The sequence below is a fragment of the Lycium ferocissimum genome, unplaced genomic scaffold, assembly GCF_029784015.1.
Source record: "Lycium ferocissimum isolate CSIRO_LF1 unplaced genomic scaffold, AGI_CSIRO_Lferr_CH_V1 ctg638, whole genome shotgun sequence".
Classification (NCBI taxonomy): domain Eukaryota; kingdom Viridiplantae; phylum Streptophyta; class Magnoliopsida; order Solanales; family Solanaceae; genus Lycium; species Lycium ferocissimum.
Genome location: NW_026726335.1, coordinates 115,436 through 187,524, shown reverse-complemented (window position 1 = coordinate 187,524; position 72,089 = coordinate 115,436). Strand labels below are relative to the sequence as shown.

Here is a 72,089-nt window from a genome sequence, read left to right as displayed (position 1 = left end):
GAATTAACCTTATTTTTTCATATTTGCCTCTATTAAGTGTTATATGATCAAATTTCAATGCCTATTTAATTATGGGTAGTTTAGTCAAATTACCTATTTTTTTTCTAGGAGTTAGTATTTTTTTAAGGGGTGTGCAGATGGCTAAGTAGACATTTTTTTTTTTTAATCCGGAAAGAGTATTAAGGAGGAATCATATCTATCTCATCACAACTCTTAATGGTGAGAATGAACTCATGTATCCTACATACTCAGATGTTCTCCAATTAAATTTGAAACTTCTTTAATTTTAATCAACTAACAATAATATAGGTAAGTATATGCAATTAATTACATGTCCCTTCTAATATTACAGTTGTCACGTTGAAAATATCTTTTTCTATAGATGACTGATTATGGGAGACAGGTGGATATAATAATGGGATTTAGGCAAAATACCATTAAAGAGGCACGACAATTCATCATTTCTTGATATACATAGAAGACTAAAAATTATTAAAGTGGAGACCAAACATGAATACTAGATAGAACTAGACATTTCCAAACGTGGTTAAATTTGATTATTATTCTAGTGGAAAAAAGAATGGCCCATGCGGCCATGCCCTTCCATTGCTTTCTAATGTTTTACATATATAGAATCCTAATAAACCCACTTTTTCAATGTAATTTATGTGTTTGTATATTGACCGTCCAAAATTGTGTGGTTGTCAATTCGGTGTAGGAACAATTTGGTTATAGATAGGTAGATATATATTGATTTGTTCTAAGGTGCCCCCACTTTGATTTGATTTGTTGAGTTAAATAATTGATAGTCTATATTCCATGAAGGGTCATTGTGACTGTAAAATCAATTAACTTGACCCTATGTTTCTTTTCACAGCTTCACGTTTGTACTATTGGGTGCAAAGTAGTTTGGAGGTTGGCTCTTTATTTTACATGATTTGAAATTATGATTTGAAATCCCAAATCATATTCTTTTGAATAATTTAAAATTTTATCTCATAATAAATCATGAAATAAAATTGCATGTCCAAACTCCTACTTAAGTTAATACTCACTTGTATCGGGTGTTTATAGCAACACGTATAAATTTATTATAGTTAAGTGTATGAGATCGTGAGAATACATGTTACCTAACTTTCATTAAGTGCTAAAGATCTATATATAAACATATGTCATGCTTATATATATTGGCTTGATATGTACACAGAATACGAATAAACTTTTGCCTTTAACTCATAGTGTAAAGAATGTTTATCCTATTAATATATTTCAATTATTTTAATGTAATAGATTACTTAGTCATATTTGTATGGTATTGATGTCACTTATCAGGAATAATTACTTATAAGTACCTCTTAAGTAACATAACAATGTAAAAGAATACCCTACATATAAATAAATTGGTTAAAAATTTATCGATATTGAGTGTTTACAATCAATCAATAAATCCAAGATATTTCATACAGAAAATTATTATCTAATCATGAATAAGCGATATAAATTCTTACCTTAATTATTAGTTAGCTAAAGTTAAAATGATTGATTAGGTGTAAATACCTTATGCAAATAAATATTTACAAATAAAATTGATAGTACTAAAATATTATCCTCGTCATGTTATACCTGATCCTAAAATAGTTATAAGGACTTGAGACGTCATGCGAATTCCATAGACCATAGTGAGGAAATTGCTTTGTGAATTTAAAGACTTGATCAGCTTAATATCATTGTCTTCTTATGCAGATTATCACTTTCTTTTCTTTCTTTTTTCCTTTTTTTTGTTTTTTTTTTTGTTTTTTTTGGAAGTGCAGAGTGGAGGGGGCTCCCCAACTATCACACTCTAATGATTATAGTCAAGAGAAAAAGTTGAAAGTGACCTTATTGATGCAACAATTTTGAAAATAAAAGGTCCCTGGGTTACTCCTTAGTTTCCACAATTTATTAGAAGGGTTTGATATTTTCTAACGATATGTTTTCAACTTCATCTTGGCCAGTGGCACTTGTCCTCTTGACAAATGTTACCCAACTCGTATGAGACCGTTATATAATTCAACATTTTCGTGCACGGACAGCACCATTATATTTCTGACATCATGTGAAATTTTGAGTGCTATACCCAAAATCTTAAGATAATGAAACAATCAAACCATAGTATAGCCTCTTTTCAGACATAGACATGATTTGAAATTTATGAATTTAAAATTTTAGTTCTCTTAAATTAGTGATGTGATTGTAAATTAATAATTTGTACATATGTTAAAAAAAGATGATACATATAGACTTTGAATCAAAATTATTGTATTTGATCGAACCGCAGGATATAGTGACAAACCTCACATTTAACTTTCCAAAGTTTTCTCTTGAGCGCAAATCTTTTTTAGTTTCATCATAGATATGGTGACATTCTAGACAAATTTAATATGGACAAAATATGAGAGAGATGTTTTAGTATATGTGGAAATACGCTTTAGATGTTAGTGATATATTTTAATGTCAAAATGGACAATATCATTACTGGTCTAAGTCGTTATAGATGATATCAGAAGTATATTTCGTGTGCGGTCTTTGAGTGATGGTGAGGCACACCTCAGCATTCAACATTTTTTTTAAAAAAAAAAATTCTGGGTGTATGGGTTAAAAATGCATCTAACACGTGGATCAACATAGTCGACACGTGTTGATTTTTACAATAACGTCGAGATATCAGATGGTAATGTCGAGTATAGCATTACGAGAGAACGTAATCTGAAAAGCTCACTCAACAAAAAAGAACATCAACGGAAACAACATACAAGACCTTCTTTACTACGCATTAAATGGAGTTAATGCAGTAACGACAAAACGGTTCATAACGGCCAAAATCAAGGAATTAAATGACAATCATTAATTCAGTAATTAAAGATTGTCGTTACTTACATACAACGGGAAGGGCACCAAATAGGATCACATACCTATAAATAGGATTTTCGCTTGTATACCTAAGCATCAAATACTGACTGAAAAGAAGATACTGCTACTGATTATTGTTTTGCTTATTCTCATCATCATTATTCTCTGATCATTAAGTTCTTACTCGTTCTTGGAAAGGAGGAAATTCATTACTACTGTTCATCACAATTGGCATAAGTCTACTTCTTCCTTTTATTTACTTAGTCTTTATCGATAATTAATAATTTGCTTGTGTTAATTATTTCATCTGTATTACTACCAATTGTGGTTAACCGTAGAACAAATTCAAATATTTAGGTAAAATACGAATTTTGACTCAAACAGTTTGGCGCACCTGTCTGTGGGAATTTCTACAGTTGGCTTTGTAGTTTGATTTCTGCTTTATCTTTGATTACGCAAGCGTTATTACTTTAGTATTTTCTTCTGTTTTGCATTCAGATATGACAGCAGTTACATCTACACCACCCATTGACGAAAACAGAAACGTCAATGAAAAGTTACTGGTTGACCCAACTAACGGGACAACAGGAAACACATCACTGGCAGTCCCAAATCAAGCTTCAATCCCAATAGGGGATTTGCGGGAGTTCCTGAAAGGAGAGATGGCGGGGGTGATGAAACAAATGATGATTGAAATTCGGCAAAATCCCACGCGACCACCGCCATCGAACGGGATTGCTGGTTCAAGTCGATCAATATCCCTTGAGCAAAGAAACTTAAATGGAGAGCCAACCAACGCCAATGATCTCGGCGTGATAGCATAGGCAACAAGTCATGGCGATGTTGATATCAATCCAGTTATACCTGTTCCAATACTGCAGCGGTTCGAGCAAACATATGAAAAAATTCAAAGAACATGAGGAAAGAATCAGTAGAATACCCGGGGCACCACCCGCTATCAAAAAAAAGGACGATAGTGACTACATATATCATCCATGAAAAGATTCTGCAGATTTGCAACACGTTCCAGAAAGTTTCAAATTACCAAAAATCAAAAAATATGACGGAACCACCGACCCCTTAAGATCACATTACTGCCTATACATCCGCAATTCGGGCTTGTGATCTTGGGCCAAAAATGACTCAGTCTGTTATGATTAAACGGTTTGGTCAAGTATTGACAGGAGGAGCGCTGGATTGGGATGCAAAATTACCCCCGAATTCACTTGAATCATTTGCGGATTTAGTAGATAAATTCAAGAGGCACATACTGGAGCAAGGAAACAGAGAAAAGAATGGAAGATATATTTAACATCAAACAAAAGAGAGATGAAACCCTACAAGAATTTATGCATCGCTTCCAGAAACACCGCAACACCTTGCTGCAAATTGAAGACAAATGGGCTGGAATTGCATTCCGACATGCATTACATCTCGATGGAACGCCGGCAACAAAGGATATCGCCAAACACTTAATTGAGTACCCGGCAAAGACATGGGACGATATATATTACAAATACTGTTCAAAAATTCGGATAGAGCAGGATATCATCAATCCGATCATGAGGAACTCAACACCATCAACTAGGGATACGTCAAGTAGAGGCAATTCCAGAAAAAACGATGGAGATAGAACGCATAGAAGAGAACGTTATGATCCATATTATCCACGAGAAATTGGTGAAGGTACACGAAGAAATAATCAATATCGGCATAGATCACCACCGGCAGCAGGGACGTCCCGAGAAAATTATAACACCGAAGCTCTAAAACTCACGGACTATAATTTCTGTGTTTTGACATCAAAAATGGTTGCAACATTGGATAAGTTGGGTAATAGGATCAAATGGCCCCGGAAAATGAAATCAAATCCAAGTAAAAGAAATCCAGAACATTTATGTGAATTTCACAAAGGACATGGTCACAAGACTAAGGATTGCCATGCATTGCGATTGGCCTCTTAGAGCAAGGACATTTGACGGAGTTGCTTTCGTAGAAAGACAAGCAAGCATATTATCGGAACAGGGAGCAAGGAGCACCGCCACCACTTCCTGAGCCAAAGCGAGTAGCAAATTTTATTACAGGTGGTGCAGATGTCAACATTATAGGGGGGCTGGACGTCAACAAAGTCACTTACACCTCAGGCGTGAACTTCGAAAGAATAACCACCAGAAGTGAAAAAAGGGATAGACTGGCTCTCGTTGAAGATTATATCACCTTCGATGAAGCCGACGCCGACGATATGCAATTTTCGCATAATGATGGGTTAGTAATTACTTAGCGCATCTTAGATACTGATATTAAACGTGTTTTTGTTGATCAGGGAAGTGTTGCCAACATGATAAACATCATAGTCATAGAGGAGATGAAATTGACGAGCAAAATAATCCACAAATCCATCATGCTCACTGAGTTCAATAATTCAACAGAAAGAACTCTGGGTGAAATCATTTTACCAGTCGTAGCAGGTGGAGTGGAATTGCAAACTGCATTTTCAATCATGTCCTCTGTGATGGATTACAACATGATAGTTGGACGTCCCTGGATTCACGCCATAAAAGCAGTACCATCAACATACCACCAAGTGGTAAAATTTCCAACGCCGTGGGGCATCGGAGAAGTTCACGGTGAGTAAAGAATTTCCAGAGACTGTTACACCGTGGCGATAAAGAATGCCGTACCAAAGGTAGAACATTTCGAACCGGAAAGAGAAGGTAAAAAGGATAAATAAGTCTACCAAATACTGCAACAAACCGAATCAAGCATCAACGATGCTGAAAGAGAAATTATACAAAATCCTTTAACAGAAGAAGAATCAATGGCGGTAGTTGAGGATCTCGACCCAATGTTGTTTGATGACATATCTCTAAAAAAAGCCTACATTCATCGTATGCAAACTGCACCAACCGAGTAAGTATATTTTATTTTTACGTGACAATATAGATAATTTTGCCTTTTGCCACGCTAACATGACAGGAATAGCACCGGAGATAACAACACACAAATTGCACATTGATCCTTATCACAGACCTGTGAAACAACCCCGAAGAAGATTTCCCAACGATAGAAGTAAATTCATAGAGGAAGAGGTACAAGGATTATTAAACGCCGGATCCATAAGACCAGTAGAGCATACGGAGTGGGTATTGAATGTAGTAGTGGTGTCAAAAAAGAATGGAAAGATGCGAATGTGTGTAGATTTCACAGATCTAAACAAAGCATGTCCAAAGGATCCTTTTCCACTTCCTCATATAGATCAAATGATAAATGTAACAGCCGGCCATGAATTGTTGAGTTTCCTTGATGCTTATTCAGGATAAAATCAAATCAAGATGAATCCTGCAAATTAGACAAAAACAACATTTATAACACCGAGGGGTTTGCATTGTTATAATGTGATGCCATTTGGACTCAAAAACACTGGTGCAACATATCAAAGTTAGTGACAACAATGTTCAAAGATCAACTGGGGAAAATAATGGAGGTGTACATTGATGATATGGTTGTAAAGTCAGAAAGAACTGAAGATCACTTGATTCATTTGAAAGAAGCCTTTGCAATACTAAGGCAGTTCAACATGAAGCTGAATCCTGAAAAATGCACATTTGGCGTGTCTTCCGAAAAGTTCTAGGGATTCATGGTTTCAAAGGGAGGAATAGAGATAAACCCAGACCAAATAAAGGCGATAGAAAACATACCCGATGATCTCAACAGCAAAAAGGAGGTGCAAAGTTTGACTGGTCGGGTCGCAGCGTTATCTGGATTTATTTCAAGATCATCGGAGAGGTGCTACAAATTCTTCACTGTACTGAATAAATAGCAAGATTTTGAGTGGACGCCAGAATGTAAACAAGCTTTGCAAGAACTCAAAAGGTATCTTTCCAGTCCACCGTTACTATAAAAACCTAACCCCGAGGAGAACTTGTTTCTATATCTTGCCGTTTCAGAGGTATCGGTAAGTGCGGTTCTGGTACGAGAAGAAGAAGGTAAGCAATCTCCAATTTATTATGTTAGTAAAACGCTTTTAGATACCGAAATAAGGTATCCGCATTTAGAAAAATTGGCTTTAGCTTTAATACATGCTACTAGAAAATTAAGACATTATTTTCAAAGCCATCCAATTGCCGTGGTAACAATATTCCCTCTATGGAGCATTCTCCTTAGGCCGGAGTTAGCAGGCAGATTGGCTAAATGGGCGATTGAACTTAGTGAATTTGATATTACTTATCAACCTAGAAATGTTATAAAATCGCAAATTCTTGCCGACTTTGTAGCAGACTTTAGTTTAAAATTAACTTTAGAAGTGGAAAAAGAGACCATCGCAACTTCGGGGTCATCCTTCGGGATATGGACCCTATACACGGATGGGGCATCCAATGAAAGTGGGTCGGGATTAGGCTTAGTGCTTAAAGTACCCACTGGAGAAATTATCCGCCAAGCCATTAAATGCCCAAAAATTACTAACAATGAAGCCGAGTATGAGGCTGTTGTTGCAGATTTAAAACTTGCTTTGGATTATGGAGCAGAAAGTATCAAGGTACATTGTGATTCGCAATTGGTGGTTAGCCAGGTGAATGGAACTTTCAGTATAAAAGAACCTAGAATGCAGAAGTATCAAACACAGATATCAGACCTCTTTGCAAAATTCAAAAACTGGGAATTAGAGCAAGTTCCACGGGAAAGCAACGAGCGAGGCCGACGGCTTAGCAAAATTGGCATCAACTGCTGATCCCGCAGAACCAGGAAGCAGAAGTGTCATCCATTTGTTGCATCCAATTGATTGCGAAATTGAAGTACATACAACGGGATCAGCGTATGATTGGAGAAATGAGATACTTGATTATTTGAAATAAGCGACTCTATCCGCATATAAGAAAGAAGCACAAAAATTATGAATAATTGTTTTTTTTTTTTTTTTTTTTAGTATAAAAGTATTTTTGACCTTTTCAGTATCCAAAATATAAAATACCGAGAACTAAATTGCATCAATCACACTATAATAATTAGGGAAATCGGAAGAACTGTTTAACAGAAGCCAATACAGAAAGCTACAGTTATTTTCTCGAAATCTCAAGTGCAATTATATAAAGCAAGATTATTAGGCAAATAATAATAAACTAATTCGTAGCTAGACAAAGAAAAAGTGGTTGGGTAATAGGGAAAGTGTTAGGAGGTTAGGGTACCAATTGGTAGGGTTTCTGGTTATGACGTGATATAGTGACGCCATTTTTACTAGTCGTCAGTACCCTTACAGTGTTCCATAATTGTTCTTTTTGCACTTTTTATTACTCCTTTATTTTTTCCATCATAAAGGATGGTTTGGTTTATTGATTATTTACACATAAATGGTACTCCCTCCGTTTCATAATAAGTGTCACCTTAATAAAAAAAAAAAAAGCAGATTAAGAAATTAATAATATAATATAAAATTTACTACATTATCAGTATATAATAAAAATAAATTATTTTTTCCTCTTGATTAGAGCATGCACAAGTAGTAATCCTTTTGATATTGAAAATTTAACAATATCAAGTTATTACGTGGCTTATCCAATCATCGTTTAGATGTTCCTTTAACTTGCCATTTTTTGCCTAAGGATAGAGTTGAAAAAAACTAGCCAATTTATGTCTTGATTTCTTAAGGTGACACTTATTATGAGATAAATTTTTTTGGCTAAGGTGACACTTATTATGGGATTGAGGGAGTAATGCATATCTTTTGGTAGATGGTTAAATTATGCAGGTATTAGTAATTCAAGTATTGGTAATACAGATATTAGTTATGTGAGTATTAATTATGCGAGTATTAATTATTTCATCTTTTATCCTGCCTAAAATTACTCACAAATTCCTCATAATTTATACATATATTAGTTATGTTGGTTTCTAAATTGCAAACTAACGTCGCATTAATTTTATACATGAATAACTTACTTCCAAGCTAACTACCAAACTTGATAAAATTTATACCGAAATTAATAATAAGTTGTCTCTTTGCTAGCTACAAAACCACCCCTATTGTTATATAAAAAATATAAGAATATATGGAAAATATTATATGAAGATTGTTATGTGAAAGAATAAACAATACGAGATATTGTTATACACAAATTTAAAAAATGAAGAATAAATACATGAAGATCTGTTCTGTGAAAGAATAAATAATACGGGATTGTTGTACAAAGATTAATTATGCGTGAGTCCTAAGAAATGTCATTATGGATTAAATAATAATACTAAATTAAATCTAAAATAAAAAATACAGAGGGATAAGATATTTTAAAAAATCAACAGCATTCATGGGAATATTTTTGTAATTTAGCAATAATGGGGCAAATTTTACGCCACAAGTAATAAAGCAGGTTCCAATTGATATGAAGCATTATTCTTTTGCCAGAGCTAAAACAAAAAATACACAGCGATCACTTCGTTGTAATTTAAAAAGTTTATTGAGCGTACATTCTTTTTTTGTTTTTTGGTCAATTCTTTTACACAGAGGACATTCATCACGAGAAAGTACTAGCAGTAATAAATTAGACGTGCAATAAGGTTAAAAGTACACAGATATAATATTCTTTTAGATATATTATCTTTGTTTCAAATTAGTTGTTATGTTTTGCTTCTCAAGAATTTACTTAACTAATTTTTGAAATTAAGTTGAATTTGATTAACTAAATATTTTAGCATTAAAATTTAGATAGTCAAAAAGTACTATAAGAGTTCATTTTTTCATTTCAAATGATGACAATATATGTAATTTAAAATATTGATCAAATGTACACATAGTTTAACTATCGAAAAATGAAACATGATAAGTAATTTGAGACGGAGGAAGTGCTTTATTATACTAAATATTCCTATTATTGTAGAAGGAACTGTATTTTAAAGCTAAATTTAAACGAATAACAAATGTCATGGGATATTTCTCTCTGGGGTCGTTTTGAACGATGATATAATTGTCGTACGAGAAAGTAAACCAATTGTTCAGTTAGATGATCAAGTTGTGTTTAGCAAACAAAACGATCATATCTTTAATGATCCAACAAAAACTACTATGTACCTATATTAAAAAGCTTTTACTTTTGAAGTTTAATAGAAAAATGTTAGGTGGTAATTCGGTCTCCAATCTTAATTATGCGAGTATGATAACATTTGAAAATCATTTTTTTTTCTGACTCTATAGACGAGGGTCTATTCTGAAACAGCCTCTCTAATACGTAAAGGTAAAGGTAAAGTCTGAATACATTCGATCCTCTGCAGACCCTACTTGTAAAATTATACTGACTATGATGTTGTAGTTGTCTAACTCACTACAAATTACAAAAAATATATAGTTAAAGCTTTTGATACATTTGTTGTTTGGGGCTTGTAAGTTTTTTGTTTTGGGGGATAAATTAGGAGTATGTCAAAACTTTCTTCTAGGAAAATGTGTCGGCATCTAGCACAAAAAGTAGAACAGTTAATTTGGGCAGAAAGAAGGTTTTGTGTATTAGCAGAAAACAAAACTAAAAGCCTCTCATTATTTGGGTCAACTCAAGTAAAACAGAAATTAAAGAGAAAAACACTATACTTTGTTGAGTTTTCGAAAAACCTAAACAGAAAAAGAAAAAGAAAAAAAAAAAAACTAAATCCAAACGCGGCAATGAGTGCTATATTTTCTCAATATTGTTGCTGTCAAATCAATTAAATTTAGGGCTCTTTTCCTTTTACACAAGAGTACATTAAGCAATGTAAAAGGAGAAAACGAAAATAGTTAATCAGAAAGCACATCGGGACCTTTAACAGATTTTAGAGGCAAAATACCTTTTTCTTTTAAGAGTGGTTGCGGATGATTTGATGGTGCAAAAATTTTCCTGATTATGTATATTATTTAAACACGTTATGATTATAAAGGAGATACATATGCTACACCATAATATTTCGACGGATAACAAGACTTCAATGATTAAATGTGTAACTGAAAATTTAGCCGCAGTACATGTTAAGAGACCCACATCCGATATGGAGTGTGTAATTGGTATCCTTATATGGGTTGGGCAATCTTTTTTACTTTGAGTTAACTTTTAGGATTGTGTAAGATCCAAAATTCATTTCTTTACATGATATCAAATCAAACCATTTCAATTCTTTGTTAACCGATGTTAGGCCTCATTATCTTGTTTCAGGTTAACGAGGTACGGCGTGCGAAAGAGTGTTAAGAGTTTCATATATGACTAAGCCAATCTCCTTCCATTTGAGCTAGCTTTTAGAGTAGCGTTATATACCAGATCTATTTCTTTATGGTGCAGGAATACTTATGGCTTTTTTTTTCTTCGAAATTTTACGTAGAAACTGAGGCTATTAACGATGTACTCCACTATTTAATAGTCAAATAACTCAACTGTGTAAACGAAGAAAGTGAATGTTTATGCATGTGCAGAAGCTTTTACAGAAATTCATACGGCAGCCAATTAATACTTAGCTATTGAAAACAGTAGTAGGAGGAGATATACATTTATTTTCAACTCAAATGAAGAAAGAAGACAATAGTAATAACCTACGAGCAGGCTAGTAATGATTTGCGTCACCTGTTAGATTTAATAGCTTTCTCGGAGAGTGCGCTCAGGGGGGCTCCTTTACTATTCTCTCCGGCTATTTTTACTTGTCCAATTTATAAAATTAAAAGATAATTTATTATTTTATATTTATTTTATCCTGATTACTAATTATTAAATTAGAAATTTGAATGAATTATTAGTGATTGCATAATTTTTAAGATATGTTTGATTGATTTTAATATTAGATGAGTTGTAATAATTAGAGATGATATAGTAAAATTATTATTTTATTTACTGCTGATTAAAAAGTTTGCAAACAAGCAAAAACGGATGGAGGGAGTACTTTAAAAAAAATAAAAATTGCCCGATGTCAATGTTATCTCTGTTTCATAATTAGTGGTGCTTTTACTTTTTAAATTTTATTCAAAAAAAATAATGTTTCACAAAATCAATATTTAATTTTTTCTTTCAATTTTTATCCTTATGTAAATAACTAAAGTTTTACGTACTTAACAAAATAATCATTAAAAACTACTTTTTAAAACATTTACTTAAGAGTAAATTAATAAAAATATTTCTTACTTTTTATGAGTGAGTAGTTTTATTAAGATAGGTAATCAAGCTAACAGTAAAAGTAAGTCTGAAACAGAGAGAGTACTTGATTGAGGTCCCTATTAAATTTGAATTTACTTTGAAAATTTTCATATGAAAGGAGAAAACACTACTCTAATAAAGACAATTCCCTAGAGGTTCAAGCTCAAAATTTCTATCATTAAAGGATCAAATGCGGCGGATGGAAGACTGTCCCTTAATTAGAGAGGTTACGAGTTGAATTTTTGAGTATGAAATTTTTTTTGATATCGAGTTCTTCCCCTAGAATGAGGTCTTACCTGCTCTAATCTAAATATAATCAGGTTTTAATATGAATATAGATATCTGGTGAAAAATAAAATCAAAAATCAAAAATTTCTCATTAAAAATGAAGAACTATTTACTATTCTGTCGTAACCTTCGTTGGTTCATTACTTTTTTGGTCTGTTACACGTACACACACACTATTCTTTACCAAAATCTTTTGCTTCAGTGCAGAAGCCATATTAACAATTACCAATAAAAAAAAAAGCTGCTAATTCTCATTCCTCTCAGAAAAAAGCCTGCAATTTCACAAGTTTTAACTTTTCCAATTCTAGATAAGTAATAGATGTTGAATCACTGTACTCCCCAACCGTTAGATCAAGAAAATCCAACGGTAGAGATCTAATATGGACTAGGGGTGATCAAGAAAGTGTGTACGTAAGAGGAGATTTAATATTCTTTTTGAGTGGTAAGAATGAATGACTAGGAACAGAAAGAAAAGATAGGAAATTGTCAGATTTCTTGATTAGCGTGTTATTAATTACAGTCATCGTTAATGGTGAAATAGAGCTACCACACTTACTATCACAGTCAAATAACCAGCCGCACACACACTGGATTGCCAAGTAGGTCTATTGCCAGTTTCCTTAATTAATAAGTTTGTGTCACAATTTTGGAATTAATATTTAATGGACCACGTGAGCTTTTTTTTTTTTTTTAATCTCTACCAGATGGGAAATAAAAGTTGACGTCTTAACTTTCACTACGTAGAAATAATTTAGAAACGCAATGTCAGTTTGATTCCGCAACAATAATAGTAGGAGTGCTGGAGTAAATGAAATTTCATCACCTTTATTAGTGAATCTATAAATTGATTTTTTTGTTAGAGAGCCTTACCTGTTAAATGAAAATAAACGTAAATCTAAAGTAGCTGAAAAATGAGTTTTGATTGTCAGATATTTTATCAAAACAGGAAAAAAGTTATTTTGTGACGCTGATCATTATTGTGATTTATAATTAATAACTAACTATTATAATGTATTTAGCGTTAATGTGAAAATAACAACTAATTTGAGGAAAAAAAGGATAGCAGGATAAAACCTTTTTTATAAAATGAAAGGAAAAAAGTACCAATTTATATTTTTACCTTTCAAAAAGCTTAGGCCTAAATGATGTAATATATGTCAAGCGTTTATATCGAGAACGTCTAAGAGAAACCATGATATTTAAGCAACAAGGGGAGATCACATATGGACTAAAGATATTTAATGACATTATTAATATTAAGAAAGTAGAAGAAACTAGTTAGGTCAATAAAATGAATAATTGTAGACGATGATCTGATTAGGAGGACAAAAGTTTCAAAGATTGACTTGCCCTTTTGACAACGTATCTTGCGAGCCCTTAACTATCTTTTGGACCAAACCTGTTCATCACTTTAGGGCTGAGCTGCAAAATATTGGCTATGAGTTCGGAACCTTTTGGCTTAGATCCAATATTTATATTAAGAAATTTATTAAATGTTAATAAACATACAATTATGAATTTATTATTTAAGATGAACTATTGATTCAATGGCAAATTTAGAATCATAAACTTTAAATTCTGATTCCGCCGATTAACCACACATTCTATCAATCTTTCACATGAACCCAAACTATTTGCAGTCAATAATTTAAATATATCTGTTCACCAGTGAATTAGTTCTAAATTTAAAGGGACGAATTATTTGAAAAATAGTGTAGTTGATTTCGGCCAAAAATGACTATGGTCATTGACAAGGATGAAACAGATAAAATGAAGTAGTGTAAGTGGAAATTTCGATAAATGGATGCTCTTAATGAGAATATGAGACAACAAAAGAATAAAAGTTAGGATGTCATTTGGTTGGTTTAATTATTTTTCCTGAAATTTGGCTGACTATTTTAGAAATAATTTTAGTAAGCTTTCCTCATTTAAGCCATTGCTGGGATTTATTAATTTTATAAACTTAACTATTTTAGAAATAATTTTTGATATACGCGATCGAAATTGCAAAATATGAAGTTACAAATTGTGCTTGAAATCTGATTTATTACTTGTGCTATCAAACTTTCGACGTACGTGTATGCAGCGTTGCCGTCTAGGCCACATACTCAAGTTTTTGTCAGGATCAAACTTTCGATACACATATACAAAGTTTGGCTTGCTAAAGTCAAACTTAAAAAATGCATGTCTAAAATTTTAACTATCACTTTATGAAATTCAGATATATCTTTTTGAAACTGAGAGAAGTTTTTGTGAAGTTTCAACTATATATGTTCATGCCTGCTAGCTAATGTTTCCAAACTTTTCCAATACTATCATTCGATTTAAACTCAATTTTTATATTCGAAATTCAGGACACACTTCATCAAACTTGCAACATTAATGGTGATTTGTGAATGTTTTCAAGCTTTTCCAACAACATACACTTGATTTAAACTCACTAAACATTTCCAACAACATACACTTGATTTAAACTCACTTTTCATATTTGAATTATATATTTTGGACCCACTTTTTCAAACTTGCAACATGGTGATTTGCCAATATTTCAATAAAAATTCAATAACATCCACTTGATTTAAACTCATTTAAGAACTACATTTCCAAGCATTGTACTTCAATTGTTGTGAAATTTGACTGAAATTTGCCTACATTCGGTATCAATTAAATATTTTGGAAAAATTGATTAAGGTTAACTGTGAGGTCCAAATAAGTTGCTCAACAAAATTTATTCCTTCGGATTTACTCCTGTTCTCCTTAGGTTTAATTTTATGGGTGAAAAAATTAGCCCATAAAAATATAGATAAATTAACTCATCTAAAAGTTGTTATGATCCAGGTTAAGTATATAGTTCAAATTAACCCCGTAAAATAGTACTAGGAAAATGACCAAATCAACCTTTATTATACCATCGGAGTAAAATACCCATATCATTAGCAAAGTTTTACATTTGCCCGTAGCCTTAACAAAAATTCCCAATTGCCAAAATCTCTTTATATAAGACACTTATTTATTTCTGCAAATAAAAAAAATAAAAAAAAAAGAACATGTAAATTCACCAACTAATTAGTACACCCTGAATTTAATCCAAAAACAGCTAATTGTACCCCTGACTTGTGAACATTTCGATATTTAACGATGTTTTTGTACTCTTCGTCATTTCATAGCATATTTTCCATTAATGATAAAACTATGAAGACTAATATTATAGTGCTTCCTTTGTCTCACTTTATTGAGAAAAGCTAACATGCACATAGTACAATTTCTTTTAAATATGTAGGGCAAGGAAGTGCATCAAGTTGGTGGGAATATCTTTTCAAGTAGCTCATTTAAAGGCAGCATCATTTTCATTCATTAAAAACAAACAAAGAAGGTTCCGCATTTTCCGAGCTTATTGTAGGTGCCTGTAAAATGCATGGATCATATGCTAGTAACTTTATTTTGACAGCTTTTTGAAAATGCTCTTTTGGAAGGAAATAATTTGTGGGGTATTTCATCGGACATGTATAAAGGAGATGCGCAGAGGCGTCGGTGGGAGGTGTGAGAGGTTGGCCATGATGGGCGCAGGAGAGGTAAAGGTAAGCCAACGAAATCTTGAGGAGAGGTGATTAGGCAGGATATGACGCAACTTCAACTTACCGAAAAGGGTGTGGAGGTTGAGTATCAGGGTAGAGGGTTAGTAGGTTGCCGCGAGGATCTCTTTTTCGCATCAGAAGTATTAGTAGCTTTTTACGTCTGCTTATTCTTAGTTCTCTAGGGCTACCTGGTTTTTATTTTTTTATTTCGTCTATCTTATTATCTTGCTGTTGTTACTGCCTTTTATTACTGTTGTCTTTTAATCTTTCCCAGAGCCAAAACTCTATCAAAAACATCTCTATCTTGTGGTGTGCGTACATTCTGTCCTTTCCAGACCCTACCTAGTGAAATTATACTAAGTATGTTATTGTTGTTTATCAGACTATCAAGGTGTGTTTGGCATAGGGAAAAATATTTTCTCCCAATTTTCCTTATAGGTAGGTAAAATATTTTTTATAAAAAATAAGTTCATCAAAAATAAGAAAAGTAACTTATTTGTTGTGCAGGTAAAGAAAACAAATTTAACAAATTTCTTAAGTCCTCCTCCCCTCACCTCCACCCCCCAACTCACTCCAAACCCATCATTTCCTCCACCCCATCACCTCACCTATATCTCATAATGTTAATGTAGTGTAAATAGTTAAATAAATACTTAGAATAGTATTTTTTTTTGTTTATTAATTAAATATTATTTCTTCCGTCTCAAAAAAATTGTACTCTTTTGACTTGGCATAAAATTTAAAAAATAAAAAAAGACTTTTGAAATGTGTGATTTAAAATAAGTCTTAGATATTTATATGGCTGTAAATCATCTCATAAAGTTAAATTATTTTTAAATATAAAAAAATATTTCTTAAAACAAATTAAAAAAAAAAGGAGGATAATTTTTTTTAAGACAGAGGGAGTAAAAGATAGAAGAAATAAAAACTTATTTTTCGACTAAAGAAAATTTTCAGGGAAACCTTTGTCTATGAAATAATCCAAAGGTGTTTGAACTCCACTTTGCAAACAAGCATTTCAAGATGTTTTAGGTCCACAAGCCTCTCTATGTTAAGTTCAAATCAATCCATTTCATTTCAACAAGATTTATTGACTGTGACAATATTCGCCGTCAAATCTAACGACGAGAAGAGACGTTAAAATCCCAGCCCCCACAGTCCACCATGGCAGAATACCTAATAAAAATCACTCGTTTTATATAAATCTCCTTAAATTATATCTGATCTTATTTATTCTATTATATATTCCCTCCTTTCAATTTATGTGAATCTATTTAACTGGGTACAATATTTAAAAAAGAGTGAAGGTTTTTAAAATTTATGGTTCAAAATAAATGCAAATATTTGTGTGACTGTAAATCACTTCATAAAGTGAATTTGTTTTCAAATTAGGAAAGATGTCATTCATTTTGGCATGAATTAAAAAGGAAATAGGTTCACATAAATTAAAACAGAGAGAGTAGTAGCTTTCTTAAACTCGTAATTGTTTAACCCCGATAACTGGTCCTAATTATTACTTTTCTACAATTCTAAGTGATTTCAAATGACGATTAACGTGTGAGAGTAATGACAATAACATCATATTATTTGATATGCAAAAAATATAAAATATTATTCTCTTTTATATTTAGTCATTTTAATGATTATTTTCTTTCTCCTTTTATATATCTTCTCTAATTCTTTATTATGAAAATACAATTATCAAGTTTTCTTTTGAGGGGATAATAATTATAAAAAAATTAAGAACACGAAGATAAGTAAGAATAATTATTATTTGAGAGTGTAATAATTATAAAAAATCAAAATAATTTAAAGGAATTTGAATTAAACGCGTCCAATTTAAAAAGGTCTTTAGATATCTACCTGAAAAAGCTAACGACCCAGCTGCGAAACTCTTCCTATTACTTCACCTTTAATTAGAGATTTTGAGTTCGAGATTTGAATATAAAAAATTTAATGATAAGGATCGCTTTCCTAAAAAAATGAGCCCTACGCGATACGAATGTGCATATATTCGGCCACCGCATGGAAAAAAAAGAAAGAAAAAAAAGCCCAGCTACTATCTCTCTCTCTTACCCCCCACTTGACAATCATTTTTATAAAAAAAGGCTAAAAAACTTGTTAGCAATTATCACTTCAATACCCCCACCCCCCACTCGACAATCATTGTCCTACTACTAGTACTACTACTTCACCTCTTCAGTTTTCTACTCTACAGCTACTTTCTTCTTACCACCAAACACTACTTATTCTAGCCGGAAAATTAATCGGAATCTTTGCCTATTTAATGATCTTCTCCATATTGGGTTGCTTTCTATATCAAGATCAACTTCACTCTTACTGATATATTCTTATTTACAGGTAATGAACTTATTTACTATTCTTGAAAATGTTTTCTTTTTCTTGTTTGTGGGGGTGATCAGTTTTCTTGAACCATTTTCTTCTTTCACGAGAATCTTAAGTGAAAGTTTAAGGTTATGTTTATAATCCATTGGAGTAAATTTTTTCTGACGTGTTGTACTGTTTATATAATTGTTTGAGCATGTTATTATATATGCTCAGACGCAACATTCATAGAAGTAGGTCACGGTCATTTTTGAGTTCCCTAGCTATATATAGACTTCATCATCTTTTTGTATAAGTTTAAGTTATAGAACATCCATTGTAAAAAATAATAACAATTCACACTATATCTATGGGTAAACTTTCGTAAAATGTAAATTTTATAATCTTGAAAAAAAGATGGAATATTTGCTATAACATATAGAAGTGATATTAAACTCTTTTTATATTTGTTCTTGATGAATGTTTCTTTGCAGCCGAGGGAAATTAAGTGTCAAAAAAAATATATGTATTAAAGTTATTGGAGCTGTGAATTAGGGTTTTGTTACTTGTAAGAACCTTCTTTTTAGTGTTTCGCAACTTTATTTGGTGGTAGTTTTTTCGTTGTAAATCTTAAAAAAAAGATTTTGTTCAATTTGTTGCAACTGTTCTGAAGTAATAGCGTGGTAAAAACGTTGTTGCTTGTCCTATAAGGCTAATTCTAGGAGACATTACTGTCTAGCATATCAGAATGTGTGGGGGAAACTTAACAGTAAATTTTTGGAATGGAATTTGTGTCTACTTATCATTTTTAGTTTTTTACTCTTTCAACTATTTTTGTGTCTATGCAGCTATATATTAACTTCGCATTTATTGTTTTCCCAATCTTCTTATCTATGTTGCTACTAACCCACATGGGTTTCTTGTACCTTGCGACTGTTCTATTTCATGTTACCTAGCTTCTTTTGCTCTTAACATTGTAACATGATTTTTTTTTTTTTAATTTAGTTATGTTAGGTTTTCCCTGAATTTCTATCTTACTTGGATTCTACCATAACTGTGGTTTAGTTTGGAAAAAAAAAAGTTTTTCTGGATAGAAAAGAAGTCTTTTGTATTAATCCTTTTCTTGAAGATGTTTGGCAATTCTATAAATCTTTCCCATGAGAACCCAATAGTATCCACAATGTATTTCTTAAATATATTTTTGTTTTAAGGGGAGAATTTTCTCTCAATAGTTTTATGATCTTATATTTTAGTACGTAGGTCACTTGACCAAACCATATTATGTTTCTTGTATTTATCGTTGTTCAAGGTTTGCAATTGTTAGCTTCTTAATGACACCCTGTTATTTCGATCCAATTTTTGAGCTGATTTGAATTTTTGATTTTCTTGTAGCACCATGCAGTTATTGAATGCTATATAGAGATACAAAGTGATCTTACAAACATCAAAATATTTGAGATGAGCGACCAGACATCTGAATTTCATGTTGCACAACATAGCCGGAGAGAAAGGTTGAGGATTAATTCGGAGCAACAACTCGACCCCGGTATTCTTCAGCCATATCAGTATAGAAATATTTCGTATGATCCATCTTTAGTCCTGTCATCTGAAATGCTTAATTTCGTGACAACAAGTACTGAATCCGTTGTCCCTAGTGATGTGACACAAAATTGTAACACTTGGAAAAACGTCGGTACCAGCTGTCTTTGGAATAATGTAGCAAATTATTCAAGTGGATCAGGAGTTATTGAAAATAATCTGAGTCCAATGTTTGTTGGAGGTGAAGGCTTGAATTTGAATAATATTGATGTGAAGCCCAATTTCTTTGGTGGTTATCAAGAAATGCAGCAATCTCCGGCCGCGACTAATAATTCACCCACTAATAATAATATGCAATTTAGCACTCCTGTACTTTACCATGACACTCTTCAAGAAGTTGTTACTTCAGCTACAGCTGGAACTCAAGGTGTAGAAACGGGCCGGGTTGGTTCGTGGACTGAGAATGGCAATGAACTTCTGCTGCTTCCAAATTATATTGATCAATCGCGCCACTTATTTGGCACAAATTCGAGTACAAAAGGTCATGATAATTCGAATGCTCAAGCCTTGGCTCTTTCACTTTCACCAGTTCCAGCATCAAAAACAAATATGGTGCAAATGGAAAAAAGGAATAATGCAATGGCGCCTGAAAATTTTGCTATTGCACATCGAAGTGCAGTGCCACTTGGTCCTTTCACCGGTTATGCAACGATACTCAAAAGCTCAAAATTTCTAAGGCCTGCACAACAATTGTTGGATGAACTCTGTGAACTTGCTGCCGGTTCATCAGATGCGATTAAATGTTCAAATTACTCGAAGAAATTTCGTGATGGTTTTAGGGTTTCTTGTGATGTTAATGCTTCTGAGTCTTCATCAGGAGCTGTTGTTGGAGATTCGGGTGGTTCAAGTGAATCCACTGTGCGGCCTGAGTATCTGCAAAAGAAGGCAAAGCTAATATATATGCAGGATGAGGTAATTTGTGCATTTACTTTTTTGTAGAGATAGTTTGTTAGCTCTAGCTTAATTACATGATTAATATTTTTGGCTTACAACCATAATTTTAGCTTCCTATAAGGAAATTTCCAATGTGCTAGCGGACGTAATTATCCTATGATTGCCTGAATTTGCAAATAATAAGATCTTGATTTTCTCAAGAGTACTCTTTTAACCACCATATCTTGTAGAGTTTGTTTACATGATATGTTATAATTCACCAAGAGATATTGCAAATATGATCCACTGGGTATGTTGTCGTTGTAGATATTGCAAATAAGATCCAAATTCCATTTGTTGTGCTGATGTTTCGAATGGAGTTTGTATATTTATCTACTTTATAGCAGAATCGATATTTGATACTCGCAGAAAGTGTCCCTTTTTCCCAATGCCCCTCAAGTTAGTAGAAGCATCCTTTCTTTTTCTTGAATGCAACTCCACTAGTGTCATATATTTGTATCTATATCAGACTATATCTACTTTATAGCAGAATTGATATTTGATACTGGCAGAAAGTGTCCCTTTTTCCCAATGCCCCTTAAGTTAGTAGAAGCATCCTTTCTTTTTCTTGAATGCAACTCCCCTAGTATTATGTATGATATGATTTTGTATTTTCTGTTCGAAATTATATCTTACACATCTAGTGAACCAAAATAATAAGAACATCTTTTTAGATTTATTCTATGAAATGTTGTTTTATGCTATGTTGCTCAGACTCGACAAACATGTTGTCGCATTCATGTCTGATCCTCCAAAAATGCACTAGTTTTGGAGGATCCTATATGCACCGGTCGACATTTTTGAAGAGTCCGAGCATCTAGCTTATCAGTGATTCAAAAGATCTTGTTGGATTTTGAATGTTATGGTGGATAGATATTTGATCTAGCTTAGAGTTTTCACTTGTGGTAATGTGCTATGATTTCCTGGACATTTAAATTCTGTCTTGTGAGTGTCTTTTTAGCTGTACTTTGAACTTGAAGCAGTGATGAAATAGTGGTATTCCGCTATATCACTTGCTTTTCTTTACAATTGGACATGGTATGGTATCTATAATACTTGGAAAAAACTGAGAGGCACAACTATGAACTTGAAGCATAAATATGATAACGGGGCACAAGGAGTCATTGTGGATACATAGAAAATTGTTAATTTCAATTGTTAATTACACTGTAAATCGTTGAGAAAGTCCATAGGGTGTTTCCAACATGATTAAGCCGGTTATGAAGCGTGATGATATGGGTAAATTTCCAAAGTGATGATTCACCTGACTGAATAAATATATAGATATGCTTTTACTCTCTCAAACTATCAAAAAATTACTGCTCATTGGTATTTAATCTCCATTCCTTAGGATAATCTTTTTTAGTCGATGATTTCTATCAGTTTCTCTGCTACAATTTACTAAATCGTAATCATTCGTACTGTTTCCAACATATTTGCAGCTGGTTAGTATCCGTCTGGAAAGTTAAATGGGAAAGAGACTGTTAGTTGCTTTTACTGACGTAGGACATAGTTGTACTTTTTGTACCTAATGTCTTTCTTCTTTGCTGGTAGATTTATGATTTGGTGCCTTTAGCATTCGACGTTCCCCATCAGGCATGAACATTTATTTACTCAACAAAAGAGCACTACTTTTCTGTTTCAATCAAATGATGTTATGTTTAGTGAACTTAATTAAAGTAGAATCTCATCATTTAAAGACCATACTTTGGTGGTTGTCAATGGTTGGAAAGCAACATTCTACTGTGTTACCGACGTTTAACTCAAAAAAGTTACTCGTTTGACTAAGTTATTTTATGTCAAATTGTTTCTGAAATATTAGGTTTAGTGAACTCCAGAAAAAGATGCATCAGAAGGAACATTTTCCCACTATTTTGTTCACTTTCATACTCTTTATTTACAGGACAACATTTGAAATTGACTTAAATATACTTTTGTGACAGATTTGTAAAAGATACAAGCAGTATCATCAGCAAATGCAAATGGTGGTCTCGTCCTTCGAAACCGTGGCTGGTCTAAGTGCAGCAACCCCGTACATTTCTTTAGCTCTCAAAACGGTCTCACAACATTTTAAATCACTGAGGAATGCTATCTCGGATCACCTAAAAAACACAAGGCAATCGTTAGGAGAAGACCTGCCATCCCCTGCATCTGGCAGTAAGGGTGATGGAACTTCGTCACGGTTGAAATTCGTGGACCAGACGTTACATAAGCAGAAAACTGGTGGTCCCGGGGTCGCCTTTTTTGAGTCCCAACAACATGTCTGGAGGCCCCAACGAGGCTTACCAGAGCGTGCTGTGGCTATTCTTAGAGCTTGGCTTTTTGACCACTTCCTTCACCCGTAATTTTCTTATCCTATGATCCCCTCTTCCATTTTAACTATGTTGTTTGATTACTTCATGTAAGAATGTACTGTACGGTACTTGTAGGTATCCTACAGATAGTGATAAGCACATGCTGGCTTCTCAAACTGGCTTAACTAGAAACCAGGTAGAGATCTGCAGTTTATACAAAGAAGAAAACTACTACTATCCCAATTTATGTAGCACCTTTCGGATTTCGAGAGTTGAACGAGTTTTTTTTCTTTGACCATGATTTCTCGAGTCAAACGAGTTTTTTTCTTTATATTACTTCTTAGGTAGTTTTCAAATATGTGAATTTTATTTTAAATAACTTAAAGATTCTATTTTCAGATTCAAGGTCATTATTTAAAGATTTGACTCTCGAAATCTGAACTGTGCTATATAAATTGGAATAGAGGAAGGAGTGTGTTTTTCTTTCTTTCTAAGTTCTTTACTTTTAAAAAACATGAATATTTGATAAGTTCAATACAGGTTTCTAATTGGTTCATCAATGCACGCGTTCGCGTATGGAAACCAATGGTTGAAGAAATTCATATGCTGGAGACTAGAGAGAATGGTCCTACTGTCCGGAAATCAGAGGGGAATAAGCTTGTGACAGAACGAGCCAACAATGTAAATGATGGATCGCATAGGAGTAGCAGTATTAGCATGCCAAATTGTGGCCAAAACTTGAATGTACTCAATATGAGTGGCATGTCAGAGGGCCCGGGAATTGGTCCCTCTGAACGATTAGATGATCATAATGATATGTGGAGGAATCAAGAAAAGCGTTCGAGGTTAGAGTGTCACATTCCTTCAAGCATGGACGGTTCGTTGATGGGGTTTGTGCCTTACCACCAAAGAAATGCACTAGAAATCGGGGGTAGTATCGGAGCTGTGTCATTGACATTGGGTCTAAGGCAAAATGCTGAGGCTGCACAACAGCAACAATTGCAGCAACTACACGAACATCGACTTAGGCAGCAGTTTGGGGGACACATGATTCATGATTTTGTAGATTGAAGGGAAAAAAAAAGGACTAAGGTGATAATTGTTGTAGCAGGTGTAAGTAAGTTAATGCCAAAAAATGTGATTAACACAAGAAAAATGATGAATTGTTGATATATTCAGTAGGAGTAATGAGGGCCTTGTAGAATTGTCATTTCTCCCGTAGTACTAGTGGATGAAAATTATTACTGGTTTATAACGCAGTTTTAATTTCACCCTATTTTATAACAGTGATTTTCATGCAACGGCTCTTGATTTATGATGATCCTGATAAGTGAAATAATCATTTCTAAGGATGTGGTAGCCCTATAATATAATTTTTTCGGGATAATATTTTCTTTTGTACTTACCAAACAATTTCAGTAAGAAATTCATATATTTTTTTCAAGAAAATATCGTTTACATTAATGAATGCTGGTAAACCAATTAATCATTTTGTAACATATTGGGGACGGGGAACTAGCCAAGCTAACTCGATTTCTTGAAGAAAATAGAGGGCGCATTACAAAAAATGTTTTTCGTGGAAAACATTTTCGTTCGTATCAAACACACCCCAAGCGATGGTTTACATAAGTTACGACCCTCTGTTCTATGACCCATGCATCTTATGGTTCTAGAAAAACAATTCTGCCAAATTAAGTGAGTCTTTTTTTCTTCCATTTTGATTTTTACCAAAAGCACAGAAAGACAAAGCTTTATTGGATGATTGGTAACTATATATTTGTACAGGATTTAGAACAGTATTACATTTTTTCCCACAAAGCAGTTGGTAGATTAAAATGAAAATCATGATTTCTCTTATTTGGTCCCAATAGGCCAATCCATAGGCCTAAAATTTTAGATGGTCCCTGATGTTTATACTGTGTCAAAATTATTAGGCCTGGCCTTTTGACAATAATAAAGTCCAGTACTTCAATATCAGACTAATTCAAGTTTGTCTTTTATATTCTCTCCCTTTACTTTTGATTTTTGGACGTCCCTTAAGAATTAATAAATGATGTACATACTTTACCATAATGCCCATATTAATTGTTATATATTCTCAATAGACTTGAAAAATAATTTGGAAATGAGTAATCAATGTTTGAGGTAATATAAGTTTTTTTTTGCATTCTCTTGATATGCTAAATTAGACAAATAAAATGAAAATTTATTTTTAATAATAATAAAAAAAACTGAACGGAGGAAGTAATATGCAATATATAACTTACAAATATGCTACTATAAGTTACATGACAGAAACTAGTGGACCGGGTTGGTTCGGATTTTCTAAATACCAAACTAAATCAATTGTGTCGGGTTTTTAAATTTATACACTAAACCAAATCAATAAAATTAGGATTTTTCAACCTAGGGTTTTATCGAGTTTTTTGGATTTTTTTTAGGAAAAGTCTTCATACAAAACAGATAGTAACTTTTACTTCAAATTTTTCTTTAGTCCTAATAAGATACAACTATATAATCAAGGTATTTCTTAAGAAAATAACACAAAATATTCAACAAAAAAGATAATAAAATCGGTTAAAATAAATATTGCTAATTAATAAGCCATAAAGAAAATGATCATAATTTAAAAATACTAGGTCATGTTAAAATAAGTACGGCTAATAAGTATTAATTACATGACAAAGAAAAAAAATTAAGTTATGCATTTTTACTCTCTAATCAATTATGCAAAACTAAAGAATAGATATCCAACATTATTATCATTCCTAGAGGTAGAATTGAAATTCTTTTGTTAGCATTAGTGTTGAGTTGGTTTTGTTTTAGACTTTATTTGAGTTACTAACATCCATGGGATATAAAAAACTTATTGGCATTCAAAATTCTAAGATCAAGCTTGAAATATAATATGATAAACGAAAAAAACTACGAATTTTTTTAGAAATATTTATAAATTACTTTACAAATAAATATTTTTATCTATAAAATATTTTAAAAATTAAATACATGTAATGTAGCTAAACCAAACCAATTATGGTCTTTTTTTTTCCAACACCAAACCAAGTCAAACCAAATCATTAATCGGATTTTTTTTCTCGGTTTGATTCGGTTTGATGCGGTTTGTCGATTTACTTCCCTGACAGAAAATATGGACACTCATTATTCATGGGATTCACTTGGGACACCGTTACATTGATTATAATTCATGTCATGTTTACACAGTATATAAAAACTTAACCTTCTTTACACTATACTTAATGAGCCAATGATAACAATGTTGGTATTTTTGGTGTGAATGAGAAATGAAGATTTTATCGTGCTTTTTTTAGAAAAGGCGCACCAAATTTTCCTAACAGACACCTTAGTTGATTATAAATATCTAGCCTTTTCTTTGGATTTTCCCTATAAAAATTCTGATTGTCTTTTTCTTTCTTTCTGCACTTCGAATAAATGTTGTGCGATTTGTTGCCGCCTGTTGAGTTCGTCGTTCACCGGGATTTGAGTTACCGCTACACTGGTGAGTTAATGCATCCTGTCCTGGAAGGATACATTCCATAACCTCGAATATATTGAGAGGAATAATTTTCGTAAGAAAACACTTTGAATTAAGTGAGCTCGAATTCTTTCTTTTATATTTATTTTCAGACTTTGTTGAAGTAATTACGGAAGAAAACTATAACAATAAAACTATAACAATCAAGTAAAGCAGCTACCCATTAATTAGCTTTATTTAGGAAACAATTTAGTCAGTTAACTTGCTATAGACTTCAAAAGTCGTCCATCCACCTTCCACTCAGTTTCTTCATTAAATAAATAGTCTTGCATCCACCTTATATCATTCGATTGCATTGCCTCTATACATTCACCTATCTCTCTTCTTCTTACGCCATTTCTTCATGCAACGGTCCTTGTCGAACATTGGATGATTGTGACGGACAAATAATTTGCTTAAGTGGAAAATCCAACGATGACCCTGACATTGGTATCAATATCTGTAACACGGGAGTCTCTCCTCCTCCCCGAACAGCATGCGGTGCAATTTACTTGTAAGGGGTTCAAAAAATACGAAGAAGTAAATACACGAAAAAGTCAAGGGTTCAACATCTACTATATAAATATATATATATATTATATATATATTGTAATACAATCGTAATTTTTTGTCAAGAGAGTTCGATGAACCCCTGGAGCCTACCTAGCTCCGCCCCTGCTCCTGATCCCAACGATAATTGAAACGGAACGCATCCTATTTACACGTGTTCGCCTCTGATCACAGCCTCGAAAAAGCAAATTAAATATTCATGTCCTTGCTTACGCTTTGCCTTTGCAGCCAATTGTATTACTACCTGACGGCGTCATTTTTATTTGGTAACCGTATACAAATTTAAGAAACCGCGACAAAGCACACTATAAGTGAAGTCTAATATATATATATATATATATTACTGCTATATATAGAGGACAATATAATGAGTTTTGTAGTACTTAGTTACATTGTAATTATTTGGTTAATCCAACTAAAATGGTTTGCTCTTTCAAATGGGCAATTTGCACGATTGCCCTTCTTTGGGGTGGTCTTTAATTTTGCCCCTCAAATTGCTGGTCTTTAATTTTTACCTTTGCCTAAAATATTTCGAGATTCTGAGTTCGAACCCCAGTTTAGTCATAAAAAAAAAAAAAAAAATTCCAAGACAAGGCTTCACGAAAAGACTGCCTTATGCGACAGACGTTGCCTTAAGGCATAACTAAAAGTCTGCCGAATACGACAGACTTTGCCTTATAAGGTAGACTTTTAGTTATGCCTTAAGGCAACGTCTGCCGCATAAGGCAGACTTTAGTTATGTCTTAAGGCAAACTCTGCAGCATAAGACATACTTTTTGCAAAGCCTTGTCTTGTGATTTTTATTTTTTTGACTGAATGGCAGTTTGAACCCAGAATCTTAGGTATTTTCGACTACCTTTTTAAGCGAAGCGAAAAAATTAAAGACCAGCAATTTGAGGGGCAAAAATTAAAGACCAGTGCCTTTGAAAGGCAATTCGCGCAAAAAATTGCTTTCAAATTTCCCTTGGATTTACTATTTATTACTTCATGTACCCAAGTATGTTTTTTAAACATCTAGATATTTCAAACCTATTTTGATAGCATATCTTTTTTCTATGTCTTATTTTCACCCGCCCTTTATTTCATTTTTACTTGGGTTGACATAATCAATTTGGTAAATATAATCAATTTTGAGCCCTTTAAAATACTTAAAAATTGTGAATAGTGATGACGTCATCTAACAAAAATAACTATGCAAAAAAATAATAATCCAAAATGGTGATGATAATAACTTTGAAGAACTCATTTGGTACTGGAAGAGTACTCGATCGATTAAATTTTTCTTAATCACCATTAAATTTCTCTTGATCTTAGTTTTAGTAAAAAAACATATTCTGAAAATATAAAGTTAGATTTAATGGTATGACACAATTATACAATAGCAATAAATTTTAAAACTTCTTAACAATAAATTGATTAAAATCTTGGAAAATAAAAGAAAAAAACCTTTAAATTTTATTCAATTTGTTTAATTAAGTAAGATAGAAAAGTGGAAAATATGCTTACCAAGTGATCAACTTCTCAATCCCATAATTATTAAATATTGATAATAGCATCCTTCTTTTCTTACAAACAATTTAATTTGTCAGAAAACATATAATCCTTAATTGGTTGAGTAAGGAAATTTTCTTTTAAGAATAAAGCATCAATGAGTTAATGACAAACTCAATTAATTATTAACTTTGTTTTAATGAATTCAATTCTTTTTTAATTTCATATAAACCTAGACTTTAATCACCACATTTTTGTTTTAGCATAAACCATTGTCACATGAAATTATGAGTAATTAATCAATTAATACCAACTATGCTATTCCTACCTCTAACTAGAAATTATATGCTCACAAATTCATAAAATATTAAAATGTCCTCTTCAATTTATGATTATAGTCTGTTTGAAATCATTTGCATACTTTAAATTATGTTACTAAACATCAAGTTATCTCTGTCTCTTTGATATCAATTTGTTCCCTAGCAAATTACTTTCTTATAACAATTCTTTTAGTAAATTATCTAATTATGTGATGAAAATTTTGAATAATGAAATAATACATGATTAATTAAGAAGCTATCATCTTAAAAGAGTTGTGCCTAAGAAGCGTACACAAATTATTATTTTTCAGTTAAAATCATTATGAAGTGCATTATTACCTTGATCTTGGGCCCGGGCTTAGCACGGGCTTCACTGGACACACACACACACACACAAAAAAAAAAAAAATCAAACATCTCGATGTCATGCATCACAACTATGGATTCCAATTATTCTATTTTTTCTTTCATCGAATATGATCTACTACTCTTATTTCTTACTCTACCACTTCGGATCCTGCTTGGACGAAACGGAAGATATTGTCAATAAATAAAAGTACGTCTTGCTCATTAACATCTCGGAAATATTCCGCCATAGTTAGGGCAAAAAACCAAATATATATATATATATATATATATATATATATATATATATATATATATATATATATATATATTGTCACGCCCGAACCATGGCACGGGCGTAACACGACACTCGGGCCTTGCTTGCATGTGTCCGAGCGAACCTCATGGCTTTAACTTGTCAACATGGGCATCAAACAATATAATCTATATGATGCAATTTAAATGAATCATGAAAAATGTAATTTGCGGAATAAAGTCTTGAAATTATCTCATAGCATGAAAATTCATGAAAACGTAATAGTCGCAACATGAAAGCATAACGACTTTGTGAACCGATATCCGTCTATGAAACCTCTAGAACATGTCCGAATACTAACTACCGGACATGGCCGGACTACCATAAACCGAATACTAATACGGACTCCATGCGAACCCCGAGAGGAGTGGGGCTCACCAATAAGTGATAATCGAGGTGATCCTACTACGCGAGGTATATGCTCGAAAATCGATATCCGCACGCGTGAAGTGCGGGCCCGGCAAAACGGACGTTAGTACATGGTGAATAGTACTAGTATGTAAAACCTATCGAAATGAAGAACATGGCACAACATAGGTATAGACATGAACCGAAACTCGAATGTAACTTGAACATGAGTATGAAACGTGAGTAAAGTCCGAAAACGAAAATCAATGGAAATACATGTATATAAAAAGCGCTTTGTAACGTGGGGAATGCTATAGTATAACCGACAACATGATCGGGTACTTGCGTCCTACCAGCGAACACTCACACCTTGCCGGGATATGAGATTTAAGTAATAATAAGCATGTAAGGATCCAAAATCGCATAATGAAGGCGTTGCCTCCTTGCTGACAACCCTTATCCTACGGTGGCTACGTAGTTTCAGGCTTTCTGAGCCTTCTCGGTTAACTAAGCAACTCCCAAAAACATGAACATGATATAGTTGGCTAAGAAGCCCATGATTTTTGTGAAATAACTTGTAATCATGATTTCACGAAATAACTTGTAACATGGTTTCATGAAATATCTTGTAATATGGTTTCATGAGATAACTTGTCGTAGTCTTGCAAACATGTTCTTGATTCGTGAGTAATAACAATAGTTCATAATTATATATATAATTGACTTGAAAACATGCTTGTAACTTGCTACATAAAATCATAAAAGTTCATATAAACATAATGAGAACACATGAGGAAGAATTCATGATTCATGGATTAAGCTAGGGTTCCTAATAACCGTAATGGAAGATTAGGAATACAATAACGAATATAGATACAAAATTCATGTACATAAATACGGGCTACCAATCTGTTGGGTTTAATGTCCTAGGATTTGAACTTCATGGATATCAAGAAACGGAGCATGGGGAAGAACGTAGACATTCCCACGTGACGGAAGTTCTACATACCTTAATTGCTCCAAAATCTTGAATTAAAGACTTGAACTTTGGAGAAGATTTCCTAAATCTTGATTCTTGAACCTTGGGATGGGTTTTCTTGAAAACTCTAGATTAGGAACAATGATTTCTTGCTTAGATTATTAGAGTATATGTTAGAATTGACTTGGAATAATTAGAGTAGGCTTACCTTGGTGTTCTTGATGATGGAAGAGGGTAGGAGGTCGTTCCGGGCTTGAAGGAATGAAAATAATGATTTGAACTGATATGGACGAATATATAGTGTTCTGGAAAATTGCATTTTACGTCCAGCAAGGTACTGGCCGTATTTTGAAAGACGGGCCGTATTTTGAAATACGGTCCGTATTCCGTATGGACTGCACTGCGTCTCTTCAAGAAATGGCCATAACTCTTTGCACAGATGTCCGTTTGACCCCCATAATATACCGTTGGAAAGGTATTTCAAAGCTCTACAACTTTCATCAAGGAAGTTTTCCCAAATTACAAATACGTTTTGAAATACGGGCCATATTTTAAAATACGGTCCGTATTTAACAATGTAACATCCTTGGTACCAGTTTACGTTTGAAATACGGCCCGTATACTGAAATACGGTCACTGTTCATGGGCGTAAACCCCCATCTTACAACTGAACAGGGAAATTCCAATTCTCACATCCTTTATCTGATTTTCTAAGTCTAGGATCATGGTCAAAGTTAGGTTAAAGATACGAGGTGTTACATATATAGACACACACACACACAAAAAAAAATCATACATCTCGACGTCATGCACCAAAAAAAAAAATGGACGGAGGGAGTCTATGGGATCTAAATAGATGTCCACTAATATCGATTGTCTCACGTATACCAAAAGTAGATGTCCACTTTTACTTGTCTAGTATGAAAAACCAAGAGGTAGTTTATCTTTTCATATTTATTTTACCCTTTTTATTGTTAATTACTGAGTTGAAAACTTCAAGAGATTGTTAGTGGCTGCACAACTTTTAAAGTATGTTTGAATGATTTCAACTATTAAATGAGTTGTTAATAATTAAGAGTGATATAGTAAAATATTCATTTTATTTATGGCTCCTTAAAGTATGTGCCAAGTCAATACAAGACAAGTAAAAATGGACAGAGAGACTATATGGGATCTAAGTATTTTTAGCCAGCCCGCTAAAAAAAGTAGTTTTAGCCAGCTTGTAACAGTTTGTAATTGTCATCTGTATACTATATAAACATTGATTAAAGCTGTACATAGATTATGGAGTAAGTGATATATATGAAAGTACAAGAAGGGGTGAATTGTAAGCCTTTTAAAAACTCTAGTCTACTCTATACTCTTGGGTTCCCGTCAACTGATAGCAAGACAACCTACACAAAATTATTAGTTCTTCGATTTACACAAGTATAAACCACGACAAACAGTAAAGGTGCAAAATATAATATGAGAGCAATAAAATAAATGATACCAAAAAATTTTATACTGGTTTGGAACCAATGTGGTATCCTACTCTAGTCCCCTTGGGTTGCAAGGAGGTTATCCCTTTAAGCTCTTGTAATTTGAGTTGAGTATAGCCTTTGTGGTTTTCCACGTTCACCACCAACGTCTACAAGGTTGGTTTTCACTCACTCACCAACAACGAACAAGGGTTGATTTTGACACGCTCACCAAAAATGCACAAGGTTGGTTTTTTCACTTGCGCACCAACAACGAGGGTTGGTTTTGACACGTTTACCAACAATGACTCTTTGGTTTTCACTCGCTCAGCAAAGAAACGAATAATGACATAACCTCTCAATATAAAGCTCACCAACAATATTTTTTCTCTCCTCTCCTTTTTGAGTACACAATAAATTACTAAAAAATATAATGCTTATAAAAGGTAAAGCAAAGAACTTGAGAAGGTTGAGACGAAAGTATAAGTGGTTGTGTGCATTTTTCATAGTTGAATGCTCCTTTTATAGTTGCTACTATTGGTTGCATCATCAGGAGAGTGCGTTTTTGTCCTTTACGTTTGCTAATCTGGACGTTGCTCCATTTATGGTATATTCACTACTAAAAAAAAAAAAGGCATTTTTGACCTAGAAATTTTGATCACATTTTTGGTTGAAAAAAAACGACCACGCGTGGTCGAATTCCAAGAATTTATTTTTTATTTTATTTTTTATAGGATTTCGACCACACGGGGTCGATTTTTTAACATGAAAATATAATTGCGACCACGTGTGGTCGAAATTAATTTTTGTACAAATAATAAATGGGAAACATTTAATTAAAAAAAGAAGAAGCTAATTTCGACCACACACGGTCGAAATTTGGACCACATTTAGACCAGATCTGGTCTTTAATTTTCATTTCAACCTTTCTTCTTTCTCTCTCTTTCCTCTCTCCCTCTCCTCTCTACCCACACCACCAGCCCACCGCCCCACCACCCAGGCGCTCAACCCTATGACCTTTCCGACCACCAGTCCACCGTCGGCGGCGCAACCCCGTTTTTCAGGTACCTTTTTTTTTTCTTTTTTTTTTTCCAATGTCATGAACAAATGCCCCAAATTGAACTAGTTCTCAAGCATGCATTTCAATCTCATGTTATTATTTGCATGACCTTCTATATTTAGTAGATTTGATAACTTTATTTAGTGTTCAATATTTGTTTTAGGTTTTATATTATGTTATTTTTTTTAGATTTTGAATTGAAATTGAATGTTGGATTTTGGACAATTTTTTTTTGACTTGGTTTTTTGACCGATTTTTTTTTTTTGTACAGTTTTTTTTTGTACGGTTTTTTCATTTTTTTGGACTGTTTTGGTTCAGATTTTGTTTAAGTTTTTTGGGACTAGTTTTTTATTCATGTTTTTGCTTAGTTTTGGCATGGAGTCTTAGTTTGAGTAATAGTAAATTCACATTTGAGTTTGAGTAAGTTGTTAATACATGGGTGGTTATTATGTAGTTATTAATGGAAGTTAAAAAGATTTAGGTACTTTATCTATCGAGTTTCAAACAGCGCATTACAGGTAGGAAGGTTATACTTTGAAATAAAATTCTTTTACTAATCATATAAATTAAATATGGTTTAACAGGTTCAAACTTTCTGCAATTTGTGTAGATGGAATCTCGTAGTTGGATGTACGATAGAACTAATCCTGGTCGATTTCGGTTGAAGATCGAATTTGTAGCCGGCGTTTATGATTTTGTTGACTATGCTAAAACACTTGAGGATTTTACAATTCATGGTGTGGTTAGGTGTCCTTGTTCTAAATGTGAATGTATGAAATTCAAGACCCCAGAGATTGTTAGGCGACATCTAATGGAAAAAGGTTTTAAAAGTAATTATACAATTTGGAATAGTGATGGAGAAACGCGTAACAATTTGGGTGGATTTCAGAACTTTGTTGTGAGTGAAAGTAGTAGGATAGTAGAACCTAATGTCCAGAATTCTAGAATACACGACATGGTTCAGGATGCTTATGGCATGCATTGGGGCTTTGAATCAGGTGGCCATGTTGAAGAACCTCCCAATGAAGAGGCCAACCGTTTTTATAAAAAGTTAAAAAAAGCTAGTCGGTATCTAAGTTGGAACTCTCATGCATGAATTGGTTGACCTGACTCTAGAGATACCCGATAATTACTATAAGGTAAAGAGATTGGTATCTAAGTTGGGACTCTCGTCGGTGAGAATTGATTGATGTGAAAATGGCTGCATGTTATACTATAATGACGTCGATCTAGAATCTTGTAAGTTTTGTGGTAGTGAACGGTTTAGGGATACACGTAGCGGGAAGAGAGTGGCTATTAAGGCGATGCATTATTTACCTCTAATACCAAGGTTAAAGAGGTTGTATGCATCTAATAGCTTTGCTCCTCATATGAGATGGCACAGTGAAAATAGAAGGCCACCGGGTGTTATGTGTCATCTATCGGATGGTGAGGCCTGGAAGCATTTTGATAGAAATTATCCAGACTTTGCAGCTGAACCACGTAACGTTAGGTTGGGTTTATGTTCCAGGATTCACTCCGCATTCGGCTGTCGCTCCATATTCTTGTTGGCCTGTGTTTATAGCCCCGTATAATCTCCCCCCAGAGATGTGTATGACTAGTCCATATATATTCCTTAATTGCATTGTTCCTGGCCCGCGTAATCCAAAATTTTGATTGATGTGTACTTGCAACCTTTGGTTGATGAGCTGAAACAGTTGTGGGCTGAAAGGGTTGAGACGTATGACATTTCGAGTAAGCAGCCGGGTTTAGTTGTATTGCATTATGGGATGTTGTCTGGGTGGATGACAGCCGGAAAGTTATCATGTCCTCACTGCATGGAAAATACCAAGTCCTTCACTTTAAAAAACGACAAAAAAAATTCATGGTTTGATTGTCACCGTCGGTGCTTGCCGATGGATCATCCCTTTAGGAGAATGAAAAATGCATTCAAGAATAACACAATTGAACAAGATTGTCCACCTCCAATACTGTCTGGTGAGGATATTTGGGAGAGGGTTCAACACCTCCCAAAGGTTACCGAAGAAGAACCGTACATATTTGATGGGTATGGGGTCTACCATAACTGGACAAAGCAGAGCATATTTTGGAAGTTGTCATATGGGAAGGATTATCTTCTACGCCATAATCTTGATGTCATGCACATTGAAAAAAATTACTTTGATAATTTGTTTAGCACAGTGATGGATGTGAAGGACAAGACGAAAGATAATGTCAAGATTACTTACACGAGGAAGGAGAAGAATGCCGATGGTACAGATCGATGGGTTGAGCCACTTAGCCAAGTGGCACACCGATGACCGACGAGGTAATACAAAAATAGTGGATTGAGAAGGTTGCTCCCCCAACAAGGCATGGGACAGTTTATGGGATGCCTAATCGAGCCTTTCGTCGATACCCGTCGGCCCTTGAAGCCGTAGGTGTTACTGATGATGGGGTAGTTGATCCTAAGTAGTATGAAGCTATGAAGCATCAAGTTGACCTGCCAACAAGAACACTTAATTCCTCGGAGGCCAAGATGTTGGGTATGCAAGCCTAGATTAATAGCTTACTTAATTAGCGCGGCCGTTTCCGATTCCCTCGTGTCCTGGGGATGCTCGTAGGTCACAACCCCCTAGCCAACCCCGACCTTCCCAAGGTAGACGACGTAGGTCACAAGCTGACATAAATCATGCTCTTGTCGATGAGTCTAGTGGGGAGGATACAGATCATGTCTCTAACACCGAACGTTGACCTTTTTGATTAGTGTGCTTTTGGATTCTAATTCTGCTATGTTTTAATGGATATGTATATTTTGTTTAAGGGTTTGAATGTAGTTTTAATTTGAACCAGAAGTACTTTTAATTTTAAGATGTTTAACTGTTTGAATGTAGTTTATGATGTTTAAGTGTGTGAATGTAGTTTTTGATGTTTAAATGTTTGAATTTGATTATTTATAGGTGTTTGAATGGACAATGTTTAAGTGTTCAAGTGTTTGAACATTGTTTATGGTTGTTGTGTTGCATTGTTGATGAATTGGATGACTGCTTTGGTTGATGAATTTGGTTATTTGGAAATTGGCAGGTGGGCTGCCAAAAGCAGGCAAATGCTGGAAAAAATATTCCAGATTTTTGACCACAGGAGGTCGAAAATCAGCCCAGATATTTCACAATTTCGACCATGTGTGGTCGAAATGTAGCAATATTGTTGCCAGATTTCGACCACATGTAGTCTAAAATCTGGGCCCAATTTACAATTTCGACCACATGTGGTCGAAATTGTGAAAATAAATTTCTTTTTATATAAATATAAATAATGTTTTCAACCACACGTAGTCGAAAAAGTTAAACATAATTTAATATAAAAATAATTTTTTCGACCACATATGGTCGAAATAAGTTTTTCCCTTAATTTTGGTAGAATGTGATTTCGACCTACCTGTTAGCGACCTACGTGTGGTCGAAAAATTGGTCGAAAATAAAGGTTTTTTCAACCTCGTGGGATCGAAATTTTTGGTCGAAAATCCCTGGTTTTTTTAGCAGTGATTCTCTAATTTGGTCTTCTTTTGAATCTCCAGCCGTTGCACCCCTTGTAATTGAAGATCTTTTTTATTTTATTTTTTTAAATCCTTTAATTTCCATACATGCAGTGATAATTAATTCCTCTCCTAGTTGGTAATTCACTCTTAATAAACAGTCTCTTAGGACGTGGCATCTCACTGTAGAGGAATTAAATCTCCTTGGCAACTTCTAATCAATGCTCAATGACTTTTCCATTTGTAGTTCCTTGAACTTTGGCCAGCCGAGCATCTTGATCTCTTTCCTTGTGTAGTAGATAGCTTCACAATTGTTCAATCAATTTAATCATTATGAAGTGCATTTATTTCCATAACAAAGCTTGTAGTAACTCAGTGAATCTCCCGAATAACTTTTCCTTAGTATTGTAGTAAATATATCACCTTCCTTCCAAACTTGTGGCAAATATATTTGAAATTCAAATTTGGACATCTCATTCCTTCCATAGAATATCTTCTTTTCGGAATAATTGATATTCTCTCGAATAGTTTCTCTGAACTCTTCTTCTGGCTTGTACAAGTCTGAACTCTTATTTAAGCAACCGAAGAGAATTTCAAGATCCTCTTCATTTCGATGTGGATCTTGATTTATATTAATTCGAATGTAGTCACATTCGTCTTGTTGAATTTAGATTTTTATCACATTGATTGTGGCTCTTTTGTGAACTTGAGGTTTTTTGGCATATCTTGATACTTCATAGATTTTGGAACGAATTGATCTTGGTCTTTCCTTTTGTAGAATATTTTCCTTCCATAAGATCATATTAAATATTCTTCCCATAATTCTTGTACCTTGATTTGAATAAGTCTTTTTGTTCCTTTTGTAGAATATTTTCCTTCCATAGGATCGTAGTAAATATTTTTCACATAATTCTTGCACCTTGATTTGAGTAAGTATTTTTTTTCCACATCTTCTTTCGTAATTCCATCTCGTAATATCTTCTTTTCCATATTTGATTAGATCTTCGCCAAATTCTTCTTCATCAAATAAACCTGTACCAAAAATAAATTTACCACAAGTTTACCTAATTTTTATTAATAATTATGTTGATTTGTTATCATCAAAATCAATAGGTGAAACCTTGGACCTAACAATATACTTATTACCGACCAAAATTTATACATATATAAGGATTAAGTTATTCTTTTTGACTTTGTTGGATTACTTTAGCGTAAAAATTATTTAACGAGTGCTATTTCCCTTTTCATGTTTTCGGCTTTAATATCAACCCTTCTTGCCAACAAGATTATGACATAAAAGATTTCCTTTCAAAATTTCCATGTTATGTGGAAATTCCTTCAAATAAAACTTTCACCGATGAAAACTTATAAGATCCAAGCATATTCATATGAGGGGACGTTTGGTTGTTGGATAGAGTTGTGTAGGTAATTGTAATGCAAGAATAAATTAGGCAAGGATTAGTTATACATGATTTAATTACCTATTTTTCTTTTGTGGAGTAAGATTTAGCACTGTTTGTTTTATTAAACAGATAATTCGTAATTCAGAGGAAAAGGGGAAAAAGGTAGAGGAGAGTGAGTGCCATGTAACTTCGAGCTAATGCATACTTAGGTAAAAAGCAGATAGATAACCATCCATTCCTATTAGGGTTAGAGCTAGAATTTCAGATACGAATTCGATCGAATCTAGTAATTTTTACTTTAGCCGTCTATTTTTGTTAGTAAATTCATTATATATATATAAATATTAGATCTAGAATCCAATTATTAATTAACTTGAAATTTTTATACTAAAATTCAAAATTCATAAACTTAATATTTTGGCTTTGGCTCTGATTTCTTATTTTACCAAACATCTTGACCAATTGTCATCTAGAGGATTAAAAAGTGACCCAATATATGCGCTTAAATTTTCTTATTCTCTAGAGGAAAAGTATTAAGTTCAAAATGAAGAGTGGCCACCATTCTTATTGACCAATCCGATAATCAACAAGGACAGAAAATTGTTGAAACAAATATATATATTTTAAGAGCTAATTATAAGGTGGGAGAAAGAGAACGCATAGTGGATCATATCACTTATGGAAAAATGATCATTTCTATATATATTTGTAAGTAATTAAAATCTAAATTCTCATTTTACCTTTAATGACATTATTTCTTAGTGACACAAATATCATGACATGTTTAAGATCATAAATTCCAGACCCGACTTTGTGGGATCTTATACTGGATATGTTGTTGTTGTTTAAGATCATAAATTCCAAACACTTTATAGCCACACAAATATTATGATATCTTTGATTAAATCACAAGATCTGAAAATCTTTTGTTTATTTTTAATCTCAATCAGTCAGTCAGTATTCATTATGCACTTATTCAATCATCCTTCAAACTCTACTTGTTATTCCTTTCGCTCAGGTAATATACACCACAATGTAAATAACATTTACACCATCATTAGGTTATCTTAATCTGTTATAACAGGTAACATAACTCAATTTTAAGATTTCATATCCCATTTATTAATGAAGCTTATCTATAAATATCCCTTGAATACCCGACAATATAAAAAATTATTTACACCGAACTTATATAAAAATTAAACTCGTCCTTTAACAATTGAATCAACGATAAGAAGTACTAAAGCAGCTCGCCATTAATTAGCTTTATGTGGAAACATTATTTAGTCAGTCCACTTGCTGTTGACTTCAAGTCGTCCATCCACCATCCTCGCAAATTTTTTCATTAAATAGTCTTGCACTTACTTTATATCATTCGGTTGCATTGCCTATATATATTGGCCAATTTGCTAATATCTTCTTCACAATTTTACAAATATAGACTCCATGGCCAATCTAGCCTTTCTTTCTCTTTGCATCATGTTCGTAATTTTCATCACTTCTTCTAACGCCATTTCCTCATGCAACGGCCCTTGTCAAACACTGGACGACTGTGACGGCCAATTAATTTGCATAAGGGGAAAATGCAAATGACCCTGACGTTGGTACCAACATATGTAAAAATAACTCCCCTCGAAACAATAATTGTCGTCCATCAGGACAACTCAATTGCAACGGTATACACCCGATATACTGGTGCTCACCACCTGTCACCTCCTCAACTTACCCTCAATGATTTCAGTGAAGGCGGAGATGGGGGCGGTCCATCAAAATGTGACGACCAATATCACGATAACAATAAAAGAATAGTGGCATTGTCCACTGGATGGTTTGCGGGACGTTCAAGGTGTGGAAGAAATATACGTATTTGGACGAATAATGGGAGGAGCGTAACGGCTAAAGTTGTGGATGAATGTGATTCAACTCGTGGGTGTGACAAGGAGCATAGTGGATGGTTCCATTGCTGTGTGGAGAGCCTTAGGGTTGGATACAGATAGGGGTATAGTTCCTATCAATTGGTCCATGGCCTAAGTCATGAAGGAGCCAATGTTAAAGTTAATAATGTAATTTGAATAAGCGTGTCATCTTACATATAATAAGATGGACATTAGAGTTCCTTACTAAGTAATAGAAATATGCATAAGCGTACCTCTTACATGTAATAAGATGGACATTAGAGTTCCTTAATAAGTAATAGAAATATGCATAAGCGTACCTCTTACATGTAATAAGATGGACATTAGAGTTCCTTAATAAGAAATAGAAATATGCATAAGCGTACCTTCTTACATGTAATAAGATGGACGTTAGATTCTCTTAAATGATTGTATATAGTATATAAGTTGGCGGTTATGTAAAGCAAATATCCTAGTAAGTATAATCTACTTGTATCTGTTGACTGCTGTTGACCTCCAAAGAGCACTGATGCGATCTGTTACTTTATTACTTCTTCTATATCAATTTATGTGACACAGTTTGAATTTCGAGAAGAAAATTTTTATACTTTGATCGTGAATTCAGATACGAAAATTATAAATTCTTGAAAAAAAAACATATTTAAAAGACATATAAAAAGATTGACATCAAAGAAAACCTATTGATTTTCGAAAGATATGCAAATGAACTTTTAAATATAGGAAATTATCAAGAAAATCCCTTTTTCCTTTTCTTTTGTTGGGTTAAGTGAAGAAGTTTTATGATTTTGAAGACACATTCAAGAATATGAGCACGTGTGTACTGGCTCTGAGGCATACACTACAAAAACTGAAAGAAAGAGAGATAGGCAATATATGATAAACATTTAAAATTGTGATAATTTGTCGAATAGATACTTTAACTATTGTTGTAATCAGATAAACCCCTCTAGTCGACGTTAGTGTGTCAGACCTGTTGGAAAAATATTGGAGGCGATCACCTTAAGAAGAACCAATAACAGACAGATACAATATAGTAATAACATTAAAGATAAGATAGAGTTGAAATTGGAAAACCCGGTTCAAAGCACGCTATGGTTGGCGTTGTTTTCAAAGTAGATTTCCGTCGGCATCTCGATGCAAATAGCAAATTAACGTTCTACTCCCAAGATACAATAAACCACTCAGGAATCTTCTAATGTGCACTCAAATAGAAGTTCCAGAGAACTTTTTTAATCTCTCGACTGCTTTAGTAGAAAGGAAGAGGCACGAATGTTGAATTTTATGTTGCAGGAATTTTTTCTAAGTCTGAAATTATGTTCTTATTGCTGGAAATCTACAACATGCCTATTATTTATATTGCGTAGAAAGCTACTAACACATCTTTTCAAAGAAAGGATGCAACCCTTAAGATTGGATGACACTTTTTCACAATGAATAGGTATATCCATTAAAGAATGGGTAGTACCTCTTCATAATATATTGTGTCTTTTCAAAGGTGTGTTTAAATTTTGAATCACATCTAAAATAAATTCTAACAATCCCCACATGATTCAAGTATTTAAAGAACACAAAAGCAGTCTTTTATAATGATGTCAGTGAAGGTGTCTTGTGGATTTGAACCTCACCTAGAAATCCAATTGGAAGGACCATAGTGAACTTAAGTCTTGAACTAGGGCCTTGTAGCCCGATCTTCCATTCAACATACACATTATATCGAGTTCATAAATGGGGACGCGTGTTAACGGCGTTGCACTCGCATCTTGATTCGCGAGTGCTCTAGAGAAAAGCCCAATCTCATAGGTTGCGACCTCACAACCACACTCGAATTAATAGGTGAATTCTTCAAGGATACGTGTAATGGAAGCATATCCAGCATCATTTACTATGAATTCATTCAGAGTATGTACTCTTCCTAACCGTTACATCAAGTACCATGATAATAAATCATTCACGAAGGGACTAAGATAAAAAGATAAGTTATGGGACTTTTCCAATTACTAGATAGCTTGTTATTACCACACTGAACCTTCGTCATGGGATCTCCAATAAGTAAGGTTGGGTTGTCACCGTCCGTAATCACAAATTAAGGGCTTTAGTCCCATTCCTTTTGAGAATTACAACTTGCTTTATGCAAGTTTTTTCCATTTGTTAATCCACAATATGTCTTGCCGAAGTAAAGTTCTAATACGGTTACTCTGATTTTAAGTCACTCGTGATTGCTTTCTGCCTCAAGTTTGGACGTCTCTTTCGTTTTGGATTTGCAATAGCAATTCAATAATTTACAAAAAAAAAAAAAACAAACAATTAGAATAGGCTTTTCAACAATGGTAATATTGATTAAATCTCAAACCATTCAACAAGTCATACCATCACATAGAGGCTTATCATATATTTAAAATTCTAAACTATATCAAGAAATACATGTTTCTTGAAATATTTGTACTTTGAAGGAAGTTTTTCACTTTAATGATATCTCTCACATCTAACTTCCTTTGATTTCAACTAAGATAATCATGTAATAAGCCTTCATTGAAAAAGTTTATTTTTTCATATTTAAGCTATTTGAGCATACACATCTGTCTCAAATACACATAGCAATTATTCGCACACTAACCCCCACAATTTGTATGTCAACGCATGAACTTCATTATTCATATTATTATGCATGTAGAAGTAACATCACAAATTAGCGCTACTATTCATATCCTCTTATGTAAGATCAATATGATTTGATCACATGCATATTAATTAAGCATGAAATAGATTCATCCAAAAAGAAATATATATTTACTGTACATGGAATCAAACCCTAAAAAACAAAATATATTAAGTTCTTCAGAAGTCACAAGAAAGACTTCAAATTTTATAAGATTTTGAACCTTTAATAAATCCTAAATGTGTGTCTACACGAAAATGTCATTTTTTATGACCTCAAAATGCCATAACAATTTTCAAGTATAAATATCTAATTTTTCTTTATAAGCAATTTACTTTATATCACTTCATCCTCTTGATCTCAAAATGATAAAATAATTTTCGAGTATGGATATGATCCTTATAAATAAAATACTTCATATCATCTCACAACTTGAAAATAAACTTCATACATAATTTTTACGCAAGAATAACGAATCACAATGATCACATAGGAAATGTTATTCCTAAAATTAACAATCATTTTAAGATCATCATATAATTAAATCATCTACCCTAACATTATGAAAACAAATTTCATAAAAATCACAAGAGTAAAAATTAATAAATAAATAATTAGTAGAGTTAAGAAAGTAAAACCCGATTTATTGTCATTTTCTTCTTGATTTGTTGCTGGCCATGTTTGCCACATCAAAATCAAAGTAGCTGTGGCCTTAGACAATCTTCTTGTGATGATCTTGTTGCACCTTTTGAAGACTTTAGAACAATCTGGGAAACCAATAAATTCAACGGAAAAGGCTCAAATATGCCATCCAACTATCGGAAATGGCTTATTTATGCCACTCGTCAATAGTTTGGCTCAGTTATGCCATTGAACTATAGGAAATGGCTCATTTATGCCATCGAACTATAGGAAATGACTCATTTATGTCACTCATCAATAGTTTGACTCATTTATGCCATCCCGTTACCAAAATGACTCATCCATGCCATGTTTTATTAACGCTGGTTTTCTAATACCAGATAGGACACGTGGCCTCCAATTAGAGGTCTATGTCGTTTAATTAAACCAGTCCAATTTTAAATACCAAATTAATAAAAAATCCGACCCATACACCTTACCCACCCAAAACCATAATCTAGTTGGAGGCCACGTGTCATATATGGTATTGTAAAACTAGCTTTAATGAAATATAGCATGGATGAGTCATTTGGGTAACGGGCGATGGCATAAATGAGTCAAATTATTGATGAGTGGCATAAATGAGTCATTTCCTATAGTTCGATGGCATAAATGAGTTATTTCCTATAGTTCGATGGCATAAATGAGCCAAACTATTGGCGAGTGGGATAAATGAGCCATTTTCGATAGTTGGATGGCATATTTGAGCCTTTTCCGTAAATTCAACAATGGTTTCGCACACTTTTTTTGTAACTCGACTAATTTATTTATTTTGCATCTTATAGTTTCTGCCACCAATTTCATCAAGTTAATGATGATAATTTCTGCCACCAATTTGATCAAAAATATATAGAAGCCTTCCCCATAATTTTACATGGGAACTTGAGAGAAAGTGTCCTACTTCTCCATTTTTCTCTTATTCTTTATGGTGAGAAGAAGGCATTACGCTTTTATTTACTTTCTCTTTGTTACAATCAGTTGTATGGTCAAAACTGAAATTAAGAATGGGATGGGACTGCAAAATGAATACAATCTCTAGAAACAGAAGAAGAGGTGGACTACTTTTCCTTCCTGGCACTTTTATGTACTCAATGAAAATATAAGAGAATTACCACACTTTCGATATTATATTGCAATGGATTTTTCCTTCCTTTGCAATAAGTAATATTCTAAGCATATCTGCAAAACTTTTTCCCGTAAGAGAAATTGTTGCATACCCCACTAAAAAAAAATGTCATAACGTGATTAACCCTTTCAAAACGAAAATCGAAAACGAATTTTATGACCACTAATAGTTAACCTTTTTTGACATTAATCACCTAATGATTCACTGACTTTGAAATCAAAGTGCCCTTGAAAAAAAAAACATGATGCAGTAAAAAACCTTAAACAATGAGGTTTGATCTTTACGTACTGACTGCCCTTTTCACCACATACTAATATAGTGTTATAGAAAGTAAAAAAAAAAAAAAAAAATGGTTTCGAAAATTGGTGTTCTTCACAACAATCATCTCTTCTTAACTAAACCAAGGAATCTACTCTGAAATTGTTGGAAAAAAATTGGAGATGATCACATTAAGAAGAACCAGTAACAGACAGATACAATATAATAATAACATTAAAGATAAGATAGAGTTGAAATTGAAAAACCTGGTTCAAGGCACGCTATGGTTGGTGCTGTCTTCAGAGTAGATTTTCGTCGCCACCTCGATGCAAATAGCAAATTAACGTTCTACTCCCAAGATATAATGAACCACTCAGGAATCTTCTAATGTGCACTCAAATAGAAGTTTCGGAGAACTCTTTTAATCTCTCGACTGCTTTAGTAGAAATGAAGAGGCACGAATGTAGAATTTTATGTTGCAGGAATTTTTTCTAAGTCTGAAATTATTTTCTTATTGCTGGAAATCTACAACATACCTATTATTTATATTGTGTAGAAAACAGCTGAAATATCTTTTCAAAGAAAGGATGCAACCGTTAAGATTGGATGACAACTTTTCATAAAGAATAGGTATATCCGTTAAAGAATGGGTAGCACCTCTTCATAATTTATTGTGTCTTTTCAAAGGTGTGTTTAAATTTTGCATCACATCTAAAATAAATTCTAACAAGACCTCACACGCGATTTACAATCGCCATGATGTGTTAAACGAAAAAAATTCCCTACGGTGAAAAGCAATGCAGATCGCTCTTTGGAGGTCAACAACAGTTAAATTAAACTAGGATATTTCTTTAGCTAATCGCCAACTCATCCTTGGAAATTACACATAGTATAATTAGTTAGGAATTAATATATCATACTTTATTCTTTAAGAGACTTGAACGTCCATCTTATTACATATAAGATGTCGCGCGTATTCAAATTACATTATTAAAATTAAAGCACATAATAACCTAGCTAGTCCTAGACCATGGACCAAGTGATAGGAACTATACCCTCATTTGTATCCAACCCTAAAGCTCTCCACACAGCAATGGAACCATCAACAATGTTATTTTTACATGGACTCTGATAAGCATGTTCTTCATCACAACCAGTAGTAGAATCACATTCATCCACAACTTTAGCCGTTGTAGTCTTCCCATTATTAGCCCGAATACGTATCATTTTTCCACACCTTGAACGTCCCGCAAACCATCCAGTAGACAACGCGACTATTCTTTCGTTATTGTCATAATATTTCCCTTCACATGCCCCTGGACCACCCCCGTCTCCGCCTTCACTGAAATCATTGAGGGTAAGTTGAGCTGCTGTAGAGGCGGAGACGGGTGGTGAGCAACGGTATACAGGGTGTATACCGTTGCAATTGACCGTGCCAGATGGCTTGCATGTATTGGTTGTAGGAGAAGGGACGGATGGAGGGTTATTTTTGCAAATGTTGGTTCCAACGTTAGGGTCATCGTTGCATTTTCCGTTTATGCAAATTAATTGACCGTCACAATCATCCCAGGTTTTACAAGGACCGTTGCATTGGGAAATGGCGTTGGAAGAAGAGATGAAAATTGTGAAAATGATGCAAAGAGAAAGAAAGGCTAGATTGGTCATGGTGGTTATTTTTGTAATATTGAGAAAGTTAATGAGTAAGAAAGTGTTGATGGGTGAAGGGAACTGTCCAAATGGGCGAATATTTATAGGCAGTAAATATTGATGATGAGAATTTTTTATTTGTTCGTTTTGTGAGTCGTGATGTTCGACTAGTGGAGTTGTTAACGTGTCAAATAGATTGATTGCTTTGAATTTGAATAGGTCAATGAGTCATTGCTAACTCAAGTTTCACTTGCTTCCCCTCCCCCTTCCCCACTTATAATTTGTTTAGTTACTAAACAAAACTAATAAATTGTTGTGGTTATGTATGTATGTAACATATCATCAAGCGAAAAGAAACTTAATTTGGCTACCCTATGCGTAATTTTCATTGTCATACCTTAGCAAAACTTATACTTTGCTAGATGTTCAATGCCAGGACTTGCAGGGTTGCACGACTTCTGACTTTGACTTTACATGTATACCATACTAATTAAGTATCATAGAACTAATAGATAGACTAGCAAGTTGATTGACTAAAATGCTTCCATACTATGCTAATGGCTACGAGCTAGTCCTTATACCATAAATAGTGAACAACTTATTTATAAAAAAATTGTTTGCAGGTCTTGTTATTCTGTTAAGCAGAAAAAAGAAGTAGATGGAAATATAAAAATTCTCCATAAGACGTAACCGACCCGTAATATGTTGTAAAAAATTTCTCCTGGTTAATTAAATATTATTCATGTAGTTAATGGATATCAAACAATAATGAGAAAATTACGCCATACAGAGATGCTCTTCCTAGTACTCTTTAATTCGTAGGTAGGGGCTGCGGTTAATATATCCATTATTGACTCAATAATGGACAAATATCTTTCTAGATTTTTCCACAAAGAAAATAAAAAAATAAAAGGGAAAACAACACCAAATACCCTTAAAATATAAAATATTTATCCACCCCATGCCCTCGTAAAGTAATTTCGCTTCTACCTCAGCTGGCCGGAAATATTTACCCCACGTATCCCCTCGCCCAAACCCCTTTCTCCGTGATACTATCGCAGTATATTTATTTATCATATATCCATTTCATGTCATTATTTGTACATGAGACTACGAAAAAAGGGTTCGTGGTATTCCAATCAAAGTACCATCATGAACACAAGGGTGAAAAAAGTTAAATGTGAAAACATATTTATATACCATGTTGGTATTTCATCTCGTAAATATGAGTCATAGATATATGGATATATCCATTCCATGTCAAAAAATATATCCATTTCATATCAAAATAAAAAAAATTAATACGTATTCTTTATTTGTACATCGGCTTTCTTTGCTCTTAGATAAGGCAAGTAAAACAATAACGTGCGGATTGCGACAAAGAATCGTGCCTTAAAAGAGAAGGATCTGGCGAGAACATGAGAACATGATCCAGACCATGAATAAAGAAACACCTCCTCTCTCACTTCGTGGGTGCTTAACTTTTCTTTGACGTAAAGTGATTATAGTATAAGTGTACAACTATTTCATGAACACAAAGGTGGAAAAAGTTAATGTGAAAACTCATACTATTAATGTTATGAATATTGGGAATTTGTGATGAAAAACACACGAGAAATGTTTGTTGGGTGAGTTTTGCGGTTCTGAAAGAACTGTCCGTCTTTAGAAGTAATCAAACAAATCAAGAGCGGCGGAGCTGAATTTAGAGCTTGAGTGCCGAACTTGCCGTCAAACTCATAATCATTTAGAATTAACAATGGAGTTTATTTCAAGAGCGATTTCAATTTTAGATGTGAACTTGCTAATCGCCAAACTCATAATCGTCATAGTTAATGGGTTCACAATTAAATATTTATACATATTTAATAAAAAAAATTAATACATGTATAGGATCTAAACAAAAGTTAGTAATTAATACTCTCCCTCCGCCCCGATGAAGGCGCTTTCGGAGTCTTTCATTTTTTAAGTAGATTTTTTATTTCTTTCTCTTGCTAAAAAGCGAGGCAACACAAGAGAGTAGAGAATTAGATAAAGTAAAAAAGCAAGTAAAAGAAATAAAGAAGGTAAAACAATAGCCAACGAAAAATAATCTGAAAGAATTAGGAGTAGTATTGTGGACAAAAAAAATTGTACCAGAAAGAATTAAAAGAGAAGGATCTAATTGGGCAAAAGAGAAATCCATCTTTGACAACAGAATACATTAAAGGTACATAACTCTACTTGATAATAATAATATAAGGAAGAAGGATTAGTTTGACCGGTTAAATTCTACATTGTTTGGGGAGAGAAGTCAACCCTCGCCTCCGTAAATTCATAAACCCTTCAAAGACCCTTCCTTCACCAAAGCACCCGATAGACATCGATCTCATTTATTGGATGCTTGCTCACTCATTATATACATTTTCTTAAATTTTCTACCTATATTCTACGTATCCGTGTTACCTCAGCTTAGTAATGGGTGCTCAAGCACCCAAATTTAATATGTAGATCCGCCATTGTTTGGGGGAGAGAAGTCAACCCTGGCCTTCATAATTGGGGATTTTATCTGGATAAATACTTTTAATTTTTTCTGGATAAATACGAAAGTAATGAGGGTTTGAGGAGCACACCCATTCTTTCCCCAAAATAAAAGTCAAGCCCACAATCACAATACAAGAAAAATAGAACTAAGTGACGGACTATTTATGACGTACAAACTACAATTGTTACGAGTTTTTGACGTAATTTATACTAGTATACACAATTGATGAAAAAGTTTTAAATCGGTTTTGTACTTCCTTTACAAAATTTTGACGGATTCTTCCGTTGCGAATATTGGTTTTTCTCATAGTGGCATTTGGACCTTTTTTGGAAAATAATACTTGACAATATTTTTAGAGAAAATATTTGTGCCGAAGAAATCATGTTTTAATTTGATACACTTATATGAGATTTTTTGACTGGAGAGAATTTTTCAAGAATTGCCATAAGGAAACTCAAGAAAACTTTAAGAACTTCCATCCTGTTCCATATCCATGATGGAGCGAAGTTCACCTAGAATTCCCAATTCAACCAGGTGAGGACACTCATCGAACAAAAGGTCCTCTTATGAATGTCCATCTGCTAAATAATGTTCCGTGAGAATGATAGCCGATGGCACCTCAGAATTGTCCTCCGAGCTTGAGTTTTCTTCGACCCAATCACAGCTACGCTTACTGATAGAGACTATTGCAGCACTGTCCCTTGCAATTTCCACTGTGGCATCCTCTGTATTTGCATCAGCGAAAGTCGTGGAGTCTAGTTGCATCTCCTTCTGCAATAGTCACAGCACATGGCAAATAGAAGAGAGCATGCAGGAGTTGTTCGCTTGAAGCATCTTCACTGATACTTGCAGCGCCTTCACAGGTGCAGAGAGGGTGTTCAATTGTTTATTGGTTATGGTAGACGGGTACAGAGGTGTGGAGTACGAACAATGAAAGCACCAATGTAATGAACCCATATTGTATTGAAGTGGATAATTCGAATTACACGTACAAATATAAGAGTTCATCTTCAAGCTATTACAAATACTCCAAACTAGTAATCAAATCTCCCAAGGGAAGAAGAAATAAAAAGGAAAAAGGGAGGGAGATTCCAGAATTAATCTAAGCAACTAAGAAAATAAAGAGACAACTTTATAGCATGAGTCCTAATGGACTATTTTCTACTGTATATATATCCCTTATCCCACGATGCATATGCTCCTTTTAGCCAGGGTCCCAAAGGTAATTTGCCAACTCCCCAAATGTGTCTTCCATCGTAACTACATTTGTTGCAGGATGGTTCCAGTGCTGTGTGGAGAGTCTTAGGGTTGGATACAGATAGGGGTATAGTTCCTATCAATTGGTCCATGACCTAAGTCATGAATGAGCTAGCCAATGTTAAAGTTAATAATGTAATTTGAATAAGCGTGTGATCTTACATGTAATAAGATGGACATTAGAGTTCCTTAATAAGTAACAGAAATATGCATAAGCGTACCTTCTAACATGTAATAAGATGGACATTAGAGTCTCTTAAATGATTGTATATATAGTATATATGTTGGCGATTACGTAAAGCAAATATCCCTTTTTCCTTTTCTTTTGTTGGGTTAAGTGAAGAAGTTTTATGATTTTGAAGACACATTCAAGAATATGAGCACGTGCGCACTGACTCTGAGGCATATATCACAACAAAAACTGAAAGAAAGAGATATAGGCAATATATGATAAACATTTAAAATTGTGAGAATTTGTCGAATAGATACTTCAACTATTCTCGTAATCAGATAAATCCCTCTAGTCGACGTTAGTGTGCCAGCCCTCACATGTGATTTACAATCGCCATGATTTAAACGAAAAAAATCCCCTACTATGAAAAGCAATGCAGATCGCTCTTTGGAGGTCAACAACAGTTAAATTAAACTAGGATATTTCTTTAGTTAATCGCCAACTCATCCTTGGAAATTACACATAGTATAATTAGTTAGGAATTAATATATCATACTTTATTCTTTAATAGACTTGAACGTCCATCTTATTACATGCATGTAAGATGTCACGCTTATTCAAATTCTGTTATTAATATTAAAGTAGAGGCGAATTCAGGATTTCAAAAGGATGAGCTCACCATTAGCTATGGCGTGTTTTGATTTCTTTTATCTTTGGTTTGTTGCAGCTTAGCGCCTATGGGGTGTTTTGATTTCTTTTATATTTGGTTTGTTGCAGCTTAGTGCATATGGGTTTTTTTTATTTCTTTTATCTTTGGTTTGTTGCAGCTTAGCACCTATGGGATGTTTTGATTCCTTTTATCTTTGGTTTGTTGCAGCTTAGCGCCTATGGGGTTTTTTGATTTCTTTTATTTTTGGTTTGTTGCAGCTTAGGGCCTATGGGGTGTTTTGATTTCTTTTATCTTTGGTTTGTTGCAGCTTAGCGCCTATGGGTTTTTTTGATTTCTATTATCTTTGGTTTGTTGCAGCTTAGCGCCTATGGGGTTTTGTTGCAGCTTAGCGCCTATGGGGTTTTGTTGCAGCTTAGCGCTTATGGGGTTTTTTGATTTCTTTTATCTTTGGTTTGTTGCAGCTTAGCGCCTATGGGGTTTTTTGATTTCTTTTATCTTTGGTTTGTTGCAGCTTAGCGCCTATGGGGTTTTTTGGTTTCTTTTGCCTTTTGGGAGTTGGGTAATTAGAATTAACGGGAAAAAAAAAATTCACTAGATGTAATATAAAAGGAACACGTTTTTTACTTTTGGGTAATTAGAATTATAGAAGAAAAAGGATTTAGAATAATATAAAAAAGAAAGTTAAAAGCGTGTTTTAGAAAATAAAAGCATAAATCGTGTAGGAGCTCGGGTTGAAACCCAAGACCTTGAGGAAATAAACACAACCCCTAACCAGTGCTCCGCTTAGCCTAGTTTGACCATGTGTTCCTTCAGTTAATATTAAATATATTTTTAGAATTATACATATAATATATCTTGTTTAGTCGAGTGACCATGTATTCACGTGACTCAAAATTAATATATAAATTCGTCCCCGTATTAAAGGACATAATAACCTAGACCATGGACCAAGTGATAGGAACAATTGTAACTGTCTACTCATAAAAGAGGTAACTTTTTAGGAATAGTCTCTTTTTTCAAGTTCTAAAAATACGAAACATCTTAGAAATGGCCTTTCAATTTGCACGTATGTGTTTAGGTTTTGTTGAATCCTAATAGAAAATTGCTTGTAAAGAATATATTAGCAATAACTCTTGAAGATAATGATCTTTCACATCTCAAAGCCTTAATGTTTCTGCTTTTCTTTTATTATTTTAACACATAAATTGAGATAGAAGAAGTACATTTGTTAGCAATGTATCATAATTTAATCTTTAAGAGACTTGAACGTCCATATCAATATATATTATAAAGTTAGGTATAGATAAGGTGATGTGACACCTCTCTATGACCACCATTCATATTTATCTTTTTTCTCTTTTTTTTGCCCATTTTCTAATTTTTCTTGATTATTTTATATTAAGAACTCATCTCTATAACTCACGCCTCTCCATCTTCATAACTTTTGTTCTTAATTAATTAATAATATTCATAACTCACATTAAATCTACATCTATATAATTCTGAAAATTAGATATGTTCTCTTCCTTTCTACAAGAAGATTGTAACCGTTGGTTGGAAACAAAAAAAAAAAAAAAAAGAGAGAGAGAGAGAGAGTTAAATATTCATAATTTGTAATAGAAATAATGGTTGCAATTAATTATAATTAAAATAATTAAGAGGTATGACATGAAACTAACGGCTGCAATTATAATAATGGAGAGATGTGAGGCAATGAAAAGTTATGAGGGCAACAAACATTTGGTTATATATTAGATGAGAATTGCAAAGAATCAATTGAATGGCCATAAGTTTTCGAATGGCCATAAGTTTTCTTCACACAGTTGTTGAGATATGTTGAATGATTAGCAAATCTCTCTCTTTATTCTTTTCCTTTAATTTACTCTAGTGATAGATTTTAATTTAGATTAAATAATATTGATATGATATGTATATATTCGATTTAATTTCTTCAAACAAATGATATGATTAAATTGTACATGATTCTTTTGCGTCTCGCCTCTATAGAGTATTAAATTTAACCATGCGAGGATTTGTGGCATGCTATATAACTTCACTATCGGTTTGAAGAAAATCTTTCTTTTATATTTAGAACATTCAGGCGGCCATGAATGGATAGCTAATTTATATGTGTGAGCACCTTATACTTGACCTGCCATAATTCAAAAGGTATGATATTTGGTTGTAAATTTTTATTCTTGTGAAAGATTTTTTGTTTCTGAATATTCGCAAGATATAGCAAGGGCTACAGTAAATATTCCTTCTTTCTTAAGTTTATGTTGGTAAGTTTTGTGTCATTGAGATGTTGTTAAATTTTTTAGGGTAGTGTATAACATGTGTGTCACCTGGTATTTGTAACTTTATGTCAAATCTATATATATTAGGAGTATAAAGTTAGGCAAAATAAGAGTGATATAACCCCTCTGTTTCGCCAACATTCACATTTATTTATTTTTCTGATTTTTTTTTGCCTTTTTCTCCTAAATTTTCAGATTAACTAACTCATTTTTAAAAATTTATAAGTGAATAAATACATTACTTAATTAAATAAGGAGAAGACGTTTAGGAGAAATTGTAACTATTTGGCTCCGGTCTCTTCCCCAAAATTGTATCGACGTAAAAGTTAGTAATAGACTATTAGTTATGTCATGAAATAATGTCTAAAATAGATCTCATCAAAACATAACTGCCAGACTTTTAATCTTCCAGTATAATTGCAATTTATTACTTATATAAATATCCCTCCATGGACATTTTATGGCATCAAACCTTCTTCATTTTCCGAATATTCTCTATGTGACTTTTTCTGGATCTAAGGTTGTTCTACATATGCATAAAATGGTTCTGTCACGCCAGGTATGTGGATTCTCTCATTCCCAAGGAAATATTTCACAATTAATATTGTAACATATTGTGCTTAATTCTCAAGTGTTTGACCATACTCTAATTCTTTTTTCTATTATTTCTCCCTTTTTTCCGTTAACTAATTCTTCATCTTACAGGAAAGAAGGACAAGAAAATTAAAAAACTACATGAGGAATTACAATTGGAAGAAATTAAAGAGTAACGATTTTAAAGTCCAGCCAATTGCAAAACCGCTTTTTAGTTCCTAACAAAAGGACATAGTGTGACTCGATCATTGTGGTAGGAATGGAAAAGCAAGAAGCAGAGTTTAGTTTAGCAGAAGAGAATTATATTACTGAACTTTCTAAGGTTAATTTGACATACACATGTACACTTAAGGTGGCCAAGGAAGTTAGCATCATAAGATGGCATAAGAAAAAACTTGAAGTGACTAAGTCTTTTTTTTAGATACCAAATCTTAGGTTTATGTTAGCTTTTGATAATGGCTAAAATCATTTTACTTTTATAACAGACATAAAACGTAAATAGTATAGCTTTAATTTTACTTTTCATTAGTTTATGAAAATTTAATAGTTTTGCATAATACCTTTGGGTTGGAGTAGTAACTTGTATCAATGTGTGTTCTGGTTTTGACTGATTACTTAAAGATACTTTTAGTTTTTCCAAAATCAAATTGTTAATTATCTTGAATATTTGAGTGTGAAGAAAGGGATTATTTCTTAAATTTAACAAGGTTTTTGACGATAGTGCAAGAGCGATTGCTCGCTTTTGACATTTTTCTATTTTTTCATTAATATGTTATGTTACAAAAGCTCAAAAAATCGCTTTTTTTAATGCTAAAACAACTGAACAGTTATTTATTTTAATTCTCTTCACTATGCTCAAATACCAACCGCTTCCTAAGCAGTTTCCATTCTAAAAAATTTTAAGTCCACATATTTATTTTTGTGATTTATATAAACAAAACATACAAAGCTATTTTTATATCGGAGATGAGAGCTATTTACATATATAGTCGAATCACGAAGATATATATATATATATATATATAGAGAGATTAATTTTTCTCTCATAAAAATTTATAAATATAACTATTGAGCAATATTTTGATTTTCGTCTCTAACCGCGCAAAGCGCGGATAAATTCACTAGTTATTACATATAAGATGTCACGCTTATCCAAATTACATTATGAAAATTAAAGCACATAATAACCTAGACCATGGACCAAGTGATAGGAGCTATTCCCTCATTTGAATCCAACTCTAAAGCATTCCACACAGCAATAGAACCATCAACTATGTTATTTTTACATGGACTCTGATAATCATGTTCTTCATCACAACCAGTAGTAGAATCACATTCATCCACAACTTTGGCCGTTGTAGTCTTATCATTAGCCTGAATACGTATCATTTTTCCACACCTTGAACGTCCCGCAAACCATCCAGTAGACAACGCGACTACGCTTTCGTTATTGTCATAATATTTCCCTTCACATGCCCCTGGACCACCCCCGTCTCCGCCGTCACTGAAATCATTGAGGGTAAGGTTAGCAGGTGTAGAGGCGGAGACGGGTGGTGAGCAACGGTATACAGGGTGTATACCGTTGCAATTGACCGTGCCAGATGGCTCGCACGTATCGGTTGTAGGAGAAGGGACGGAAGGAGGGTTATTTTTGCAAATGTTGGTTTCAGCGTTAGGGTCATCGTTACATTTTCCGTTTATGCAAATTAATTGACCGTCACAATCATCCCAGGTTTTACAAGGACCGTTGCATTGGGAAATGGCGTTAGAAGAAGAAATGGAAATTGTGAAAATAATACAAAGAGAAAGAAAGGCTAGATTAGCCATGGTAGCTACTTTTGTAATATTGAGAAGGTTAATGAGTAAGAAAGTGTTGATGGGTGAAGGAAACTGTCCAAATGGGCGAATATATATAGGCAGTAAATATTGATGATGAGAAATTTTTATTTGTTCTTTTTGTGAGCCGTGATGTTCGATTAGTAGAGTTGTAGACGTGTCAAATAGGTTGATTGTGTTGAATTTGAACACAATCCCGGCCTTTACGCAGCTGTAAGCGTGGAGACACACATATAATCATATATGATCTGTTAGGCATCACAAAAAATAAAAACAAAAGCGCGTCAAGTTCTCTTGTGAAAAATAAAAATATTTGCTGAAATGAGTATAAAACACCCCATCTATATCAAGTCATCCAAATTTAACACAGATAACCAAGTTAAATTCAGTGCAAGAATAATAGTACTAGAGCAGATAAACAGGTGTTTAGAAATTCAAGTGAGACACTAAGCAATGACAATGAAACTGCCCAATAATTCAGAAGAGAGTCCAGTCAATAGTCATCTTACGCAATTTGCTTGGAATTCAATGCACACGCTATAGTCAAGGACCATCAGGAAGCTTGTAAATTCCACATGTGATGATGTTATTGAATTTAAGGCCGCTGCATTAAGACTAGTTAGCTACAACTGCTATTGATTACTTTAGCAGGGGGTCTAGGCAAAAAGAAATGCATTACTTCAGGGGACTCACAAGGAAGAAACTAGTTTCCTCTGCCTCTGCCGAAAGGCGGAAGAAAGAGCAGGATTATTAAAGAATGGAAGTGCAGTGTTGAAGGAGCTTCTTGCTTTATGCGGGTACGAAAATAATGGGGATATGGACGGATAATTATTTTGGTTTGAGAGGGTACACGCGTTCTTTTCCCAAAATAAAAGTCAAGCCCACAATCTAATAGAATTAAGTGACGGACTATTTATGACGTACAAACTACAATTATTACGAGTTTTTGACGTAATTTATACTAATATAAACAATTTATGAAAAAGTTTTAAAACGGTTTTATACTTCCTTTACAAAATTTTGACGGATTCTTCCGTTGCGAATATTGGTTTTTCTCATAGTGGCATTTGGACCTTTTTTGGAAAATAACACTTGACAATATTTTTAGAGAAAATATTTATGCAGAAGAAAACATGTTTTAATTTGATATACTTGTATGAGATTTTTTTAGTGGAGAGAATTTTTCAAGAAGTGCCTTAAGTGCCCTCTTCTACCAAAAAATAAATTTAAAAAAAAAAAAAAAAAAAAAAAAAACATTGAAAGAAATTAAAATCTGAAAATGTGGAACAAAACAATTTGTACGTGTGCTTCTTTTACAAAACTGAGAATTCTACTTATTAAAAGACACTACAAGAATGAAGACCTCCATTCGGTTGAACTTGTAAAAAATAAGACAAATTGTTAACAGACCATCAGGCGGTTATCGGCTCCATCGAGGAGCAAGTATCAATTGTATCCGCGATATCTTGTATCGATTGAAATCACGCGAAAGGGCTGTGGCGCTTGCTTTTTTGCTTCTCACATCTTATGGGAGATTTACATAAGTGGACTTCATAGGGGCTAGTCTTTAATCTTTAGACAAGTTAAGTTTAGCACAAATAATCTCAATTTGATTTAATGAACATTAGTTGGACGAAAATGCCCTTTTCATTCCTAAACAGCTGCAAAATTCTTTCCAATTTTTGTACTGAATTTGAAGTTCGCCCATAGGCAAGCAAGGTCAAAAGTTCAAAACCACGTACCGGCCACTCTTGTAAATCACCCAGCATTTTCTGTCATTGTTGTCTTATGGTGTTTCAGTATTCATAATATACTTTTTAATCAAGGTAATTTTCCACGTAAAGATTTATGTATTCTTTACGTTATTATGCATTATCTTACTCGCAGTAACTAGTTTGAAACACGATAAGAACCAGTTCCGTCAGCTAGTTTTGTAGTTTAACATAAACTTTATGAACTCAAGAAAATTAGGTACGACACAAATCACCCCCTCTTAAATCGTAGGGATGTGTAAAACAATAGACCAACTAATATATATCCTGAAGAGTTTGGCTGGTGTCTGTCTTGTATTAAATCTTGTTTGACTTGCTGCCAACATTATCATGTTGAGATGTTTGTGCCAATACATATGATATGTGCGCGTATGGTGGTTTTTTATGCTAGGTTTGTAAATATTGAACCTGTTAGTAAAAACATAAATCTACAGACCATTATTGCAAAGGAACCACTGTATTTTTGTGTATTATCATAAACAATTTCTTGATTGTATAACGTTTTGTCTATATGATATATATTGTATGTGATGAAAACAGACATTTCATAGAATAATACATTGAAAAGCAGGCATGCCATATCGGACATGTTCCAAACTGTCCAAACAGCTTGCCTTTGTTAAGAATCCTACAAGACGTTGGATTCCAACTGGACTGAAGCTGATATGTTAGACCTACAGTTGCAGTATCCATGTTTGATTACATTACTATGTTCATTGTACTCTGCAAGTTGTCGAAATTAATACAAACGGGTTTTGAATTTGTTTCTCTCTTGTTCAAAATGGTATCAAAGCAGACACAGTTTCTGTAGAGTCTCACAGCCACCGTTATAAAAAAAAAAAAAAAAAATCCGTGTGCTTGACCCATGAAAAAGAACTAGGCACGCACGTAATTAAAGGAGCATGTTAAGAATGTGATTAAGTAAAATATGTGCTCTCTTTAACAACTTAAGACTTTATATGAGATGGTTACACACTTCAATATAGAAGATGAATATTTTGAAACTTCAATGGGTACTCGGACATATTGCTTTGCTCCTTGGAAATCACACATACAAATTAATTAGGAATATTTCATAGCCAATTCTTGATGTACTAGATCTAGTGTCCATCTTATTACATGATGACACAATCATTCAACGTATGCTATTACAACAAGAAACATGCAAAATAATTAAACCACAGAATAATATTATTTCTTAGGCCATGGACCAAGTAATAGGAACTCTACCATCATCTGTGTTTAACTCCAATGCTGTCCACACAGCAATGGAACCATCAACCACATCATTTTTACAACCATCCTTTGTATCGCATTCATCCACAACCTTAGCCGTTACAATCTTCCCATTACTATTTGCCCTAATACTTATCATTTTCCCACACCTCGAACCACCAGCATACCAGCTAGTAGACAACGCCACTATTTTTTCACTATTATCATGATATTGTTCATCACATTCTGATGGACCACCCCCATCTCCGCCTTCACTGAAGTCGTTGAGGGTAAGGTGACCGGGCGTTGAGCCAGTAGGACCCGGAGGAGAAGGAGAGCTTCCTCCTCCTCCGCCTCCACAAGTATTGGTTCCAACATCAGGGTCATCGTTGCATTTTCCCTTTATACATATTAGTTTCCCCGAACAATCGTTCAAGGAGTTGCATGGGCCGTTGCATGAAGAAATGGCGTTAGAAGAAGAGATGAAAATTGTGAAGATGCAAAGAGAAAGAAGGACAAGCTTATTGGACATATTGGTAAAGTAGCTATATTTGTAAGAGGGTCAAGTTTTAATTATGAATAAGGAAGTGTTGATGGGTGAAGAAGACTCTGCATATGCACGATATTTATAGGCAGCAACCCAGTGGAATGCAGTATTTTAGTGTATTAGTCAAAGTAACGCATTTTGACTAATAGGTGTATGTAGAATAATAAAACCAAAAAAGCAAAGGTGGGATAGAAGAAAATATTGAATAATTAGGCATGGTAAACCCCGTAAATGGCGGTCCATTTTATTTAAAAAGACCAAAAACCTATAGGGGTGGAAGATTCATTTAATTTGTTTTATTCAAAGTTCCCTCTAGTTCACGCAATATTATTTGCTAAAATAACTATGTCTAATAGGGGACGCGACATAACGCAACTTGCTCGCGTGCTTACTATTTTCTTGTTTCTTTTCGTCCTTATGAGTTATGGGTCTTGCTTATGTTGGTAATAATTGAATTGAGTCATTCGATAAATAATGACTCACAAGTAGTAGTATTTATACATTCTTAGATAATTTAATAAGTACGTGGAATATAATAATTTGTAAAATAATCTTCTTCTTTTTTTTAAATTTAATTTATGTTATGTTATTGTTATAAATAACCTATATATGTATGATATGCAAGAAAATTTTAAATTATCACGATAGGCAGTTTTGATATTTGTGGAATAAACAAGTTATAGATATTTGTATAGGTATAAATTATCTCATTAGACATGAGAAAAAAGTAAAATGAAAAATTTAAAATTAATTTTTTAAACTATTAAATTACCATTCTTTTTTGTATTAACTAGAAAGGATAGTGCATCACACATGCATATTTTTTCGTCACAACTTTCGGCTAATCGTGGACAATTTTCATTACGATACTTACCAAATGTTGATGGATATTTGTATGTATAAATTATCTCATTAGACATGAGAAAAATTACAGTAATATTTAAAAATTTTATGTGTTTAAATTAATATTTGAAACTATTAAACATATATTCTTTTTTGTATCTAGAAAGGATAGTGCATTATTTTTTTCGTCACAACTTTCGCTAATCGTGGACAATTTTCATTACGATACTTACCAAATGTTGATGGCTGTTAATTTAATGAAGGACGTGCATGCATGCACGGCTTGTGTATATTAATAGAGCTAAGCTTGTACTATAAATCCGGTAATGGACAAAGAAGTTGATATATCTCTACTATTTTAGAAGTGGGAGTTGGAGGACCAACACGGAAGAACACAGAGGGGCAGGGGTATAAAGGTAAAAAAAAATAATATTAGAGGACAATTTTGTCATTGCATCTTCCATTCCTTTCTCCGGAAAATTCTAAGTTAAAAGATACCCAATTTAAATTGTGAATTATATGGCTATATTAAATTATCTACAATTTTATACTTGCAATTCGGGGTTCCTAGCAATTTGGGTTTAGTCCAATTTTTCAATTTTATGAAGAGAAAGAAAGAATGGGCAACACCAATTTAAGAAATTGGGTTTTTTCCCTTTGTCCATGATTTTCCTGTATATGTTAGATATATTAAAAATTTCATTGATTTTACTAAATAGCACTCTTTTTAAGTTCAATCAGTTAGTTTGATGTCATTAGCTTACTAATTCAACTGGTTATGATTAAAAATTTCTGTTTTCCTACCTTAAAGTACTGATAGCTTCTATATATGCAGGAAAATCTTTTCCTTAAAAAGTTGTAGTTGTCGGTATGGTAGCTTAAGATTTTTATTAGAAGGTCTTTGTTTCTAAAGATGATTGCTTTCTTGCTTAAGATTTGAATCGTGGTTGCTTTGCAATTCGACGTATTTTTCAATTCATAACCTGTTAAGTGTGTATGCTGATGTTGCTTCTTTATTAATCTATTAGTCAGGACTTTTAGTTTTGTTGTCGACCTGCAATTCAGGCCTGTATGTTTTCCTTAAAAAGTTGTAGTTGTCGGTATGGCAGCTTAAGATTTTTATTAGAAGATCTTTGTTTCTAAAGATGATTGCTTTCTTGCTATTATTGGTGAAATTATTGTTCTCTTTTTAATTCAAGTATATTTTCTATGTTTAGTCCATTTCACTTCTAAAAGAATCCTAAAAACAGAAAAAGATAATGCAGAATAGCTACTGCCTATTGGCAGAATAATAGCAGTGCATCCAGGAAGTTCTGGCACACTCACTTTGTTTTAAGGTTTCGCGTTTGAGCAGTTTCGTGAAAGTTTATTGTAAATGGAAATTGGCTTGGCAACAACCAAATTAGAAATGAAATATCTAATTTCAAACGTGCAAATGGAGTGGCTTAGCTACTGTGGCGTACATATGTCAGGGATAAACATTGTTAAACGTCTTTCAAGATGTAATTTAATATTTCCTGCAATATGCAGTTTTGACTGTAAATTAGTAGTCTTTTGTAAAAGCTGCAAGTCTGAGAAATGATATTTTTTTAGTACTATAAGTATTCTTCTTGTACGTGTTGCTTGGTATTAAGTTTATGTATGTTCTTTCTTCCGACCAGTTTTTTCCGATATTAAATTATTTATTTTATCGGAAGAATTATTGTCTACAACAATATATGAAAGTTTACTCTTTGCTCAAGAATGCGTATAGTTCCTGGAGTTACAACGAGCTTCTCCTTAGACCAATTATCTGCTATGGGTTCTGCTTTGAGTATTCAACATCCTTGAGAATAGTGTATGTAAAGATTAATGGCATATGCAGATGAATCTATTTATTACATGTTTTCACCTCTCAAGGTTGATGTTTTTTTATAATGATAATTGCTTAAGAATGTTAGTCATCTAGTTTTACTTTCATGTAGACCATGTGTTGTACGAGCAGCCACAACCAAGTTTATATAATTGTGTTAAAGCAATATTATTTACAGATCCCATTAATCTATAAAATTAACTTAATGAAAGTATAAACTGCTTCAAACAGGAATGAGTGAAAGCAAAGATAATGTGAATTCACTGCAGCACACTCAAAGGAATGTCGACCAACAAAAGAACACAATTCCCAATAAGGTTGTGTTTGCTATGACTATAAACAAGGCTCAAGGTCAAACGTTAGATTTTGTTGGAATCTGTTGCGTGAACCAGTTTTTTCACATGGTCAACTTTATGTTCTTTATCTCGACAAAAAAGTTCGAGAAAATGTAAAAGTATTAATACGTCCACCCATCGTGGAAGACACAGATGATCATTCTACATACAATGTAGTTTATACAGAAGTCATAAAAAAGGCATTCTCATGATACCTTAAAAAGAACAAACATCGTAAGTAAATCCTCTGTACATGCACATTGTCAAATTCCGAAATTAATTTTGTTGATCTATTTTTTGGTATAATTCCTCTTAAAATATTTAGTTTATAGTCTATTTAGAACATCAAATTTGAAGGATTAATTTTAAGCCTTTTTGATTGCAGTGATGCATATAGACTTGCTTGATTTATTTCTCTACAGTAAAAACATATGGTTTCGATTCTGTTACACAACCATGATCACAACTGAGCAGCTCTTCCGTAATTAATTCAGGTTTAAAAATCTCTTGTTCTCTATTTTTGTATACTATTTTTTTTTTTAGTATGTGTTTCTGGATTTATCTTAATTTGTGTAATTCTCTATATTTGAAATTTCTTTTTACAAGGTTTATTAGATATATTTTTTGCAGTCACTTTGCTGAAAATCAGAGATAAACATAGATCAAACAATAACTTCGTTTATCATTTGGGATCAGCGAAAGGTTGTGCTTACCCACAGCGGAAGATACAGGTGATCATTCTACATATAATATAGTATATGAGGAAATCATTCGAAAAGCATTCTCATGAATTGCTAATTGAAGTGTACAATGTTTCCTCATTCAGTTTTTCCTGATTGAACGTAACGTCTAAGATTTAAGAGATCTTCACTTTAGGATCCCACAATACGATATTGAAATGTTTTAATCTTCTTCTTCTTTAATACATACATGTGCTTGTCTCGCTGACTGAATTATTACCATTTCTAGAAGTCGGATTGCTTATCTTTGTTCTGTTTGTATTGACAGTTAAATAGGGATGGATGACGCAGAGATATAGTATGTGACAATAGAACTGGAATGCTAAAGGTTAGTTCTTACTTGCTTACTTTTATGTTTCCGAAAGATGGATTTATAATAGTTAACCACAAGTGTCCTCTGCTCTCCAAAAATGTCTTGAATATCTGAATGTAAAGTCACTTTCATGTATTAGTTGGAGATGTAAGATTTTGCAATGCCAAAGTAAACAGTATTTTGCTTCTTTATTTTCCCTTGGAGCGGATTTAGTTTTAAATTAAATAAGCTTCGCCAAGAAATATGAAGGATTGCCCTACCTACTGCACTAGCTATTGAATCTCCTTTGTAAAGATTTATACCTAGGTGTGATATTTTAAATTTTTTAAATTTCCTTACTTAAAATTCTGATTTCGACACTCAATAAGATGGCAAAAGAATTTTGAAAGTATTTAAGAAAGAAAGACAAGAAAAAAAGAGAAGAAGAAACTCACTTCACGCAATTCCTAGAATTACATTATTAGCAGGTGTTACATAAAACGCATGAAATAGGCCTAATTAAGAAGGACAAGTAAATGAACCGTAAATGGTGTGATTAGAACATCACTAACAGTGAGGTTACTTTTGCAGTAAAAAGGTTCAAAATCTGGAATCCGTTGATCATATTTAGGTGCTTAACACAACATACAATTTTAAAAGTATTAGCGTGCCCTCTTCATGCACCTCTTGATTGATCAGAAACTTGAAAAAGATTGTAAGAATATCCGAGCGCTCTTCTCTCCTTTTTATATTTCATCTCATGTATCTGTATTTTCATAGTTGATTGGTGTTTACTTGCTATTGAAAGTAATTTAAAACTTCCCAAATGCTGCTAATTTGTTCACATATCCTGATATTTTGAGAATAGCAAGAGTGACTGCTGAGCTGGTTACTTTTTTGAGAGCATTTATTCTCTTAGTCCCATCATCTTCAGAAAGAATGGGGAATCTTCCTTAGATGTTGTATTTCTCGCTCTATTTTTCTTTTTCTGTATTTTCAGAATTTTTTGTTTCCCGATATTCACATTAGGGGGAGATTTTTCATCTAGCCAATTGATTACCTTAACTGAAGTCTGCAGGCTTCACCAAATGCAGAGGACGAGATTTTATAGGTCAACATTTTCTTCTCAGCGTTCCTCTCTGTTATTCTCTACTATCTTTTGTAAGCTTCGTTTTAACAAATTATGTGATAGCTTTAGATTTAGACGGAAGCTATGACGATTTGAATAGAAGAATTGTAAACCTTTTCCTATTTTATTTGTAAGGGGAAAACTGAAATTACTCCTACAATTATCCCTTTATCTTTTGGAGGTAAAAACACATTAAAAATGGTTGCTATAACTTTCGAAAATAAAATAAATAATAGTAAAACTTCACGTAACTAATTACAAACTAAATGTCTTTATACAAAGAATTTCCCAATGTCAATATATAAATATCACGCTACAATAAAATATACAGAATTTCAGTAACAAAATTGCGTAATACTAAGTCATTTTCCGATACGAGCCTATGTGCAAACTAAGAAATGGCTTTGTCAAGAAATCTAAAGAACTAGATCATATTAGGTCTATTCTAACTTTTCAATTTGGATAAACATGGTTTTTCTGCACCTATTTTCAGTTGATTCTTATTAGCTAAGACTGAATTATTGCTGGAATATTTGAACTTGAATATAATGCAAATTTAATGGTGTGATGATCTATATTATCCAAGATACATCTAGACCAGATGAACTCTACTTTCCCATATATAGAATTTCAAATTTCAAATTTAGCTTCACTACAGACTGTGATTGCAGTTGAAGAACTGAAAATATGCTAATTTGATAGATTATGATTAGAAAGCAGAGGTTGGATCCGGAATGATAGAGCGTAGAAGTTCCATCATCAAATCACAGACTCTTTTGTCCAGTGCCACATAAACCGACCATTAAAAAACATAACTGTACATTATTTAAAAAATATTTACAGAATCATAGCAGCATTAATTAAATTTCATTCCATGACAACTAATTTCAACAACACCATAACTTATTCCTAAATCAAAGGAATCCACCAGGAGAGAATCACGTATAACTCCCCAAGCTTTTCTATCCTATTTTTTAGCTCAATAATTTTATCTTATAAATCAATTTCTCAAACATAATTTACACCTAAATAGAAGGGATAGTTGTATTCTAAAAAAGTTAAATGTGCATTTAGGTAATCAACTGAAGAAGTTCAACAAATCGAAGACAAAAGAAGGTAAAATATTATATTTAATATGTACAACATAAATATACCATGAATATGTATGTGTAAAATTTATATACAATGAGTATAATATTTTATACGAAAATATACTATAGATATATAATAAATTCATATTTATATAACATATATACAAGAGTTAAAACAAATTCTACTAAAAATATAAAATGAATCATTATTTATTCTAGAAATCTACCATGAATATGCATTATTTTTAGTATAATATTTTATATGAAAATATACTACAGATATATAATAATTTAAATTTATAGAGCATATAAACAAGAGTTATAACAAATTTATACTAAAAATATAACATGAATCATTATTTACTCTAAAAATCTACAATGAATATGCAATTGTTATCCTTCACTAAAATCACCCTCAATTTTAATCCTAAAGCATATGGACGTAGTGGTTTCGAGGGGGAGAGAAAGAAGAGAGAGAAAGTGAATTTGAGGGTGAAAGAAAAAGTCATTTTAAAGGCTATACACAATTGAATTTTGGAGTTATAGTGATGAGAGAGAAAGCATAATAGAGTATATATTTAAGGACAAAATTAATCCCTTAATTTATGGTGCTATTTTTGAAGAACTTTAAAAGTTATGCTATTTGTGTGCCTAACTTTAAAAGCTTGACCTACCGTGTAATTTTCTCTTAAAAATTCTACATATGAAGATGGGCCCAGGTCTCATTCGGTTCCATCCCATTTTCTTTGAGTGATTCAAAGTGTCCCTTCCTCTTCTGGTAAGCTTCTCAGTACACTCTTTCAATTTCTCCGGTGTTTCTACAGATTGCGGTGATAAAAAATCTTTGTTGTTTTTTCATTTCCAGTACTTTGGTTGGTGTATGGTAGATTTTTTTTTTTTTTTTTTTGGCAGTTTATTGTAGGATTTTTTACTTGCATGTTCCTAATTTGGATGGATTTGCTCATGGATGTTTGGAAATTGGTTTGTCCCTTCTTATTCTTCTGGCCTTTTTTTAATGAGAACTACTATATTATTTTTTTGTAAAACATTTACTGTCACTATTATTGTAAAGTTATATCTTTGGCAGACACATGGCACCTGACACACCTGATTGAACTTGCAAAGTTCAAATTGTGGACATGAGTCGCGAGCGAGAAAGCCCTGAGAATAGAATCATATTCCAAAATCTGGTTTTGGAAGATGAAGAGGTAATTTCATCGATAGTCTGAACAATTTCGATAACAATTGAACATTGTTTTCTTCAATCCTTCTTAGGCATTTTAAGTGTATATAAGAGGTGTTCCCTACTTTGGGAACTACATGAATGGATGAGGAAACTAAAAAGGCAGCATATGAGGTGTAGTTCTGCTAATCAATTCCAAAATTTTACTATTGTCAAGTAAATAATGTTTACTGAGTTATACTCGGCATTCAGCACATAGACATAGTGTTTACTTTGTTCCACTGGCAGAGGAGAAGTACCAAGGTTGCAGGAAATGAAATCAACAAAAATGAAAGAAGCTCCAATGAGAAAGAGGTTGGATTTGGAGCTAATTTGCAGGAAGAGACATTTGGTTATTGAGATTTGAGACACAAAGTTGATCTATTTTCCTGTGGAAAGTATAGAAACTGGTACTTCTGTAGAAATTGAAGATGATATGGCTTTAGTTCTTATAGGTATTTGGCAATTTCTGATGTTAAAAAGGTTGGAATGCAATGTGTTGTGATATATAGGGAGCTTGTAATTATACTGTCTATATATATTCTTGCAAGAAGTGTTGAAGATGTCTTAACTTTAAGCCAGTAAAAAATACTATGAAATAGCAAGATTGTTTTTTATATTCTGGAACATTCTCCTATTTCTTCCATTCAAATTAGCCAGAAGACTCACAACGGTATAATTCTCAGCACTTACTCCCTTTCTGCCCACTCTCTGAAATCCCCAACTGTAATTGTCTACTCTACAGTTCTTAGTAACTTCCATGAGATATAAAACATTGAACACGAAGATCCCAAATGTGGGCAAGAAACCTACAATAAAAGATACTTACCAACTTATGTCTTCTGACTTAAGGTCTAAAACTTACACGTAGATCTAAAACTTAAGGTCACTTCCATTATCTTATCTAACTTGTTTTGGAGATACATGCCACAACTAAGCAAGAATATACAACTGTGTTTGAGATACATGCCAACGCCAATAGATTGTAAATTGTATGAAAAACGAAGGAAAACTTATCCTAACTCACCATAGCCATTTGTAGCCACAATGGCAAGTGTTGTACCCAGCATCTAGCCCAACCAAACATCTAGCACATTAAATTGCACAATGTTCTAAATTTCTTTAACATTTGCACCTGAAAATTTCATGAGTGAAAAGGTGAAATATTGGTGGTTTTCTATATGATCTTGCTGAAATTAATTCTCATTACCACCACTCTTTTATGTCATGCGTTTGATCTTGAATTCGCATTAGGCCTGCTTTAGCAACCTAAAATGAAGAATACCATGCTTTGAATTTTTTTTTTTATTTTTTTTTTTTAAATTTAAGAGTGAGAATACTATGACTAATCCAAAAGAATATAATAAAATAATATAGGACTATCAAGAAGTTACCATTTTGCTGAGAATTCCCTTGAAATTCATGTGAGTTACATTATTTTAGTTGCTGAGCAATTGACTTTTGGCTTGACGTCACTTTATGGGAAACAATAAATCTATAAGAATGTGTGGGAGGAAATTAGGATGCAGCAGTTGATTCATAAAACTCACCCTTTCCAAGGGCCACCAGAAACACTAATGGAAATTTGGTGTAATTTCTAACATATTTCTCTTTTCTTGCAACTTATATTTCCCTAATCATGTTTTTTGTGGTTTTGCAGGAAATGATTTGAGTTGTAAGGAGATAGGTGCAAGTGTCGGTCCTGTACAATATGGAAAAGTTGCTACCCTCTTGCATATAGCAATTTTACTTGGTTGCTCCTAACAATGGATGGAGTATAGATCTTGGTAATGTTTGATATACTGCCTTGACTCTCTTAATAATTGACCTTGAAAGTGAAAATTGACTGAGTTAACTTAGTTCTTCTACATTTTTCCGTCAGAGCTCTATATCACTTAGCAACCTATGTTAGCACCTTTCTTCCGTTGCATGTCATGGGGAAAGTTTAGAGTTATACTTGCTCTTTTGAATCATGGTGAAATTTGCATCTTTCTATCTAACTTGCGACTTGCAATAAGTTCTCTTGAGACTTTCACTCCTTTTACCGATATATTAATTATCGGTGTAACACCTTATAGGTAATATTGAGGGAGTTGAAATGGAGTCTATAAAGGCATAAGAATAAGCCGGCCAGCTACAATGCCAGTCCATTTAACTTGCTAATTTTTTGCGTATTCAAATCGGGGAATCTAATAGGGAGTACCGAGCATTCCAGCCCACTGCCCTTCATTACCTACTATGAGAAGATTGGCAAAATTGCCAAGGATGAGACAGTCTTCTTAACAACTGTTCTGCTTCATCAATTGGAGTGGTAGAGTACACTTTTCTAAGGGAAGCTACATTAGCTAAATTTCACCTGGTTAGTTTTCGCACTACATATCTATTGTTTCCTCAATTGTTGGGAATGAAATTACACAAGGTGATTTAGGCATAGATGGACTCTTACCCTCTGTTTAGATGGCTGCTTCCCATGGTTCATTAATATACAGTATGGTATAGTACAATATAGTGTTGTATTGTATTATACTGTATTAATGAACACAATGTTTCAATAGACTATATCGTTTGTTGTGGTTTAATAACATTTGTATTGTTTGTATTGTTCAGTTACTGTAGTTACATACAGTAACTATGTAGCAAAATGCTCTCAGAGAAAGTTAAAGTTATGGTATCAGTACCATAAGAATATGTTAGATGGTTACGTTTTATATTTAAGGGTGTTTGAAATGCGGATTCCTGTCGTAGTTTAGTCGCTCCTATCGGATCCAAATGTGAAAGGACTCCTTTTGTCCATATAAGAAATGCTACTACGTGCGTAAGAAAAAGATTAGCTAACTGTATATGTTGATACTATGTTAATTGAAGTTTGATTGTGAAATTCATAAGAAATTTGCACTTAAACTAAATCCAATTCTAGGATGAATAAAGTGGTTTAAATAAAAATGGATATAGACTTTGGTATGTAATGTCGGTCTTTTTCCGACTTAAATGGTGCATATATCAGTTTTCACCAAATTTTATTTTTGTTAACTTCTAATCCTACATTATTATTATTTTGTTTTATTTATACACGCAAACAAAAACATGTAGACATACTTTACATGGGAGAATTTGTTACACTCTGCATATTGTAATTAACTTACATGAGTAAATTTGTTGGTTTAAGCTTTGTTTTCCCACCAGTTGTTGGTTGATCTAATAACATGTCAAGCATGTCTCATGAATTATTGTTTTTACTTCTTCATCATCACTTATAGTCAAATATTCAACTATATTCTCTCAAATTCATCAAATAAATTATTTTTGATGATACAACTTAATAGATATGCCAATTATTTTCTACTGCTTCCAACGTTATTTCACTTTAGATGCATCATAGCTAAAAGCCTAATTTAACAGGTAATGTCTTCTTGGTGAAACCCTTTAATTTGCAATGGTAATGAAGAACTACATTTGTGCTGCATCATTTTAGCCTATAACAGTTATGTGTGGAGACAAGCCTGTTGACTTGAGATTGGCTTTGGGTGTTCTTCTGCAGTTTTTTTCCAAGGCTGTTTTTTCTTGTTAGCTTCAGTAAACTGGTTAGCTGATCTTTTAGTGATCGATGATTATCATCATTTGAAACTGATCTTGTGAATACTAAGTTGATTGTATAAAGTTGAAGTTCATCAACACTATAAGTTGCAATCTTCAATACATGGGCCTACTTCTCCTAATGTGAAAAGGGTTGGAGTTTGTATCATGCAACTTCAAAACTCACTTATAATACCTGGGTCAGCATTCAAAGTTTTTTAGTAAAAGGATGGAAAGTTTAGTTTTCATGTTTCACTTTGTCTTTTTCCTTTCCATTGTAGCTCACTCCTTTATCTCGAATTTGGTTTTGGCAGTCCAATTAGATCCCTGATTGAGGCAGGATTTGCTGCGGACAACAGATCTGATGTTCAGCTATATTATGGTCCACAAAATTTGAAGAGAATGGCATACCAGGTTTTATTTGTGTAATCCTCTGTTTCAACCTTCTTCGTAATCATGAAATGTTACAATACTTTGCAATGACCTGTTCTGCTTGGATTTGAGGGTGGTATTCTACGTTTGACCAGAAGATGACGACAATTACTATTACTCATATTGCTCCCACTTCTTGCACATTTGCAGCCATTAATATGACCATCATCACAACAATGGACGAGGATACACACAGTTTATGAACTAAGCTGGCCATGCAATATATTTAGCAATGTGTGTAGCAGAGAAAATGTTTGTGACACAGTGACACTGATGGAGTGTGTGTGTTTGATTGTTTTGTCTTTCGGTATGTGGAAGAAAAACATTTATATGTAGTCGTGTTTAATTTGTATACATGATAATGAGAGAGTTTTCAAAGGATTTATGTAATCTAAAGTGTAATAATTTCACCAATCCATATGTCCCGCGTCCCCAATTCAACGAGATCTCTTCCCCCTCTTTTTTTTATTTTTAAAATTAAACTATTACAGATAGGGGCATGTATTGAAGGATACTTGTGAGCTAATTGTGCCTGTTAATCTTTGCACAGATATTGATCTTTCTTCAACTAAAGCAAAAGCAACAAGCAAAAACACACATTTTGGCTCCCATCCTATTCTTATAGCATCATATTTTTAACTTATTGTAGTTTCATAATTCTCTCTTTTTAAATTATCAGATGACTAAGATGAAGTACTTCCACAATTTGAATTAGAGAGAGAGAGTAAGCGGGAATGTCGGAAAATTAACTTTCGGTGTTCTAACCATTTGAAAGATCATCACTATCTAGTATTGACTAAATGATTCCAATATAATGTCCCACATGGAGCTAATGGCTGCTGTTTCCTTAATTCATTGGGCCAATAAATCAACAACCTCCTTCTCCCCTAACTGATTTTTTTTTTTTTGCAAAAAAGGGAAAAAGTTATTTTGGATAATTTTCAGAGAGGTTTATTTCAAGAAAATTAGGTAGTCGTAGTTTTTGAACAATTTCATCCCGTTTTCTAAGTGAAAGAAGATCCTTTTTTTTTTTTTTTTTTGGC

At 33.3% G+C, this 72,089-nt stretch overlaps 4 protein-coding genes, 3 long non-coding RNA genes and 1 pseudogene across 8 annotated transcripts; 5 read left to right on the top strand and 3 right to left on the bottom strand.

Moving 5' to 3' along the window:
- Positions 1–17,994: 17,994 nt before the first annotated feature.
- On the top strand, positions 17,995–24,335 carry LOC132045244 (BEL1-like homeodomain protein 8). 2 transcript variants are annotated; one of them, XM_059435796.1, is made up of 5 exons: positions 17,995–18,244; positions 19,611–20,719; positions 22,684–23,081; positions 23,170–23,230; positions 23,575–24,335. In XM_059435796.1, exons 2-5 carry the CDS (start codon positions 19,667–19,669, stop codon positions 24,103–24,105), a joined length of 2,043 nt encoding a protein of 680 aa, XP_059291779.1. In that variant the 5' UTR covers positions 17,995–18,244; positions 19,611–19,666; the 3' UTR covers positions 24,106–24,335. The 2 variants fall into 2 exon arrangements, with proteins under 2 accessions (XP_059291779.1, XP_059291778.1); XM_059435795.1 differs by having other exon boundaries at positions 17,996–18,244; positions 19,601–20,719.
- A 15,146-nt stretch (positions 24,336–39,481) lies between these two features.
- On the top strand, positions 39,482–40,509 carry LOC132045246 (kiwellin-like; annotated as a pseudogene).
- Positions 40,510–45,896: 5,387 nt separating this feature from the next.
- On the bottom strand, positions 45,897–46,740 carry LOC132045260 (kiwellin-like). The gene has a single exon (XM_059435817.1). It carries the CDS (start codon positions 46,672–46,674, stop codon positions 46,033–46,035), a length of 642 nt encoding a protein of 213 aa, XP_059291800.1. The 5' UTR covers positions 46,675–46,740; the 3' UTR covers positions 45,897–46,032.
- Positions 46,741–55,271: 8,531 nt separating this feature from the next.
- On the bottom strand, positions 55,272–56,187 carry LOC132045239 (kiwellin-like). The gene has a single exon (XM_059435791.1). The coding sequence runs from the start codon at positions 55,992–55,994 to the stop codon at positions 55,356–55,358; it is 639 nt and encodes a 212-aa protein (XP_059291774.1). The 5' UTR covers positions 55,995–56,187; the 3' UTR covers positions 55,272–55,355.
- Positions 56,188–58,756: 2,569 nt separating this feature from the next.
- LOC132045255 (kiwellin-like) lies at positions 58,757–59,605 on the bottom strand. Its single transcript, XM_059435811.1, has one exon. The coding sequence runs from the start codon at positions 59,520–59,522 to the stop codon at positions 58,974–58,976; it is 549 nt and encodes a 182-aa protein (XP_059291794.1). The 5' UTR covers positions 59,523–59,605; the 3' UTR covers positions 58,757–58,973.
- Positions 59,606–63,289: 3,684 nt separating this feature from the next.
- Positions 63,290–65,538, top strand: LOC132045241 (uncharacterized). The gene is made up of 3 exons (XR_009412376.1): positions 63,290–63,635; positions 64,629–64,710; positions 65,431–65,538. It is a non-coding gene; the product is annotated as an uncharacterized LOC132045241 (long non-coding RNA).
- Positions 65,539–66,504: 966 nt separating this feature from the next.
- Positions 66,505–67,576, top strand: LOC132045237 (uncharacterized). The gene is made up of 3 exons (XR_009412375.1): positions 66,505–66,597; positions 66,732–66,757; positions 66,907–67,576. It is a non-coding gene; the product is annotated as an uncharacterized LOC132045237 (long non-coding RNA).
- Positions 67,577–68,187: 611 nt separating this feature from the next.
- On the top strand, positions 68,188–69,362 carry LOC132045253 (uncharacterized). The gene is made up of 3 exons (XR_009412386.1): positions 68,188–68,828; positions 68,924–69,016; positions 69,120–69,362. It is a non-coding gene; the product is annotated as an uncharacterized LOC132045253 (long non-coding RNA).
- The last annotated feature ends 2,727 nt before the right edge of the window (positions 69,363–72,089 follow it).

Excerpts from the sequence above, each read along its gene's own strand:
- LOC132045244 (XM_059435796.1), top strand. The coding sequence starts at position 19,667 with ATGAGCGACCAGACATCTGAATTTCATGTTGCACAACATAGCCGGAGA. Across the intron at positions 20,720-22,683 it reads TAATATATATGCAGGATGAG|ATTTGTAAAAGATACAAGCA; the intron begins GTAATTTGTGCA and ends CTTTTGTGACAG. Across the intron at positions 23,231-23,574 it reads CTGGCTTAACTAGAAACCAG|GTTTCTAATTGGTTCATCAA; the intron begins GTAGAGATCTGC and ends AGTTCAATACAG.
- LOC132045260 (XM_059435817.1), bottom strand. The coding sequence starts at position 46,674 with ATGACCAATCTAGCCTTTCTTTCTCTTTGCATCATTTTCACAATTTTC.
- LOC132045239 (XM_059435791.1), bottom strand. The coding sequence starts at position 55,994 with ATGGCTAATCTAGCCTTTCTTTCTCTTTGTATTATTTTCACAATTTCC.
- LOC132045255 (XM_059435811.1), bottom strand. The coding sequence starts at position 59,522 with ATGTCCAATAAGCTTGTCCTTCTTTCTCTTTGCATCTTCACAATTTTC.